This window comes from Nymphalis io, chromosome 7, assembly GCF_905147045.1.
Source record: "Nymphalis io chromosome 7, ilAglIoxx1.1, whole genome shotgun sequence".
Lineage (NCBI taxonomy): Eukaryota > Metazoa > Arthropoda > Insecta > Lepidoptera > Nymphalidae > Nymphalis > Nymphalis io.
In genome coordinates this window covers 11580399-11652487 of record NC_065894.1, presented here as the reverse complement: position 1 = coordinate 11652487, position 72089 = coordinate 11580399, and the positions used below count along the sequence as shown (strand labels likewise).

General features: G+C 36.0%; 1 protein-coding gene and 1 non-coding gene across 2 annotated transcripts; both read left to right on the top strand.

The window, feature by feature from the left end:
* Window positions 1-11847: 11847 nt before the first annotated feature.
* Window positions 11848-70008, top strand: LOC126769510 (dopamine D2-like receptor). The gene is made up of 8 exons (XM_050488368.1): window positions 11848-11886; window positions 40297-40406; window positions 51220-51472; window positions 57199-57383; window positions 58798-58893; window positions 59101-59268; window positions 69271-69449; window positions 69797-70008. Exons 1-8 carry the CDS (start codon window positions 11863-11865, stop codon window positions 70006-70008), a joined length of 1227 nt encoding a protein of 408 aa, XP_050344325.1. The 5' UTR covers window positions 11848-11862.
* On the top strand, window positions 63791-63862 carry Trnap-agg (transfer RNA proline (anticodon AGG)). Its single transcript has one exon. It is a non-coding gene; the product is annotated as a tRNA-Pro (tRNA).
* Window positions 70009-72089: the final 2081 nt, after the last annotated feature.

Below are 72089 nucleotides of genomic sequence, written 5' to 3'. Positions count from 1 at the left end.
ACATTAGTCATTTAAAATAAACAAATCCATATTTCTTTGATAATAATATTTCATCGACGTTTTTACATTTTTAAAACACGACCTCTAACATCATAAATATTCAAAAATATACACAAATAATAAATATATGTAAATATTGGCATGAGACATAGGTGTTTACAAATAACATTACCGCTTCTTACAAAACAACACCCGCATCAAGATATATGGTAATTGTGCCTCATTCACGAATCTCTGGAGTGGCTGGCACGAAAGTACTATTAAACGAAAGTCTTATTAGTACTAAATTTCCATTATAGAATTTTTTAGTTGTCGTCGTGTGCACCCCATGATGATAGAAGCGTCCATCCGAAATCAAATCGATCATTTCAACACAAATAATATAAGTGAATCTATAGTTTTTTACTTTAGTAACCCACAAATAATTGTTAAGTCTTATAATATTACAAAGTGCCAGGCAGACAGGCAGGTCGTTGGTCTCATGGCTATAAAGGCCAAGATCCCAAGAACCTAGGTTTTACCCCCAGGTCGGGCCAATAAAATTTGGAACATACAAGTATGTATTCCTCGTGGAGAACTCGCCTCTCGCTAACTCTGGAGTACTTCAACTATGCCGCAATGAAAATTGTTATGTATAAAAGCAGGACAACGTCTTCAGGTCAGGAATTTTGTTAGTATTATAGAAGCTAAAGGTATATTTTACGAGGTGGTAGGACTTTGTGCAAGCCCGTATGGGCAGATACCACCCATTCATCAGATATTTTACCATTAAACAGCAATACTTAGTATTGTTGCGTTCCGGTTTGGAGGATGAGTGTGCCAATGTAACAAAAGGCACAAGGGAGATATCATCTTCGTTTCCAAGATTGGTGGCCACTTGCGATATTAGGAATAGCTAATATGTTTTACATCGCCAATGTCTATAGGCGATGGTGACCACTTAACATCAGGTGGCGAATTGGCCCGTCCGCCTACCTATAATATAAAAAGGAGGACATTATTCAATTCTTATGAATCATACCAGTCATAAATTTATGTATGTAAATTACTCGACATCGTAATAGTTACAAGATAAAATAACTCAAAGGTGTGCTCTTTAACCGCGTGGAGGTCACAGCATACCTTTAGTACTTATCATCCGTTTTTTTTTTTTTTTTAATTAATAGATGCCCTGTATTATGGGTTTTAAGTTTTATTGTTAGTGCGGTTAAGTGACTCAATGTTTCATTATTCTTAAACGCGTTCGTTCTATTTTGGACTTAATATCTTGTGAATTTCTAAACTCAATCATAAAATAAATAAAAATAAAATTTACCCGTGTTTAACTCGCAAGCTTCCTTGAGATCTTAGTAAATATAATCGTTTGGTATTATATTCATAAAGTAAATAAAAAATTTAAATAAGTATGTCCTAAATTTTAAGTACAATCGCGTAATATTTCCATACCAAAAAAATATTTCAGTATATAAAAGCGTTTTGTACCCGACTGTAGCAATTGGTGTCCATTAAAGAGTCTCTAGGTCGCTTGATTCAATTCTAAGAGAACGGTGGAAGGCGCTGGAGCCCTCTACTCATTTTATTCAAAGATATTCTGCCCTGAACGTCAAAAGTGCCGCTTAATATTGTTTTATTAGTAAATTGTGAATGTGGATACTGGGAAACATTTTGTTGAAGGTAGTCTAATATTCATATTTTTTTATCGATTACGTAGCTACAAAGAAGAGTTATGTGTTATGTTTCGATTTTGACAAAGATCTACTAGCTTTGACATTTTTTTAAGTTATACCTCATCAATAGATTCACCACGTTTTTATGTCATTTTATTAAAGCGAATCAGAAAATGGGAAACCTTCGCATTTACATCTGACATAGTAAGAAATATAAGCCTCTTCCCCAACCAAACCCACGAAGAATGAAATCGAAGATCATATATATTTATAAAACTTAGCTTTAGTTTTAAGTATATTTATAAGGTTACTTATAAGATATGCTATATATGTGTGAATGGATGGGTGTGTTTGTATATGTTTCCTTAATATTGTGCTGTTTTTAATAGCCTTTCTATTTTTTTTTAATGTATAAGCTAGCGCTTGACTGCTATCACACCTGATGGAAAGTGATGATACAGTCTAAGGTATAGCGCGCTTGCCTAGAAGATGCCTATTCACTCTGGGTTGGGAAAATGGAGATCGGGAGGGTATTCTAGACCTTAGCGGTGCGTATCAGAAACGAGAAATCAAATCGTTTTTTACACGTCTTAAATACGTCAATTACGTACGGGTGCAGATCTCTTTGATGTCTCGCAGTTCTGTGGTAAAAAGGTGACCGGGGAACTAAATATTATTATATCTATATCTAATGTCTACATTAATTGGAGTAAAATAAAGATTTGGAATAATCTAATGCTCAAGGGATATTATTCTCAGATCCTACATTTAGCAACACATAATTTCATAGTAAAGTCTGTCGGCCTTTCTAATAAACGTTGTGTAGCAGGTGATTACGATTGTCAAACAAATAATGACAGAAAGATCGAAATCAGAGAAACTAAACAGTCACTAAGGAATGCTTATAAGTAAGGCCTTGAATCATTTAAGTCAACGTAACTTTACGCGATAAATAGCTCTCTTAAAAGAAGATTAAGCGAAAAAAAAAGGCCATAAAGTAAAAGTGATGAAAATTTCAATTAATAGTTTCATGTTGAATTTTAAATTTGAATGTCCGGAATTTAAATTTTGAAAGAACTTTTCAACATAATTTATACCTTATATTCTATTGAAATACGTATATTTTTATTTAAATTCTTAAATATAATATGATTTTACATATTCGAAAAATGTTAGTGTTCATTTTACTTGCTATCCTTTTTCATTTCACACATGAAAAAGAGATAGATATTCTTAGTTTCATTAAATAGGTTTATTTTTAAGTCTCACTTTTATACCATTTCTTCATACATGAATGAAGAAAATAATTGTTAAGCAAGAACAGCCCGACAATATAGGCAATATAGCAAGATTCTTCACTTATGGACACAGGCTTATTCCACTATAAAGGTGTAAGCTTTTCCAGTCTGAACCTGCTTCGTTGTTTGCAGTGGACATGCGATTCAATTAACATAACCTTTATTGTTCAGTGTTTGGTTCTTTTAATATTGTCAATATTAAAAGTATGACATCTATAAATGTTTTTCGTTTTGTCAATGTCGTTCTATTTTACAACGACAAACTTTTCAAAATATTTTACTTACCACTCAGAAAAGGTTTAGTTATAACCATTGATTTACATGAAGTATAAAAGTCATCAAGCAGCATCGTCATGATATTTCATCACTAGTAACGAAATAAAACAACAACAAAAAAGTTCTAATTTCGCGGAATGGTGCGCAATCATAATTGTTAATCTGTGGAAATACAAACAATGACTATAAAAAAGAAACAGTATCTCTTTAAAAAGAAGTCACAACAGTAAAAATTTTCACAGATAAAATTTTAAATCATTCACACTCGACAGGTCAATCATTCAATCTCTATACGAGCTACTCATCTTTATCTTAACAACTTTTATTTGTGTCACGCCAATTTTAAATTGATTTATTGTAATTCACTCATTGAGTGAGTGTACGCATTGTTTCAAACGTTGATATACATTACGTTTTGATAATATCTGTTTATTATACCAGAACATGAAATTCAAGTTTGTCACGTCAATAGTCTAAATTTAAAGCGGGTGAACCTACGAAACGCAAACGCTTATATAATTATACTAGTTAATCGTCCCAGCTTCACATTGATAGATAAAAAGAAAAAAAATATTTTAGATATGATTTGCGTAAAATCTTTAAAACATCTGACCCGATGAATTTTAACCGATGATCGTGGGTTCAAACCCGGGCAAGCAGCACTGAATTTTCATGTGCCTAATTTGTAATTATAACTTATCTCGTGCTTGACGGTGAAGGAAAACATCGTGAGGAAACCTGCATGCACATGTGTATTCCACCAACCCGCATTGGAGCAGCGTGGTGGAATAAGCTCCAAATCTTCTCCTCAAAAAAGGGAGAGGAGGCCTTAGCCCAACAGTGGGACATTCACAGGCTGTTACTGTACTGATAGTAAGAGACGATTAAGTGTCCCTAATACACAATGATTCATAAACTTTGTCATTACCTTTAAAGTGATCCAGATTTTAGCTTTAAGTGCCTATATATAATGTGTAAACATTATATATAGGCACTTAAAGCTAAAATCGAAAGCCGAGATGGCCCTGTGGTAAGAACGCGTGAATCTTAACCGATGATCGTGGGTTCAAACCCGGGCAAGCACCACTGAATTTTCATGTGCTTAATTTGTGATTATAATTCATCTCGTGCTTTACGGTGAAGGAAAACATCGTGAGGAAACCTGCATGTGTCTAATTTCACTGAAATTCTGCCACATGTGAATTCTACCAACCCGCATTGGATCAGCGTGGTGGAATAAGCTCCAAACCTTCTCCTCAAAAAGAGGAGAGGAGGCCTTTAGCCCAGCAGTGGGACATTCACAGGCTGTTACGGAAACATTATAAATGAAATAATTTAAGCGCTATACACTAGGATAAAACAACATATAATATATATATTTTTTAAATTAAAACCACGCTCCAGCAGACCTATCGAAAACAAACAAACATCAGAAATCTCAATAAAGGAGAACACGTATAATATTTGTTGTGGAAAATTGAAAACATTGAAATATACGAATTGTGTAATGGAAGATATTCTAAGGGTTTGTAAATACTGGTCACATAGGAATCTATATACTTATTCTATATAAAGAAAGAAATATTGTTAATCAATGCTTATAACGTTAGTGGTTAGTTAAACAATGCTGTCTTTTTCTTTTAAACGTCAAATCAATAATGAGAGAAAGGGAGAAATTAGTGTTTAACTAAACAGCCGCTAAGCAACGCTTATAAGTAAGACAGTTATTCGCAGCTCACACACACACACACATATTAACAACTATACTAATATTATAAAGTTTCTGAGAGCATTTGTTTGAATCATAACCTAAAATGAAAATTATTTCCACACAAGGCTAAGAAATATTGATTGCACTAACAGGTTCGGACCCTATAAAATGCATTGTCTTCTTCTTTCAAATGTGAAATTAATGATGACAGAAAGAGAGAAAAGCCGTCATTTTCCTATCATGAACCGAAACATTTCAACAATGCTTATCCGTAAATCAGCAATATGCTCCACTTCAACATTGAACCGTATGTATGTGATATGGAGTATCCGATAACACAAACCCTTTCACAAAGTCATTTTCATTTATAAATCCGGAACTCATAACATAAAGTGGACCTTAAATAAGAACCCGTTTATAGAAAAACGGTTACAAATTTACTAGTCGAGCTACTTTTCCATTAAGTGAATGTAATTAACACAAATTTGATTTTTTGTGAGAAAAAAAAAGAGTAACTACTGACTTTCTTGCCGGTTCTTCTCGGTAGAATCAATCGGACGATTCAAAAGTATTTGTAAAAGTCTTTTCGAATAAAATCTATTTTGATTTGATTCCGTAAATATCTATATATAAATACGCAAAGACAAAAAATACTTCAGTATCATCCTGCTAATTCTGTCGAAGAATTTCCTTTTTCAACTTTTCAGTGACGTTTATGGCCGAATTTCAACCACTGGGCGACTACTGCTCAAACAAATACAACATATTTTTTAACTAAACGTTTTGACCCCTATAAATGGTATTTAGGGTCTGATACTTAGCCGAGATGGCCCAGTGGTTAGAACGCGTGAATCTTAACCGATGATAGCGGGTTCAAACCCGGGCAAGCACCACTGAATTTTCATGTGCGAATGTGTTAATGGCGAAGGAAAACATCGTGAGGAAACCTGCATCTGACTAATTTCATTGAAATTCTGTCACATGTGTATTCCACCAACCCGCATTAGATCAGCGTGTTGGTATAAGCTCCAAACCTTCTCCTCAAAAAGGGAGAGGAGGCCTTAGCCCACCAGTGGGACATTAACAGGCTGTTACTGTACTGTCTGATACTTTGTCTTCTTCTATTGAATGTAAAATCAATGATGATAGAAAGTTTGAAAAGCCGTCATTTTCCTATCACAAATCTAAATATATCAACAATGCTTATCCGTAAATACAACATATTTATTTATAGAGCGACACCGAAAATAATTATCTAATAAAATATATAATAAAACGATTCGTTTCCATAGGGTTTATAAAGAAGTGTCGGCTTAGTATTCTTTGATGTATATTTCATATAGATTTACTTTAAAAGAATAACTGCGTATTACCTGTGGGTAGTATTCATTGTGTTAATATAATCTTTTACATAAAATAAACATTTTTTCATCATCATTCAAGGCTCCCTACCGTCAACCTCACCTGCTCGTGGTACATCCTGCTAATCAACGAACGAGGCTCTGGCGACCGAAATCGTGGCGGTATAACCACACAAATGCTGGAATCCGAAAATGCAAATCCTGATAGCGGGCAGCAGCGCTATTAGTGAAAGATGTCCCGCCTGCCTGCCAAGCGTGGTGACTAAGGCAAAAACCCCCCTATGAGCGACGACAAAAATTCACGGCCCCCAATTCCCGGTAATCACACTATTCCTGGCCACGGTACCGGCCATGGTAACGGTGCGATGGGGGGTGCTAAGAATCCCCGGGCTACGGCAGGGTACCACAAACGGCGACTGTTTCTGGCCACGTATAATGGACGCTCTCTGCGGCTGGACGAACATCTGACAGAATTGGAAGTAGAGTTAAGTCGTATTAACTGGGATATAGCAGGTCTATCAGAAGTCCGAAGACAGGGCGAGGACACGATGACACTAGATGCCGGTCACTTACTCTACTTCCGAGAAGGACACCAACCATCCCAAGGTGGCGTCAGCTTTTTGATCCACAAATCACTCAGATGCAATGTCGTGGAGGTTGGCAGTGTGTCGGCGAGGGTGGCATACTTTGTCTTAAAGATAACCGAGAGGTATGCCTTGAAGGTTATACAAGTGTATGCCCCAACGTCTACATACACTGACGAAGAGGTCGAAGCCATGTACGAAGACATAGTGAAAGCTATGTCTCGTACCAATACCTTCTACACAATTGTTATGGGTGACTTCAATGCCAAAGTGGGAGTACAAGAAGATGGTGAATCGAGGGTAGGAAAATTCGGCTATGGCCGCAGAAATCATCGGGGCAAATGCTGGTAAACTTCCTCGAGGCTCAGCGATTATTTCTGATGAATTCATTTTTCCAGAAAAAGCCCCAAAGGAAGTGGACCTGGCGAAGCCCCGATAACATAGCGATGAATGAGATCGACTTCATTTTATCCAATAAGCGCCAAATATTTAGGGATGTCTCCGTGATCAACAGGGTAAACACTGGAAGTGATCACCGCCTGGTAAGAGGCACCCTGAATATTAACACTAAAATAGAACGATCGCGGTTAATGAAGTCGACTCTTAGACCAACTCTGCCTCAGGTCGAAGCTGGTTGCGAAAGCTTCCAGCTGGAACTACAGAACCGATTTGCCATGTTGGAAACCAGGCAGGGCATTGACGACGCCACCAATGGTCTGGTGCGTGTCATCCGCGAGGTAGGCCAGAATTACTTTCGACAAAAGAGCAATGGACGTAAGTCGAAGCTCTCAGGCGAAACTCTGAACGAGATGACGAGGAGACGAGAACAGCAGAACATGACGCCATCTGAGTGTCAGGCACTTAACAGGAAGGTTAAAAAACTAATAAGGCGTGACACAAGACGAGCGAATACCCGGAATATTGAAGATGCTATAGCACTCAATAGGGGCTCAAAGGTTCTTGCAAAGTCACATACCTCCTGTTGTCACCTGACAAAACTCAGAACCATACAAGGCACAACCGTCACCTCAAAACCAGAGATTCTAGCTGAAGTCGAAAAGTACTATGGCGATTTATACTCATCACGAGTACCTCCACCTGAGTCCCACAGTGCGGATGACCCACGAGCCAGACTAACACGCCATCTATCAGACGATCTTCCCGACATCGATTTGGGCGAGATTAGGATTGCTCTCGGGCAACTTGGAAACAAAAAGGCTCCAGGAGATGACGGAATTACCTCAGAGCTTCTCAAAGCAGGAGGCACACCAGTTCTGAGAGAGCTGGCTAACATCTTTAATTCCGTCCTCCACAATGGTATAACACCGAAGACATGGAGCAGAAGTGTGGTGGTGCTGTTTTTCAAGAAGGGCGATAAAGCTCTTCTGAAAAACTACCGCCCCATTTCACTTTTAAGCCATGTTTACAAATTGTTTTCGAGGGTAATCACGAATCGTCTTGCCCGAAAATTCGATGACTTCCAACCCGTGGAGCAGGCTGGGTTTCGAAAAGGCTTCAGTACCGTAGACCACATACACACACTAAGGCAAATAATACAGAAGACCGAGGAATATAATCAGCCTCTATGCCTAGCGTTTGTGGACTACGAAAAAGCCTTCGATACCATCGAGACCTGGGCTGTTCTGGAATCCATGCAGAGATGCCTAATTGACTGTCGGTATGTCCAGGTGGTGAAGTGTTTGTACGAAGCCGCAACCATGACCGTCCAAGTACAAGATCAGAGCACAAGACCAATCCAATTGCATCGCGGGGTAAGACAGGGAGATGTAATATCACCGAAACTCTTTACCAATGCATTGGAGGACGTCTTCAAGACGCTCGATTGGAACGGACGCGGCATTAATATAAATGGCCAACACATTACACATCTGCGATTTGCCGACGACATTGTCATCATGGCGGAGACTCTGCAGGATTTGGAAGAGATGCTAAACAGCCTGAGCGATTCTTCAAGACAAGTAGGTCTCGGGATGAACATTGAAAAGACCAAAATTATGGCAAACCGTCATGTATCCCCGAGACCAGTGGTCGTAAATGGCTCTCCACTTGAAGTTGTGCAGGAATATATCTACCTGGGCCAAACTATACAACTTGGCCGGCACAACTTTGAGAAGGAGGCTAAAAGAAGAATACGTTTGGGCTGGGCGGCATTCGGGAGGTTACGTCATATTTTTGAATCGTCGATCCCACAGTCGCTTAAGACCAGGGTCTTCAATCAGTGCGTCCTACCTGTAATGACTTACTGTGCCGAAACGTGGACACTTACCGTAGGACTGGTCCACCAATTTAGGGTCGCTCAGCGAGCAATGGAACGCGCGATGCTTGGGGTTTCTCTGGCAGATAGAATCCGAAATGAGGACATTCGCCAGAGAACTAAAGTCACCGACATCGCGCTTAGAATTAGCTCGCTGAAGTGGAAGTGGGCTGGTCATGTCTCCAGGCGCATTGATGGCCGATGGAGCCGACACGTGTTGGAGTGGAGACCACGCTTAGGCAAACGTAGTGTAGGACGCCCTGTGACAAGATGGGCCGACGATTTAAAAAAGGTGGCAGGTTCGGGATGGATGCGGACTGCCCAAGATCGGGATGGTTGGCGTTCTATGGGGGAGGCTTTCGTCCAGCAGTGGACGGCAAAAGGCTGAAAAAAAAAAAAAAAAAAAACATTTTTTTACATTTTAAATTTATAAATCTTATTATTAAATTTTTAAGTTTTCAAAGCTATTAAGTAACGCTTCCAAATTACCAAATATATTATTACATTTAATTATACATCGAAAATCAAGCGAAACCGTCTTTACCACTTGAATAATTCACTTATAATATCCACGTGCTTATTTACCTCTAAGCTCGTGTATCTTAGAGATAGCTTGAAACCCCTCTGGGCTGAGGATGAAATTTGAATAAATAACTAAATATTTTACTTAAAGGATAAACAAACCTTGCTTTTACACGCATATATTTGAAACAAGTACTAAAGATTATATACAATACAGCTGGGACGCCACTTATGATTTAGATTATCATTTGTTGATATTTAGTTGCTGGTACAAATTATAATCATAATATGTTATTATTCCCATAGTTCTATGATAAAAGGAAGAGCTAGACTGGAAGAGGTCGACCTGGAAGAGCTTGTGGAGCATTAGCTATAATAATGTATTGTGTAAGAATGCCATAAAGTTTATATAAAAAACTATTAATGAGGTAATTAATTATTCAAATACTTCAAAATTAACACTCATTTTTTATATAGGCATAGGCAGTTATATAAATTTATACATATTTTATAAGAAATATAAGAAACCGATTGCCCATTGAATAGATAGTCTAGATAATATGCTCCGAAAAATCTTCGCTTGACTGTGAAATGTGTAAGTCACATTTGGTTACTTTCAAATATAAAAGTAATTGAATATTTTCGACGCGCTATTTTTTAGAATTGGATTAAGCTCTACATCTGTTGGGTCTGTACCGCAAACCTATCTTAAGTCAATACCAATTTCAAATTGAAAGGCAAAATATTTTTATTTCATTTCTATCGGTAGAACAAACTTGAATTAAATTAAATCAGTATAAAGGTACATAACATGTAAGAAAGTAAAGTAACAGCCTGTGAATGTCCCGCTGCTGGGCGAAGATCTACCTTTGAAGAAAATATTTGAGGCATTTTCCACCACGATGCTCCAATGCGGGTTCGTTACAAAACTTAACTCTATGACGTTTATGTTGACGATAAGTAAAATTTCACCACGAATAAATTATATTTCCCTTTTACTTACTATAATAAATTATAATACTGAATATTATAATATTTTATCTGTGATTTTATGTATGTTAAATTTTAATGATTGTGTAATTATTCTACCGCAAAACAGCAGTACTTGGTATTGTTGTGTTCCGGTTTGAAGGGTGAATGAGCCAGTGTAATTACAAGCACAAGGGACAAAACATCTTAGTTCCCAAGGTTGGTGGCGCATTGGTGATGTAAGCGATGGTTAACATTTCTTACAATGCCAATGTCTATGGGTGTTGGTGATTAATATATATATATATTAATAAGTTATAGTGTTATTTATTTTATACTAAACTATTGTTAAGATATACAAATATTTAATGTAAAGCTTCTTATATATATACGTATATACTGTCGCACATGTTATAGTACTGCTAAATTTACTTTAAAAATATTTAATAAATCTCAAATGAAAAAAAGAACAAACATATAAAACCTCATTTGACTTCAGTCTTATAATATTAGTATGATACCTTAATACTTATACTTTACTAAGACCGGTATCCAGTGTATAATACTGATATACACCCTTCATATTTAATTTAACACCAAACCAAGCCATATCCGATAATAACATCTTCATTGCTTATAAGCACGAAACTCGAAAATCATAACCGTTCATAATCAAATCAATTCTGTTCCAGATATCAGAGTCAGAATGATGAGGGGAAGAAATCGTGAACGCGATCACGAACGAACTCAAACAGACACCCAATCAAGCCAAGAACGCAAAGAAAATATATTACGATAAACATTTCACGTAAGAAATTGAAATGGATACTAACCGATGCATCAATCATTGCAATAATATATCAAAAATAACCCTCGACCTGCGACCGCCGGCTATCCATCAAAATAAAACTATCGCTGATAATGAAACGAGTTTCACGAACTATTCAATTGACTTCAGTGAATTAAATTTTGACAGAACGTTCAACGAAACTTTTTTAAATTTTACGTTTAAAAATGGAACGTGCAGTGATGTGCATTATAATCTGTGGGCGCTGTCGTTAATAGTGTTTCCATTGTTGACGTTGTTCGGTAATGTGCTGGTGATTTTGAGTGTTGCTAGAGAGAGAAGTCTACAAACTGCGACCAACTATTTTATTGTTAGCTTAGCAGTAGCTGACTTATTGGTGGCGGTAGTCGTTATGCCATTTGGAGTTTATTATCTGGTAAGCTATTTAATTTACACTAAATATAATTGTATATATGTATCTAACTTATGAGGCTATACTACTGGGTTCAAAACCAAATTTCTTCATACTTCATATTTAACACAAACATAACATACATAAATACCGTTAATTACCACTGAAAGTAGACTTTCCGAAATGGCTCAGTGATAAGAACGCGTGAATCTTAATCGATGATCACGGGTTCAAATACGGGCAAGCACCACTAAATTTTCATGTGCGTGATTTGTGATTATAATTCATCTCGTGCTTTACGCTGAAGGAAAAAATCGTGAGGAAACCGGCATGTGTCTAATTTCACTGAAATTCTGCCACTTTATTAAATTATTCCACCAACCCGCATTGAAGCAGCATGGTGGAATAAGCTGCAAGCCTTCTCCTCAAAAGGGAGAGGAGGCCTTAGCCCAGCAGTGGGCTAACATTAACAGGCTTACTGTACCATATTGACTTAGCTAAAACATTTATATGTTAACTTTAGTATGCTGTAAGCAAGCTTATTTAAGCTTTCTTACCCATTTTACATTGAGCATTTGCTCAAGTACAATATTTTTTGGTTTTTATAGTTTCTTCCCGGGAGATAGCTGAACCAATCGGCTGATTAGTATTATTAATAACATTAAGTTCTTACTGACGTGCAAGGAATATTAAGTGCTACGACTCTCGACTTAGTGATTAAATTTCTGCTCTCTTGGGAACCCTATCCATTTTCTAGAATAAAACTTATCCTTATATTGACAAGGGTAATTTTATGCATAAAATTGTTCAGATGCTGGAATAAATAAAGTTATTCTGATAAAAAAATCATTCAGCTCGTAACGTCGTGTCAAAGTGTATGATCATGGTTAGAATTCAAATATATTATAAATATTTAAAAAAATATATGTATAAACAAAGAAAAACTTATCAACGATTTTCCGTCTTGGTGAACTGTTCGCTTCTATAAGAGAATTTCTTTTGGATTGCGTAGATATATATAGGGAACATTGTACTTAAGCTTAGATTTTAAAAATAGGATTATTGTGTTTATTGGTAAGGCTTTTGTAGAGGTATAATAACTTGAATAATAAATAATAAAATTATAGATTTTACTGATCTCAATTTTCTAAAAATTTACACGTTAATTTAAATTACTTTATCGAAAGGTACCAAACGAATCTTTTAGTCATTTATCATTCAGTCTCAGTAAACATGTTTGTTTTCCCCCGGGATTCATTCATTCATTTCTCATTCTGATCTCTCGTTAAATTCTTATTTTTCTGTAAAATTGCAAAGATTATCTCATTCTTTTAATAATAATTTTTACTTTGATACTGTCTAGACTTTTATTTTGTTATTTATCTTATTTTCAACGCTTTCTTGGCTTATTGCCAAATGCTTCATTGCTGAAGTTATTTATACCCCAGTTGAACAAAGTGTCTTTAGGAAACTTGTGTCCGAAAAGTAGTCACTCTAAAATACATTGATATAAAAGATGTGAATAGAATTTGATGTGGAAATGCTAAAAATGGCATTTAATAGACTAAGAATACAAACAAGAAACTCAGTACAAACTCTTTTACAAAAAGATATTTAACTTTACCTTAAGCCGAGATGGTCCTGTGGTAAGAACGCGTGAATCTTAACCGATGATCGTTGGTTCAAACCCGGGCAAGCACCACTGAATTTTCATGTGCTTAATTTGCGATTATAATTCATCTCGTGCTTTACGGTGAAGGAAAACATCGTGAGGAAACCTGCATGTGTCTAATTTCACTGAAGTTCTGCCACATGTGAATTCTACCAACCCGCATTGGAGCAGCGTGGTGGAATAAGCTCCAAACCTTCTCCTCAAAAATAGGAGAGGAGGCCTTTAGCCCAGCAGTGGGACATTCACAGGCTGTTACGGTACGGTATTAGTGTGTGCTAACCTATTGCAATTAAAAAAACAATAAATAAAAACTAACCTTAGATTTATCTATTCCATACGATATGGTAATAGGTCTGCTATATTACACAATACAAACAGTTCTTGATCAATAGATTTTTATTTATAATATAACACTATTCTGATGAACTGGTGGTAGGGCTTTGTGCAAGCTCGTCTGGGTAGGTACCACCCACTCATCAGATATTCTACCGCAAAACAGCAATACTTGATATAGTTGTGTTCCGGTTTGAAGGGTGAGTGAGCCAGTGTAATTACAGGCACAAGGGACATAAAATCTTAGTTCCCAAGATTGGTGGCGCATTGGATATGTAAGCGATGGTTGACATTTCTTACAATGCTAATGTCTAAGAGCGTTGGTGACCACTTACCATCAGGTGGCCCATATGCTCGTCCGCCTTCCTATTCTATAAAAAAAAAAAAGAATTACTTATATCCAATTTAAATTTACTTACAAACTTTCGAAAACAACTTCGACGACTACTACTACTACTATTTACCTTTGCTTTTGTTTCGCGGAAATCGGTCCATATCTTGAATGAAACTTTTCACATTAGAAATGAAATGTTTTGATTAATCAATATAATCATACGTTTATTTAAATCGAATTTAAAGATTTTTTTTTCTTTACTTTTATAACTACGCAATGGTAACTAAAAAAGATTCGGCTTATATATTTTAAATCTTTTAGACATTGTGCCGTGTGGTGACGGCGACGAATATCACCACCCCATCTCATCCCGTGGGGGGCGTAGAAGTCGACCCGAGGGAATATACACCAGAGAACGGGCAGCAGCGTCTCTCTGAGTACTATGACTAACTTACTGCGATCGCCAACCCGTCTGCCAAGCGTGGCGATTATGGCATATCCCCTCATGATTCGCGCAACTAAACCACGGCCCCTAGTCCCCGGCAGCCCTGCTATTCCTAGCCTTGGTAACAGCTGTGGTAACGGCGGGGCAGGGGGTGCTAAGAATCCCCGGCAGATTTCGTGTTACCAACACCGACGACCTCTGGCCCTGGCAACATATAACACGCGTACACTGCGGACCGACGAGAAGATCATCGAACTGGAGGAAGAATTGAGCAGGTTACACTGGGATATCGTCGGATTATCCGAAGTCCGAAGACAGGGGGAGGATACGATGATCCTGAAATCCGGTAACCTTCTCTATTTCCGAGAGGGCGATCAACTGTCTCAAGGTGGTGTCGGGTTCATAGTCCACAAGTACCTCGTTAACAACGTTGTGAAAATCGAGAGTGTGTCGGCTAGGGTGGCGTACCTTATACTCAGAATCACCAAGCGGTATTCTTTGAAGGTCATACAGGTATACGCGCCGACTTCGACACACTCCGACGATGAGGTTGAGGTCATGTATGAGGATTTATCTAAAGCCATACATACCAACAAGACTCATTTCACTGTTGTAATGGGGGACTTCAACGCGAAGCTGGGCAAACGATTCGGTGATGAGTTAAAGGTGGGACCTCATGGAATTGGAGACCGCAACACTCGGGGCCAGATGTTGGCCGACTTTATGGAGAAGGAGGGACTCTTTATGATGAACTCCTTTTTCAAGAAGCCAGGTCAGCGTAAATGGACCTGGGTGAGCCCTGATGGGAAAACCAAGAATGAGATAGACTTCATCTTGTCGACGAGAAGACAAATATTTAATGACGTCTCCGTGATCAATGCAGTCAAAACTGGGAGCGATCACAGACTCGTAAGAGGCTCGTTAAATATCAATGTTAAACTCCAGAGGTCCCGACTGATGAAGTCTACGCTCCGACCATCACCTCTTCAAATCCGAAATCCCGAAGCCTTTCAGCTCGAACTCCAAAACCGATTCGATTGCCTAGCAGACTGCGAGGAAGTGGACACATACAACGACAGGCTTGTGGAAACTGTCCGTACGGCTGGGTCTAAGACCTTCAAGACCAGCCGTACAAAAGGAACCAAAAAGATCTCTGCCTCTACCCTACGGCTTATGGAGGAAAGACGGAAAATGATTCTGACGTCCCCAGCTGATGCTGCCGGCTATCGGCTGATCAACAGACGGATTTCAAAGTCTCTAACTCGCGACACTCGCCAATTTAATACAATGCGCATTAAAGAGGCCATCGAGCGGAACAAAGGCTCTAAAGTGTTCGCCAGAGATCTGTCTGTTGGTCAGAGTCAACTGACAAGGCTGAAAACTGAGGATGGCAGAATAGTCACGTCAAGATCTGAGCTGTTGGAAGAGGTTGAGAAGTTCTACGGTCAGCTGTACACGACAGCTCAATCACCTGTCAGTAGTCATGCTGCAGATCCCAGAGCAAGACTAACCCGACACTACACTGAAGATTTTCAGGACGTCAGTCTTTTCGAGATTAGAATGGCTCTCGGACAACTCAAAAACAACAAGGCACCTGGTGATGATGGTATTACAGCCGAGCTTCTGAAGGCGGGTGGTACACCGATCCTCAGGGCTCTTCAGAGGCTTTTTAACTTCGTCATTGCCAAAGGTCAAACGCCAAAAGCATGGCACAGAAGTGTGGTGGTACTTTTCTTTAAGAAGGGTGATAAAACCCTTCTGAAGAATTACAGGCCCATCTCACTGCTGAGTCATGTTTACAAGTTGTTTTCGAGAGTCATTACGAATCGTCTCGAGCAAAGGCTTGACGACTTCCAGCCACCCGAACAAGCCGGATTCCGGAAAGGCTTTAGCACCATAGACCACATACATACGCTGCGGCAAGTTATACAGAAGACTGAGGAGTATAACCAGCCACTTTGCTTAGCGTTTGTGGACTATGAGAAAGCCTTTGATTCGATCGAAACCTGGGCCGTGCTGAATTCTCTTCAAAGGTGCCAAATTGATTATCGGTATATCAGGGTGTTAAAGTGCTTGTACGAGAACGCCACCATGTCGATCCGACTCCAGGATCAGAACTCAAAACCTATCCAACTGCAGAGAGGTGTAAGACAGGGAGACGTGATATCTCCGAAACTGTTTACCGCTGCATTGGAAGATGTTTTCAAGCTTCTGGACTGGAACGGACTTGGCATCAATATTAACGGCGAGTACATCACTCATCTTCGATTTGCCGATGACATTGTAATTATGGCTGAGACCTTGGAAGACCTCGGCACTATGCTCGATGACCTCAGCAGGGTTTCCCAACAAGTGGGTCTAAAAATGAACATGGACAAGACGAAAATCATGTCGAACATCCATGTTGCACCCACTCAAGTCAAGGTTGGAAATTCTGCACTCGAAGTTGTAGACAACTATGTCTACCTAGGTCAGACCATCCAACTAGGTAGGTCCAACTTCGAGAAAGAGGTCAATCGTCGAATTCAACTCGGCTGGGCAGCGTTCGGGAAGCTACACGATATCTTCTCATCCCAAATACCGCAGTGTCTCAAGTCGAAAGTCTTCGACCAGTGTGTGTTGCCAGTGATGACTTATGGATCAGAGACGTGGTCGCTCACAATGGGCCTCATAAGAAGGCTCAAGGTCACTCAAAGGGCAATGGAGAGGGCTATGCTCGGAGTTTCTCTGCGAGATCGAATCAGAAATGATGAAATCCGCAGGCGAACCAAAGTAACCGACATAGCCCGAAGAATTGCTAAATTGAAGTGGCAGTGGGCGGGGCACATTGCTCGCAGAACCGACGGCCGCTGGGGCAGAAAGGTTCTCGAGTGGCGACCACGAACCGGAAGACGCAGCGTGGGCAGGCCCCCTACAAGGTGGACCGACGACTTAGAACGAGTCGCGGGAAGCCGTTGGATGCGGGCAGCGCAAGATCGGCCAACGTGGAAATCCTTGGGGGAGGCCTTTGTCCAGCAGTGGACGTCTTTCGGCTGATGATGATGATGATGATGATGAGACATTTAGTTTTGGATTGGCCGAGATCTCAGCTGAAAGTCGCGGGTTTAAATCTGGCAAGACCGGATTTCATACTTAATTTGTATTTTATATTCCAATCAATATAAATTCATGTTTTGTATCACTAATGCGTATTAGAATAGAATTTAGAGTTAAGAAGAGAATGAAGCCTTGGTCATACAGAAAAACTTCTGCTAGCAAATAATAAAGAAGAAGCTAAGTCCATATCTACCTCACCTAATGGTAAGTGGCCCGGTAACCATCCCTTACTATGTCAATGCGTTACCTACTTAGATGCTATTTATGCCTGTAGTTACACTGGCTAACTCATCCTTCAAAGCCAAACACAACAATACTAAATGTTGCTGTTTAGCAATAGAGTATATATAGCCTACCAAATAAATAATACCAAAAAAATAAATTAAACTTTTGTGGAACCTTTCATCCTATCTTGGCTGTACGGTGATACCGAAGAAAATCATTTAAATTATTTATAAGACAATAATGAAATTTCAACTTCATAAATCCACTTTATTAGTTTTATAACTTATATTTGCTATATATATAAATAAAAAGTACTTCAAAAGATTTGAGATTTCTTATTCAAAGTCTGCCGAACATTCAAACGGGGGCATTATAAGGTTAGCTAAATTCAAGTTAAGTTTCGTCAAAATTCGGGTCAGGTAGGTAACTTATTTATACATCATAATAGCTGTTTCTCTTAGTTAGTTACGCTTTATTAAATCCGTGAGCCCGATAGGCAACCCATCGGCAACATCAAAGTCAAGTCAAAGTCAAAATATTTATATATATGTATAATATTCCGGTGTATGTGTGTGTTCGTAATTGTTCTCCTGTCAAAGGGCTTAAATGATTTTCATGATTTTTTGCCTTATTGGTTTATTTATAGGGACCATAAACCCGTGTTCATGGTGACCGCAAACATAATAATAATTGGGTAATCAATTTGTTACAAATTGAATTATATAACTGAACGGCTTTATTGCGTATATTATAACATATTTTTATAGTTTCCTGGTTTTTCAAACACTTGCATTGTTCATCGTCACAAGTAGTTATTTAATTCAAATTATTCAAGTGTTAATAGAAAATCTTCGAAATTTAAAATAATTGAAAATAAACTAAAATCAGGTGGGCCAACCACAAAAGTCCGGCGGGGCACAGCTTGAGTCAAGCTGATCTAGATGGTACTTAGCTATAGCACATGACAGTGCTACCGACTTTTCGTTTTTTTTTATAAAATCCAAACATTTTTTTATCTTAAATTTCTTACATTAAAATTATCTCAATACTTTAATTAAATATTTCTTTATTTATGGTTCCGATCTCTAATGATCTTTCGTTGATTAAATTATACGTCGTGACATCATATTTATTTACCCCGTACTAAGTGCGGACAGGCAGTTCAATATAATGGGCTCAATGTATCATATATGAATATATACTTACTTATTGATAACAAAAATTGAGCAACGGAAGCGAGATTAAAATAATATGAATGATAAAAAAATATTAAAATTAAAAAGACTCAAAGAATTAATTTCCATGCAAGCTCTCAGCGTCTATCTATGGAATTAATTTCCAAAAACAATATTAAAGATAACTTTTATTTATAAGAAGTAGCCTAAAAAAATCACAAGCAATCTGGGTAAATACCACCTACTCATTAGATCTTCTACCGCTAAATCATAATACCCAGTGTCAGTGTAACAGGTACACGGAACATAACGTCTTAGTCCCCAAGTTTGGTAGAGTAAGGAATGGTTAATATTTCTTACATCGGCAATATCTATGGGCCGTGATGTCACCTACCATTACGTAACCCGTTTACCTGTCCACCTACCTATAACATAAAAATTACTACTTAAATTACTGGTGGTAGGGCTTTGTGCAAGCTCGTCTGGGTAGGTACCACCCACTCATCAGATATTCTACCGCAAAACAGCAATACTTGATATTGTTGTGTTCCGGTTTGAAGGGTGAGTGAGCCAGTGTAATTACAGGCACAAGGGACATAAAATCTTAGTTCCCAAGGTTGGTGGCGCATTGGATATGTAAGCGATGGTTGACATTTCTTACAATGCCAATGTCTAAGAGCGTTGGTGACCACTTACCATCAGGTGACCCATATGCTCGTCCGCCTTCCTATTCTATAAAAAAAAAAAAACAACAATTTCAAAATAACAAACATTATATCTTATTTGTCTATATATTTTCTTAGACATTATAAAATATGCAAATTGGTACGTCACATACAATTTGGCACCTAAGTATATCGAAGAGATATTTATCAAAAAGGACATATTTCATGGATCGATTATAGAGAAACGTTAATGAGAAAGTTCGGTAAATGGCTTACTGGGAAGCCTTAGTTGTCAGTGTGGGAACATGTGTCTTGGAAAGTGACGTGACGCGCTTTCGTGACACGCGTACGGTAATTACTGCCATTGTACCTGGAGAGCTTACTGTTTTAGATATATGGATGTCAGATACAGGTTAAAGATTTTGTTTACTTAGTAATAGTAAGCTGACTTCGACTACAGACAACCACGTCTCATGTCAGTACTAACTAATTTATGTATGTTTTACAACGAAAATATACTTCTGTGTGATTTGCTTAAGATCAAAGTTCATTTAGAAAGACTTAAATTACTTTTTTTTTTTTTTTTATAGAATAGGAAGGAGGACGAGCATATGGGCCACCTGATGGTAAGTGGTCACCAAACGCCCTTAGACATTGGCATTGTAAGAAATGTCAACCATCGCTTATAGCCAATGCGCCACCAACCTTGGGAACTAAGATTTTATGTCCCTTGTGCCTGTAATTACACTGGCTCACTCACCCTTCAAACCGGAACACAACAATATCAAGTATTGCTGTTTTGCGGTAGAATATCTGATGAGTGGGTGGTACCTACCCAGACGAGCTTGCACAAAGCCCTACCACCAGTTAACTTACTTACTAAACTTATTTACATTACATTAGGATAATAGAGTATAAATACCAATTTGGTCCAGTGCTTAGATCATGCGAATCTAAACAGAAGATTACGAGCTTAATCCCATACAAAGCACCACGAAGTTTTCAGTTGCTTGATTTGTATTTATAATTCATTATGAACTTGGCGGTGAAGGATAACATTGTAAAAACTTATATAATAATATATATATATATATATACTAATTTTGACTACCTCGTTGGTCTAGTGGCTTGATGTAAGGCTAGCCAGACCCGAAGGTCCTGGGTTCAATTCCCAGGTCGGGCCAATAAAAAGTTATCGGGTTTTTCTGTCAGAAAATTCTCAGTATCAGCCGTTGGAAGTGTTTGAAAAGCCGTTGGTCCTGCGCCTGAACTCTAGGGAATAATGAGTGCACCTGTGTTTGCGCACAAACTTCTGCACTATAATATTTCCTGCGCAGTTGGCTAATCTCTCTTGAAATTGGCCGCCGTGGCCGAAATCGGCCTGGAGGACATTAATATATACTAAAACCGCTGCATCTCCTGATATCTTATGTAGTTTTTATTTTTAAAAATAATACTACTGAAGCCTATTTTCTAGAAATTACTAATATTCCTATTTACCACTCCAATTAAGCATACAACTAGTGTTAGGACTGGGGATGGCAATATTCCATGAGGCCAGGATCGAACCTGCGTCTTTTACATCGCTAGGCAACCCGTAAACCATTATTGACGTCTATTTGTGTCGATTGTAATTCTGCTACATTTATATAGATAAGCTCTTCGCAAAGAGAGTATGCTTTAGCCCAAATGTAAGACATTTGTTGCTTTTGATACTACTGAGTGATGATAAATAGAAGCTATTCAAAGAAATGTATTCGCTATCAATTTATCCTGTAAATATATATCATCCGTATTCTTATTGTCCAATATATAATAAAACCAATTTTCTTAGAATACAGATACCTACAAAGTATTCTAAGAATCGAAAATAATCTTGGCCTTTTCATCTAATTCCGTAATAAGTTACGTTCAAAGCTATCTCATACCTAAAAGAAAACATTAAATACATAATTAGATATATATAATACCGATAAATATATTATGCAAGCGATTTCTATACAGATCTGAGATTTGCCAGAATTTGAGCAATTTTTTGACAGCTTAATTTCACCCAAGTCAATGACATTATTATCTAATTTCCGTTTATATCATAAAGTATTTTGTTAATTGTAAACATTACTTTACTCGACTTGCCTGCCTTGTTGGTCTAGTGGCTACATGCAAGGCCGCAGACCCTAGGTTCAAATCCCAAGTCAAGCCAAAAAAGTCATTGAGTATTTCTGTCGAAAATTCTTAGTAGCAACCTGGAGTCTGAAAGTTGGAAGTGGAGGTAAGCATGTAAAGCCGTTCCTGCACCGTCCTGCGCCTGAACTTTTTCCGGTCGTGTCGATTCTTCTATCATTATTATATATCCAATCAATAAATAAATAATAAATATAGAAGAAGAATAATGATAGTAGAGAGTAAAATCAAATTAAAACATTGCTTAGTCTTAGTCGGCTACTCGAAAACCGCAATATGTCTATTCGTTAGAGCCATTCTGATATTATTATCCACAATCTCACCACTTGGAGTAATCTTGACTTTCCGGGTCGAACGGTTGGTTGCATCGTTATAAATACTCGCCTTAAGACATAAGAATCAAATGTTTAATAGTATTTTATAAGACACAAGCTTAAAAGTTGTTATTTTAAATAATTCAACAAAATATAATAATTCTTTTATTGGTCCTGTTGTCTGTCCAGATGTCTCAGCAATTTCATTTCAATGCACGTGTCGTATGCAAATGACATTAGCTTAGAGAGATAATATTAATTGCTGTGCAATTTCACTGAAGTACTAGTTATCTGATGCGGCTTTCCTTTGAATCTATACTTTCATCTATTTATTCACACATTCACATTTACATATATATTTATAAAATAAGAAGGAGGGCGGGCAAATAGGAACCTGACGCCAAATAGTCACCAGTGCCTGTACAAAATATTAACCATTCCTTATATTTCTAATGCGTTACCTATCTTGCGAACTAAGATGTTATAGGGATTATTATATAACCGTGCAACAAATTCTTCAACATATGACCTCCAAAATTTGTCTAGAGATCATCATTAATCATCATCATCAGAAATCAAAGTACTTTATTCAACATTGAAGCATTACACTTACTTATTGAAAGTCAAACTAGAAACTATCACCGGTTCGGAAAAGAAACACCCAGCCCTGAAAAGAACTGGTGGAAAAAACTCAGCGGGTTTTTTTTAATTTTTTTTATATCATGTTTCGTTTACCAAGAGTAAAAAAAAAAAGAAATAGCCAGAAGGCGATCGTTTCACTCCCAAGGTGTGCTGTCATCCATAATTTAATTAATTATATGACACACACCTTTCACACACTTCATCATCACCTAAAACACCGCGATGATTATTTTTAAATAATTCATTTGGTTCCTCATTAAAATTATATATTGAAATACCTATTACTCGAATATGAAATACCTCTGAATGCTTTTGCCGAAACATAATATCCTTTGGGCTTACCGACTTCATACAGCTTTGTAGCACATAGTTATTTGTGAAATGTTACCTCTACGTACACGTTGCAGTGAAATCTATAATTCTTTTAAAGAATAACTTTACGAGATTATATGCGCTTAACAAAGATTTATAAACAATATGTTAATTCCAAATAGTTTTAATTAAATACATTTTTTCTAAACTCATATAATTCGCAATCTAAATTAATAAAATACCTATGATACGACAGGCTGTTCTAAGAGTTTCAGTAAAAGGATACACAACAAGTAGATAATTATTTTAGATAAGGTTCAACTTAGTAAGTTAACAACGTGTTGCTCAAACATTTGCAATAACACTGTCAGGACAGCTCTTACGTTACTTAGGAAGTTTCTACATACTAAATATGTTACCAAGCCGTGAGGTAGTACGTGAGGTAATTATATATACATATATAATACATTAAACTAAAACTAGATGCATCGCGTTTGGGAGAAGGTTTTAGTATAATATTATAAAATAAATGACTGTGCTAATTAGTTTCACCCGCTTTAAATTTAGTAATTTAATTTTCTTTAAACTACTGACGTAACAAACGTAAATTTTAAGTTCATGTGAATTATTAATATATATTTTAAATATAATGCATTATTTATGATACAATAAATATACAAAATATCATGTACATAATTTAAATTAAATTAATTTTCCAAGAATCGCGTCAGAATCGCTGAAAAGTTAACTGCTCTTAAAATCGTTGTATTCGTTCCCCAATCGTTTCCCAAATAAATTTTACTATTTTTTCCTCGGTAATTATTCACACACGGCCTTTTGATCCCAAACTAAACAGAGCTCGTACTATGAATACCAGATAACTGATATATAACTGATATATAAAGACAACATATACTAATTTTCTTTTATAAATACATACTTATATAAAAGTACTGACACTTGACTATTACGATGTCAATGTCGATGTCGTAATTGTCAGTGGCGTTGACATCGTAATAGTCAATGTCAACGCCACTGACATTGACTATTACGATGTCGATGACTATAACTTTGACATTGACTATTACGATGTCGATGACTATGACTTTAACATTGACAATTACGATGTTCATCACTATGACTTTGACATTGACTATTACGATGTCGATGACTATGACTTTAACATTGACCATTACGATGTTAATCACTATGACTTTGAGATTGACTATTACGATGTCGATGACTATGACTTTGACATTGACTATTACGATGTCGATGACTATGACTTTAACGTTGACCATTACGATGTTAAGCACTATGACATTGACTATTACGATGTCGATGACTATGATTTGACTTTGACTATGACTATAACGATAACATTGTCGTTGACTATCAATAAACAAATGTAATACTTCAATGCTGAATAAAGTATTTTGATTTTAATGACGATGACTATGACTATTACTATGTCGTGTCGATGATGATTTCGTACGGAACTCATTTTTTTAAATAACTATTTAACTTCGTCTGTTCTTCTATTCTATTCTCTTCTATTCGATACCATGATAAAATATATTTCTGCGCTTCTGGACCTATGCCGAACTGTATACCCTGTGCGGCTACCATTTATTATTAATTAAATTAAATACTTAAATATAAGCAAACTCAATCAAAATAATTAATTTTATTTAAGATAATTACCTAACGTTCTTAAAAATACTAAACCATATAAGGATCAATAGCTTACGAACAATGGCTTACCAACCTTGGGATATTGTCATAATTCCCATCATACTTTGTTTAATTGTAGGGGTAAATTACTAAAATAATATTAAAATATGTAGTAGTCAATTTCTTAAAATAGGGGTTGTAATTATTATAAAAAATAGTTAATTTAAAATCGTTTCTTTGTCTTTGATTACAGAAATTTGCAAAAAGGAGGTTGAGGCGCTTTTTGGTGTGACAAAAAAACAGTAATATAATCAATTAAAATCACATAAAACACGTTTTAAAACGAAAAAATATCGCATAGAATTTCGTTCCTGATGGAGGTCCCCCGACCGCACAATTTTTTTTATTAGTCAAGCTCACACAAGGCATAGAATGTGTGTATTTGTTTGACGTTAGCCATCAAGCGTAGCATTTTGTATATGACGTACACTTGTCATTTGCAACTTATATGATCAACATCGAAATAAACTGACTAAAGACTATTTTGAAGAGTTTCATTAAATAGACACAGTACTTTCCCAATATCTACAATGTACCGACATCGACCTGTTACGGTTTTATTCTATGTATAGAATAGATAAGTTTTAACTTAAACTTAAACTAAGCAATTTAGCAACTAAGTTCGCTAAGGAATCGATGTTGCGTATACATAACCGAAGGAGGTCGGAGGTCACGCTTTGTCAGCCTTATCTTAATGAATGCTTTTGTTCATATTAACTAACCTTACACTTTGTTTATCGTGACCTAACATGTTAGTTACTTTAGACATGAACGAAATATTGTTGTTTAATTTTATTTATATAACCTTAATAAATAACATATTTAATATTTAGAATAAAGCCTTAAATATTTACAAATAAAAATTAAAAATAACTACTGTACAAATCACTGAATGGTAATCGCAATTCCGATCTTTTGGGCAAAGTATGGACCAGCTCTACTATCACCAGTAGAGGCAATAAGTGAAGGTGTTATATTTATAATAAAAGTTTTGTACTTTTATTCGAAAGTCCAAGCATTTCAACTGTAAACGGAACAAAGATATAATTTGGAATAAATGATGAATAAGCTGTGATGACCCAGTGGTAAGAGCGCGTAAATCTAAAACCGATGATCGTGGGTTCAAGCCCGGGCAAATTATCATTTATTCCGATTTCAAATTTGGAGTTTTTTGTATCTCGATCAATGTTAACCACGCATCAGTGAATGAAAGGAATTTCTTATTAAATATAGGATGCGAGTTAGTTACATATGTTACTTTCTATTTATTTTTTCTATCAAATTTATCAAAATCTCAAGTTAGCTCTTACAGGCTCTTCTCAAATTATAATTAAAACTAATAGCGCTCCGCAATGTAGATTCTTCTTAAACGAATCGATATTTTTTATATTCTGTATGAAAGTGGGCCCTTGCCTAGAAGTCAGAGTTTGTGGAATAATCTTTTAAAAAGTAAATAATAATAATAAACATAAAAAATCAGTGGTGGCATGGGTCACCTCGGTTCTCTTATTCCTTACTTTCGGGCTATATATAATTATAAAAGCTGCTAAGATATGTAAAGTCGTATGTTCAATAGTTTGTTGGCATATAGTCGTTTTCACTTCTAGCTCAAGTTATACGCTCAGTTGGTTATTTTAACTATATAATCTAGTTCTACCACTAGTTCCCTACAAAGAACCAATGTTAATTCTTTTTTTGTTATCAAATTACTACGCACTAGTAATGCTTATATTTTCCGTAAATAGCTAGAGACCACATCAAAGCATTTTTAGATTGAAATGTGATTACACTAAACACTCAAATTCACGTAGCAGTCAACAAAGAATGTACAATTTGTTTTTCATCAGTCATCGTTGTGAAAATTACTTTATTAACTTAAAAGAACAAATTTTTTTTTACATAATTGAAAATATATAGTTGGTCACCATGTATACAAAGACATATATATGACAGACATTGGCGCTCTAAGGAATATTAACCATATCTTACATCGCCAATGCGCCACCAACATTGAGAATTAAGATCTTACTTCTTGTGCCTGTTCAATTAAGATTACATTTCAACCCTCGCGATTATATTTCAACCCATATTCAATCGGAATTGTTTATTGGGCATCATCGTCATCATCATCATCATATCAGCCGAAAGACGTACACTGCTAGACAAAGACGGGAGGTCTTTGTCTAGCAGTGTACGTCTTTCGGAGAAAGAATCCAAGAGTTTCCACGTTGGCCGGATTTAAAAATAAAGTATAATTTATAGTCGAAATATCAACTTTTTCCATTATAAGTCGAGTTAGTAATTTACGATTTCCAAAATGAACAGTCATACAAAATTTAAATTTTAATATGTTCATAGACATAGTATGTTTGGTAGCTAAATACTTGCATTTTTATCATTATGTTACATCACCTGTCTCATTATTTTTAATTAAAATCTATTAAATGCCTATCATTAATTTCGTTATCAATCATTTAGACGATTTTAAGTACAACACGCCACAAAGACAATAATAAAATGTAAATAATTCGACGAGCCGGTTGGCGTGGTTGGTGGATACTTGCCTTTCACGCCGAAGGTTGTGTGGTTGTGGGTTCGACTCCCACTCAGGACAGACATTTGTGTACATGAACATGTCTGTTTGTCTTAAGTCTGAGTGTAATTATCTATATAAGTATGTATTTACAAAATAATAGTATATGTAGTATATCAGTTGTCTGGTTTCCATAGTACAAGCTCTGCTTAGTTCGGAATCAGATGGCCGTGTGTGAATAATGTCCCAGGATATTATTATTATTATAATTATTGTGATGTGGATATGTAACTAGGTAGAATCTTCATCACAAACAAGAAGTAACTTTAGATTTCTACCGTCGAAATCTTAATTTATATATTTGTCCAATTTCCACATCTATTAGCAATCCAAGTAATAATTCTATCCCTTTTTATGCATCAAAAGACTATATTATTTGCAATACTGTTAGTATTTACATAAATTTCAATCATTATTAATGTAATCTGTAATTCAATCAGTATTGTGGAAATTAATGAGGATATCATTAATTTCCACAATACTTAAATTATTTGTACTTTCAACGATTTCATTATATTAACATTAGCATTTCGGTGACGCGAAGCCACGAGTCTAACCCCTTCGATAACCCAGCGCAACGAACAAAGTTTTCACTTCAAAAACCCGCTTTCGCATTTATAATATTATAAGGAAATTAAACGCTGTCATATGTATGTATTCATATGAATGGAAGGAAAAACGTGATCAAAAGTATAGATATATGTACGAGAACGAGAGCGATTTTTACGGAAATGTGAATTTTATACTGAGATAGCATCCTTGGAAATGATTGATTGAAAATACTGTACACCATAGCTTTTTAGAGCTATTCTGTAAGAATAAATCTCAAGTTACCGCTGAACACAGTCATGACATTCCGCAAAGTCACATGCGACATTAATCATAGTAACAGTGAAAAGTTTTAAAGTGTACACTGGCTGAGCTAAGGCCTCCCCTCCATTTAAGAAGAAGGTTTGAAGCTTATTTCACACTGCCATATTGTCATACTATCACGTCTTAACTACTTAACCAATCATGATAAAACCTTACATACGATGCCTCGGGCGGATACTAGTATACAATATTTGTGTCTGCATTCCAGATGCGAGGAAATGGATGCTTTCTACGGATTATAAGCATTACCAGAGAGGCTTTGAGGCTTCTGCGAAATGTTACTTACGAAAATAATATTAAGCTTAGCAGAAGATAGTATTGATTAGATTAATAACGAAGTGGTCTTATTAAAGCTAGTTCAAATTATGATTTTATTAAAAAACATTTTGTAGTTTATTTAGGTTAATGCGTGGATTGGAATGTCATTACTTATCCATGATTTGATTTTGACATGACATTCCCTTTTAATGTCACGGTGACTAGTGTATAGTGTGTGCCAATCAAAGTTAGCGAGTGTAACGTGCAGTTATCGTTTTCGTATCCCACAATACTATCAACCGTCCATTAGCTTGGGTTCTTGTGTTCGTAAAGAACAAGAGAGTGACCCCAAGAGTTGTCCTCAGGATAATAGTCCAGATTTCAAGGTAGCCCTCTTGCTATTCATCGTAATACCTATCCACTAAGTTATCGCGAGTAAGATTATTACAAAATATACGTAATAATAAAACTATAAAAAACGGCAAGTAATTAAGACACTAATGTCGCAGTTATATTGTCAAAGACGTGATATTACAGTTTCACATGTGATATTATAATTAAACGGTAGATTGTTAATCGACTTCATTTTTAGCAATTTAACGGCCTGGTTTTAGTGACATTGTAATGTCACGAGGACACTATAGTGATATTGTAAGGCAATAATATTTTGACAATTTGGCTGGTCGTTAGATTATGAAGCCGTCTCTGATTGGTCCGTTTACAATGTCATTTTTGCAATCATATAGTTACAAGTAAATAAACCTTTTTTTTCTCGCAGTTGAAACCTTCAGAAAGGTACCCGGGTCCTATGGGGGTGGAACTGGGTTATGTGGGATTCTTACCCACGAAAACCACTGCGATGGCCGTCCTCATCACGGATCGGAGAGGCTGCGGGATCGTGTTGATATAACGCATCCACGGCCTCTCCCGTGCTTAGCTCCACTCGTAGCTCGGTGGAGCTCTCATCAGGGAGCGAATCTCACCCCCCCGCACTCCTCGCGCTGCCGTATGCCTAGGCAATCACGGCTGCCGTCCTCCACAGGGCCATCTGAAATAGGACACGCTAGACCCCCACCTCCATGGGTGCAAGTGCTTAACGCATTGCCGACGGTCCCAGGGTTACGCCCTCTATCTTTTAAGCCCCGGGCGTCTGGGTTATGGGAGGGCCAAGATGACGCCGTCGTCATCTCCGCCGAGCAGGATCGCCCTTTTCCCGTTCCCGCTCCGCCGTCTCCTTCTGGACCATGACGGTCTCACAGAAGGAGGCTACGGCCCTCCACGCCGATTCCCTGCGAAGCATCGCCGACATGATTGCTCGCAGGGACAGGTCTTGTCCGACTGCATGGACCAGGATCTCCCTCTCTACACTCCACACGGGGCACACCTCCAACGTATGCTGAGCGGTGTCCCGGTACGCGCCACCGTGGTGACACATCGCCGTCGATTCGCGTCCGATCTTACACTGGTATTCTCCAAAACAACCGTGATCGGTCATTACCTGCGTAAGTCGGAAGGTGACTCATCACTTTCGTCTGCGGGATGCGTGTCTGTTGGTAGACCCTCGCATCCATATCCGCCAGAATATCCAAGGGCGGAAAGCGCGCTAGTACGGTTGCCGCCTCGTAGGATATCGTGCGATATCCCCGCACTATGCGGATGGCCACTCTCCGCTGCCAACTTTGGATCTTAGTCCTGCAGCGGTGGACGCCCGATAGTCTGTGAGACCAAACGGATGCCCCGTAGAGGGCCATCGATCGCACGACACCAGCATAGAGACGGCGAACTTCCTCCCTCGGTCCCCCGAGATTAGGCAGCAGTCTGTGCATGGCACCCGCTATCTTCTCGATCCGGAGGGCTAGGCGCTCGAAGTGCTCCTCAAAGCCCCAGCGACCATCCAATGTGAGGCCCAGGTATTTCATGTACCTGACCACCTGGAGGTTTAAGTCACCAACGCGGACGGGCGGTTCCCTGCTCACAAGTGAAATTGTAAAGCACGGTTTTGGCAATATACCTGCGACAGATCCGTACAAAAGATGTTTTTTTATGTTGAAAATTATATAAAAAATGCAAAAGTAATGCAGTATGTATATTTATTATATCACGACCAAATTATTGGACCGATCAATTACGAGATTAACGCAAAACAATACACGGGGACAGAGTAGCGGGGAACACTAATAGATACATTATACATAGGAATACAACAGTAGGTTAAGTCGTTCCTGCAATAACGTTATCAAATATGTCTTTTGTGATTGTAATTACTTTACTTGGTAGGTCTTTGTACAAGCCCGTCTGGGTAAATACCACCCACTCCTCACATATTCTACCGCCATACAGCGATACGTAGTATTTTTGAGTAAGCCAGTGTAACTACAGGCACAAGAGACGTAATATATTAGTTCCCAAGGTTTGTAGCGTATTGTTTATGTAAGTAATTGTTTATAATTTTTACGGTGCCTATAGCGGCTGCGTCTATGTACAGCGGTGACATAATAATCCTTTTCAACTAAGATGTTATGTTCCGTATGCCTGTAGTTACACTGGCTCTCTTAACCTTCCAATAAAAACAACGCCCTACCGCCAAGTGTTACTAAGATATTGATTATTACTATTATTAGCATGGTCATCAATATTGATACAAGATAGATTAGACGTTGCCAGAAAAAAAATTTTGTTAATCAAACAAAAATGAAATTTTTCTTTCTTTAAACAGTGAAGATCCCAAGGCACGGAAGCCTCGTCTATGGAAATTTAATCATTTAAAAAATTATCAACAACCTTGTTATGCCTAAAATCTCTTTGAAATCGGTTAAAAGTTTGCTTGACAAAGTTAGCTTCATCATCAATTAACGTTATTCTTGTACGATCTGGGGTCAGTTTTGAAACTAAATTATAGGTTGGGTTAAACCAATTACTGAATTCACTGTCTAAATTTCGAGCTGACCTTCGTAATTTAATCAGATACTAGGTCTAAACTACAAGTTATATGTATCTTAAATTCTTAGGAGTATAATCATTGTTTCAAGCTGTGGCATTAGCTTCCTACGATACCAGACATCAAATGACTTTTGTTGAATACCGCTAAAGTTAAAGTAGTAATTAGTACTTAGTTATATAGTTGTTTTAACAGTTCCTATTATTGTATTGTGTGAATAAAAATAATAAAAAAACGATGTAATCAAGTTGCCTCTTATAAAATTGTTACTTTTACAACTAGTTCCGAACACAGATTCTACAGAAAAAAACTGACAAAAAACTCGCAGATCTCGCCAAGACTCTTACAGCCGATCCATTTTTCCTTGGAGCCATTCAGCTCATTTTCGACCCACATAGCTTTGATGTGGACATACTATTTTTTATCAATCATAAAATTCATTGAATAATTATATATATATATAATCTATACAGGATAAAAAATCAACGAATATTACCTCCAAAATATTTTTTATCATGCTCTTTCTTTGTCCATCTCTCTCTTTCTCCCGATCTCTTCACAAACATTCACCACTAAGTTATTAATTATTTAAGAAGCGAGAGTATCCATTTTATTGTGATGGAATGTATGTGCGTCTATTTTTATATAATAATTCAAGTCTGTTCAAGAAATTAATAATCTGCAAAGGATTTCACAAATAAACTAAACTTTTTCATTTGCTGAGAAAGTTACACTCCAGCTTGCAGCAGTCAATCGGGTGAAGCTATAAGAACGATTAGTTCATTATTTACGTGGACGGTTTCACTATTAAAAGGCTTTAAGTTCATAGTAACTTAGTTACTAAGTTAGTTGTTAAACTTAAGTTACATTTACCGTAAAACAGTCGCTTTAGACTTTAGACTTAGAGCGATCTAGGATAGTCTTGTTACGTATATTTGCATAAACAAATCATAAGCCACGGAAAGCTGTTGATTCAATCTACTGAACCAAGTGAATTCTTGTCTACATCTACTACTTTCGGTTGAGTCGAAATAGACATTGGACTATAAGAGTGAGATGAGATAAGACAGTGCGCCGCACAGAAATTTGTGCATTATAACATTTTATGGATAATACAGATTTGCTTACAATATTTCCTTCACCAGAACACAAAATAACATAAAAATTGAGCGTTGCTTTCCGGTGTTTGAAACCGCAATCATTGTTAAACATTATACGTGTTCTGCTAGGTTGTACGGCCTCATCGACTATAAATTTATTTAAAAAAAAACTTTTTCAAAATGACCGCCAGCTCTTAAACTTTTTCTAAGATAAGATGTATATTTCAATCCGTGAACGGGAAACAAAGTCACAACTATAATATATTAAGCAGTCTCAATTATCAAAACATTGCAAAATACTGCAATATGCAGACAAATTACAAAAGAACATGAGCACATTCTATTACCTACAATACAAAATTTAAAAGACTTTCGGGTTAATTTAAAAACCTTTGCTCCATATTCGCGGTTATTGATTCGTCCGGTAGATTTTTCTACCGTACCGATACTACCGATAAAAAAAAAAGTAAAGTAAATATAAATTTAGCACTGCTGGACTAAGGGCTCGTCTCGTTTTTGGTGGGAAGATTTGGAGCTTACCCAACCACGGTGCTCTAATGCGAGTAGGTGGAAGATTTTCATTCTACACATGTACGAGTTTCCTCACGATGTTCTCTTTACTAACGAGCACGAGATGAATTTTAAACACAAATTAAGCACATGAAATTCAGTGGTGTTTGTTTTAATATCACAATTTATTCGTTCCTAAGAAATTTAAAATTGATAATAAAAATAAAATATTCCCATTTTTACCTACATCATAATTGAATGAAAATTCCTGACTGGAAATATTGAAAAGATATCCAATTAATATATTATGTATAATATTAAAACAGAACATTTCAAAAGATAAAAATATAACATCGCTATTCAGTCTTCGAATGAATTTTCAATTCAGATAATTTTAATATTAACCACTCAAGTTGATTACTTTAAAAAAATATATGTATCAACCATTTTACTAGAAAATTAAGTTATCACGGCCCAGTAGATATAACAAGCGTCCGATTTTGCAACGGTCGCGGATTTAAACCCAAACATTTTTTCCATGTGATTATTCGTAACAGCCTGTGAATGTCCCACAGCTGGGCTAAGGCCTTCCTTTTTTGAGGCGAAGGTGTAGAGTTATTCCACCACGCTGCTCCAATACGGGTTGGTGGAATACACATGTGGCAGAATTTCAGTGAAATTAGACACACGCAGGTTTCCTCACGATGTTTTTTTTCTTCACCGTATAACACGAGATGAATTATAATCACAAATTAAGCACATAAAAATTCAATGGTGCCTGCCCGGGTTTGAACCCACGATCATCGGTTAAGATTCATGCGTTCTTACCACTGGGCCATTTCGGCTTTTGTGATATTTACTTTTGCTTAACAGGAAATCAGTAAGGCGTTTCCTTTAGCCAGAATTAGGATTCTTACGGGATAAAACTGATTAAACACAATGACTACTCATTAGGACCGGATACAGCCACGTAGAAGCCCCTAGGCAATACAAGCGTCGGTGTTCTTCTTTCCTTAGATAAGTATCTAAGAATTTTAAACAGCATTAAAGATAACAATCTAAAAACTAGGCACTAATGAAGCAAAAAATGTAATTTTGTTTTTGAAAAAAGAACATCGTTCTTTATCGTGCTTAGTTTAGCTTTTTTGTATATTCTACATCATTAAAATGTTTTTTAATGTTGCTTTAGTTAGTTTTTTTTTTTTCATAAAACATTATTTGTTACCAGTATAGTTAAGGTGCGATTTGTTTAATAATATCTTTTTTTAATAGTGTCAATTAAAACTAAACTGTATAGATGTTATTTATTAGTGATTTTTTGACCCAAAACATTTAAAGAAATTACCACTCACAAAAAACGACACGTTTTTTTACTAAAAAGGTATAATTAAATTAGAATAGAAGATTAGAAGATTAATTCATTTTTTCACAATATGTATAATATTATATACATACATATAATGAACTCTGATGTGTTTGTGGTAGTGATAGCTTGAAACTAGGCGTGAATAAACAACGAGTGGTACACCTGGTCACAGATAATTGTTGACATTGCGTGGTGCAATTCATGAGCGCGAGCAATTTGACTTTTTTTTTTATAGAATAGGAATGTGGACGAGCATATGGGCCACTTGATGGTAAGTGGTCACCAAACGCCCTTAGACATTGGCATTGTAAGAAATGTCAACCATCGCTTATAGCCAATGCGTCACCAACCTTGGGAACTAAGATTTTATGTCCCTTGTACCTGTAATTACACTGGCTCACTCACCCTTCAAACCGGAACACAACAATATCAAGTATTGCTGTTTTGCGGTAGAATATCTGATGAGTGGGTGGTACCTACCCAGACGAGCTTGCACAAAGCCCTACCACCAGTAAAACTAAGCTTTGTTAAGCTTTGACATTTTATAACGCCATTACATTGCATAACAATGTACGTGTACTCACGATCCAAAAAACCAGTTTGGATTGTCACTTGTTACCACTACGTGTTATTTGCAATAACAAAAAACGTTCCAAAAATGCAAACTATATTTAAATAGTCGAGACTATATATATCCGGGTGAACCAAACGTTAGCGTGATTCAGAAACTTGTTTTTTCATACAACATTTGACTACAAAATATTTCATTTTAACAGCAAGTATAAAAGTAGTGATCGCGATAACTAACTTATTCGTATATTATATTTTGTTCATATTACATCTATGTGCTTGTCTCTGCGCGTCTTCCTTGATTTGTGTATATGCATATTATGTAATCCTTACAATATATAATATATTAAAAGTATTTCATAAAGTAAATAAATAGTAAAGTCGTTTCATACAACAAGTTATCATCCTTCTGCTATTCCACAAGTACCCTTATAATCCTTCCGCTATTTCATAAGTATCCCTTATTTCGGGCTCCTCAAGAGACTAAGGACATCCTTGGGAGTAGTGTCTTTAAGAGCCTAGATTGAGGTAACGTCCTCCTGTATAATTATCTAAATATTGAATATATTTTGAAACATTTGGCAATAATGTTGTGTGTGTGTGTGTGTGTTTTTTCTAGAGTATATTGAGTTATTTTATTAAACACAATTATTCTAAATCAATATTTTTATTAGATTAGACTACTACCGTTTTAAATGTGGAATTTTCAAGAATAAATTAAATGTAAAGACCATTTGCTCGGAATGTAGAGTATACCAAGAAGAACCGGCAAGAAAAATAGATATTACTATTTTTCTCAAATGAAATTGCAATGATAATCGTGGTATTCCAAACTGCTTAATATTATATTTTTAAAATAAAGCTTCAAAATGTCATAACACTAATGAATCTTAAAATGACGTTAGTATGAAAATACTTTCGCGTTGAAAATGCCACATTTCTGGAGCTGTCATTAAATACAAGCGGTAAGAGAATATGTATATGAGGTAAAAAGGTTGAATAACTTATATTTTTATATTAAATAAACGTTTTTCCAAAAAAATACACAAATCAGCCTGTCTGTTAAATACCAAAACTTAACGACAAACAGTATTAAGTCTTTGTAATATATTCTTAAATTATTTTTAATATAACACGAAAGAAGCAAACAATTTCGTAATCATAGTAAATGATTAACGGCTGGTAAATGTTTCACAGCTGGGCGAAGACCTTATTTTCTCTTCATAAGAAGGTTTGAAGTTTATTACACGTCGCTGCTTCATACCCAGTTTTTGCACAATGTTTTCCTTCGTCGTCAAACGCGAACTACAAACACAAATTAAGTGCAACAACAACAATTATTAGCTGTTATGTTGCCTGGTAATAAACATACAGGCACATTAAAATAATATAAAAGGATATCAAAGATATTCTTCTTCTTCTTCTTGTGCCTCTCCACTACTGGAGGTTGGCCGTCAGCTCAGCGAATTTTTCGCGGTCGCGCGCCATGCGAAATAGTTTTTCCACGCTGGCGATCTTCGTCCATTCACAGATGTTGCGCAACCAGGACTTTTTTCTTCTCCAGCGCGTCGTTTGCCCTCTACTTTGCTTTATCGCTCGTGTCTCAAGACGTGACCCAAATACTCGGCTTTCTCTTCTTGACGGTTTGCAGTAACTTCCGGCTACTGGCGAATCCAGCTAATACGGAGCATTCTGCGGTAACACCACATTTCAAAAGCTTCTAGACGTTTCTGGGTGTCAGCTTGCAAAGTCCATGCCTCACTACCGTATAACACTACTGGCCATATCAAAGATATATAAGACCTAAATATCAATATATTATATATATATATATATATATATATATATATATATATATATATATATATATATATATATATCTCTCTAGATTGAATATGCTTGGTGTAGAACACGTGACGTCCATAGCGATATATATATATTATAGCATATTCAGTCTATATTATGACGATACACAAAAGACACGCAAAACATGTCTGTGGAGATACAAATACAAGAAGAAAAGAAAACAGTTCAATTAAGACTTATGTGTCCCACTGGATTCGTATTCGTAGGCAATAAATATTTGAAATGTTAGTAAATCCTTCATCATCATTGCACCGCCATATTTGATCCGTGGTCACGTGTCTGTAACACTAGTTTACTGAAACTTAAGCACTAAGCTGTACGGAGTATCGACAGACTGTAGAAACCCGGGAAATTAATTGGTTAAAGTTTTTTAGAATTGTTTTTGCAAGAGAAATTGAACATCCGTAGTGCCCGAAAGCTTGTTAGGTCTTACTTTGTAAACGTACGTTCTATTTTTCTTAAACCTTGTAGCATATTATGTTCGGAAACATTTTAAAATGTTCGTCTAGTACAAACGTAGATCCAGAGGTCCTGGGTACAAACCCCGGTTCGGGATGAAAAGATATTGGATAGATTTTTTTTAAATAGCAGCCCAGTCAGGAAATCGGAAGTCTATATGTGAAATTTCGGAAAGCCTTTGGTCTTACGCTTGAACTCTTTCCGATGACGGATTCGCCTTCTCGTAGGATTATGAAAATTATAAAAAAGTGCACTTGTATTAGCACACACAGATTCTCCAGCACTGGCTGATGATGATGTATTTACACAAAGCGCTGACCACTTTGTAAATCATTTGTAAATTATTTGTTAATAACAATTAGTTATAAAACAATATTCCCACTTTACTACTATATCCGCTTTAAGTCTACTTGCAAAGTTCCAATTTGTTCTCGAACTTACTGCTTCTATTTTATCTTGTTAATTTATCTAAGTTATTTATTTATCTTTGCTTACCATATCGTTGGAATAGTTTATAGTGCCTTCACATAGGTGAGTCATCGGTTCTAAGTTTGAATATTAATTTTGAAATTAAAACACTAACTAAATTTTTTCGCCTTTGACTTGGACCATAAAATTGTTGGATCTCTAACCGCTCTCCAAATTACTGCTTCGCATGCCCATTTATTAATTACAAATGAGAGATAACGTTTGAGGTTTCATTCCATTTGATTGAATATACATTGAGTAAGCTTGACTATGTTTGATGTTTCGGAAATTTAATTTTATGGGCTATACCTGTCGATAAAACAAACTCTACTAGATATCGCCTGTATCAAAATATCACAGCGGTGAAAGCAAATTGAAAAATATTTCGCAATACACGCAATGTAACATGGCCGGCTTGAATTTCAGTGCTCCGAGATAAACCATGCAAGACATTTCGATAAAACCAACATATTTAATATGACGCTTATTATTATAGCAGACCGTTGGAACATTCAATAAACAGATGTTGACTTACGAAGACTGTCAGTTACAGTACAGTACAGTAACAGCCTGTTAATGTCCCTCTGCTGGGCTAAGGCCTCCTCTTCCTTTTAAGCTTATTCCACCACGCTGCTCTAATGCGGGTTGGTAGAATACACATGTATTCTACCAACCCGCAAATTTAATTAAAAATTTAAAAATTTAAATTTCAGTGAAATTACACACATGCAGGTTTCCTCACGATGTTTTCCTTCACTGTTAAGCACGAGACGAATTATAAGCACAAATTAAGCACATGAAAATTCAGCAGTGCTTGCCCGGGTTTGAACCCACGATCATCGGTTAAGATTCATGCGTTCTTACCACTAGGCCATCTCGACTTTTTCAGTTACCCCTGAATTATTAGTGTAAATCATAAAATATAAATGCGGGAAACATAATCCTTAATATGATTATTTATCGAGTAAATACTTGACATTTTTATATCGAGAAGCCGTCTATCTATTATTGGAGACGATCATAAATATCATTCCATACTACTAAAGTGATATTTTACATCGAACAAACATAATACAAAAAAAATCAGTAAAGTGTAATGTTCGTTAATGTTCTGAAAAACACAGAACAAAGATTACTTTTAATAACTACATAAAACTACTAAGACCTCTTAAGGACTTATAAAAGTAAAATTTTCAACCGAGCTCTGGTCTTTTCTTTGTTCTCAAGAAAGAGGATTTTGAGAAACTTGGTCGCAATAAAAATTAAACTTTAAGGGCCACGATTAAATAATTAATTTAATAATATTAGTCTATTCTTCATTCTCATAATCAGATGGGAAGGTAATCTGATGCAACAGGAGAGACCAGAAAAAATCAAAGGCTCTACGTTCTTTCTCAGAATCGTAAACTTATTAGTATTGGCCTAATCCTGAATTTCATGAATCCTGGAAAATACCTGAAAACTATTAGGCTGTTGTAGTTATACGCTTAACTTAATGTTAAGCCCGTCTGGATTGCTACTCATGACATATTCTACCTCCAAACGGCAACAACCAGTGAACCAGTGCAACCACAGGCTTGTGCCTGTAGTTATACTGCCATCATCTCACTTCCCCAGGTTTGTAGGGCATTGGCGATGTCAGGAATGTTTAGTATTTCTTAAGCAATGTCTATTAGTGATGGTGCCTACTTTCCATCAGAGATTTGCCAGTCCGCTTATCGCAGATTAATTTTATATAAAAAATAGTAGGATTTTTTTGTCTACTTCATATACACCATCCAAAGAAAACTTTTGATGGTAGACAAAAAAACTGACACAAAGCGTTCGGTTTCTTTACATTTCCTCCTGATTTCTTTTGATTGTTGATTGTTCAAAGCACTATAGGTACTTATGAAGTTTTTCCTATAACATTGAATATAATATTTTTTATACGTTTCCAATATTGACGCATTCAATAAAACTAATATTTATGTATGTACGTACTTAAGTATGATTTGGAATTTCAAATAAAGAATACGTTCAATTCGTTCAAACGGTCCATAGCTATAAAATATCTTAGTCAAACTTAATACATCTCTACAAGGCAAAAACAAATCAATTCGATATACCTTTTTCTTCTTTATTTCTCAACCATTTTTTTTTTTGTTTATTGCCTATAGACGAGCTTCAGTATTATCAATGAAATAAAATGGAAAGTAAAATAAAAATGTTAGAAACATACAAATTAATTTAAGATTTCAATATCGAATTTCAACTATATAGATAATATACGATCCTAATACCGAATAATCGTCATTTCCAGTTCAATGGCGTGTGGGGTCTGCCGGCGGTGGTGTGCGATTGCTACATCGCCATGGATGTCACGTGTTCTACATCAAGCATATTCAATCTAGTCGCCATCTCTGTCGACAGGTATTATAATTTTACATTATAGCAATATGGTTATATATATTATATATATATGGTGGATAGGAGACGTCAATTTTAACCGAAGATTGTTTAAGCACAGGCCGGTTCCACTAAATACATCGCTCTTTACATTTCAAAATCATAATATATTTTTATTATTCAAACTTAATTCGAAAACGTCAAAGCGAAGGAAGGCGAAAAAATCCGCGAGTGCATGAGGCAGTATAATAATAATCAGAGATCAAAAGTGAATTATTTGCCTTTGGCATACGTGTGGTGGTTTGATTTGTATCATTAAAAATAACAGACAAATAAATTAAAAAAAAAGCATCAGAAACGTTTCACGCAATCGTTCCATATCAAACGTTGCACACCAATTCGAACTTAATATGTCACTCTAAATACGTCTACAGAATTCTATTTTTTATAATTTTTTAAAAATTATAATTTAAGTTATAAAATATAACTTTTAGAATGGATTTAAGTTACGTCATCATGGCATATTTACGAGCGCAGCAAGTTACGTACTTTATCGTTAAGCGTAGCATCTCCAGAAAATTACTTTCATAATATGCGTCCCTAAACTGATTTTTCACTGGTTTTAACCAGATATAAAATCCCGCAGATATTTTTATAATTGTCAACCAATTTTTTTTTAAATAGGTAGCATATGGACCACGTGATAGTAAGTCACCGCACATAGGCATTTTAGGAAATATTAACCATCTCTATATGTAAAATAATATAACTGTGTAAAAGAAAACGTCTCTATAATGTATGATTTAATAAAAACATAATTTCCCTTCGAATATTTCATCGCTTGAATAAATTAATAGGTTTTTCATGTGAATACTAAAAAGAAAACTAACATTATTCTTAGTTTTAATACAATTTTGTTTTTATTTTTTTATTTTAATAGAATATAAATACGGTCACACACGAATAACAATTTCATTTATTAAAAAGGACATAAATTATGTAATATATTATGTATTATTTATGTATGTATTTATGTATGTATTTATTATAGTATATATATATATATATATATATATATATATATATATATATATATATATATGTATATATATATATATATATATATATATATATATATATATATATATATATATATATATATATGTATATATGTATATTATATATAATAGTAGTGTAGTATATATATGTATATATGTATTATGTATGTAGTAGTGTATGTAGTATATAGGTAAACTGGCTTGTACCCTTCCCATTTATAAATATTATGATCCTCTGCCCAAAGGTTGCCTGGAAGAGATCGCTGCTTAGCGATAAGGCCGCCTCAGGCAACTTTTTTGTTTAAAAATTGTAATTTTTAGTTTTAAGTTTGGGTGCAATAAAGTGTCAATAAATAAATAAATAAATAAATATTATAAATAAATATATTTACAGAAGAAGAATTAAAATAAACAAACCTTATATGTATTTAAATTTTCCATGCAATTTGTTAATAGCACTGATATATTATTCACTACAAACAGTTTTTGATTAATATGTTTTTATTTATAATAAAACACTATTCCACTAAACTACTTATATCCACTTTGATTTAACTTCTAAAGTTTCAAAAGCAACTTCACCGACATTCGTCCATTTTTTTTTGTGAATCCATAATGAAAAACATAGATTACTGATGGTAGAGCTTTGTGCAAGCTCGTCTGGGTAGGTACCACTCACTCATCAGATATTCTACCGCAAAACAGAAGTACTTGGTTTTGTTGTGTTCCGGTTTGAAAGGTGAGTGAGCCAGTGTAATTATAGGCACAAGGGACATAAGATCTTTGTTCCCAAGGTTGGTGACGCATTGGTGATGTAAGCGATGGTTAACATTTTTTACAAACCCTTAAATAACGCTAACTAGGTTTTTTTTTTATAACTAGATAATATGTTTATTTTAATGTCATGTAATATATCGCTACTTATTCCATTTATATAGTACCGTTATAACTTCGGGTGCTAAACGATTAGTAAGAAAGCTACTAGTTAATGTGTGCTCGTAATTCTAAGTACATAGGAAGTTATGGCTATGAGAGTGTTTCTCTAGAGTGACACCGTTTATACCCCATATATTTTATTGTCAGTTAAATTTTAAATTATTTTGCATCTAATATCAGCTCTGATAGCATGGGCTGTAATTATGGACACCAGTGACATAACAAGTTTGAGCCAGTGTGCAATGGCAGTGTCGTCGACAGCGTAAATACTGGTATATGATTCTAAAGGTCACTATATATGGAAGGTGACAACTGACCATAAGATAGTCCATTCTCCCCCTAAAACAATTTAGATAGAATTTTGCTTGACAATTGTTTAGTATTTAACAATTGTCAAGCAAAATTCTATCCGAAACATTTTTATTTCAAGTAAAAATGTCATCATTATATGATTACCAAAACGTAACCAACCTTAGCGTTTATAAAAATAGTAATGATTATATCAAACTTTTGCAAATATCGAGCGCATAGCGACCTGAATGATTTTAACATATAATATAAATTGAAATTCATATTGAAATTATTCACTAAAGCACTTAAATCCCCACTACACTCCAACATCGCGACCAAATTTCACCAACCAAACCATGCGTCGAAGTGCAAAATCAAATCAAAATATACTTTATTCAAGGAGGCTGTTACAAGCATTTTTATTCGTTATTTTATACATAAACGTATTAATATCATAAACGCGTCCGTTTGTGAGGATAAATAGGTATTTGTTACTCTCTCACACAAAAACTACTGTAAGGATTTTGAAAAAAAAAATAATAATTTTGGATTAAATTTGGAACGGAGATAGCTAATACCCTTTTTTCACGCACGGATCGGAGAGGCTGCGGAATCGTGTACGTATCGTGTGCGGAATAACGCATCCGCGGCCTCTCCTGTGCTGTGCTCCGCTCGTGGCTCGGCAGAGCTCTCTTTTAAGCAGTAGTGCTTGCCTGGGTGAGTTAAGTTTCGGTTTAGTCACATTGTAACCACTGATCCATTTTGGTTACTTGAAATTACATATATAACGGTATAATGGATTTTTTAATATCTTTGGTTCCGTGTTCTCCTAAATTATTTGAGGCTTTATTTCAATGGGTTTTATTTGTGGTACAACGCACATTCAATTAAATATCAATTTCAATGGGGACCTCATATTATTAAGTGGATTAACCTTTGCGGCATTCACGGATTCAATAATTAGATTACCAAATAATCTGGATAGTCTCCTTGTTTAATTTTAGTTACACATTATAATGTCCTTAGGCAATCATGGCAATGTGGTTTGGGGTAATGCAACCGAGTATCGGTTACTGTTAATACGATTTTGTCTCTTAAAGGAGTTTTGCGGATTTTTTTACAGACGCAAATTTTTTTACTTAGGAAAATAATTTAGTTTAAACTTATAATGATGCTTCTATATATTAATAAGGTTTGAAACTTTCACTGTTTCTGTGTAGGTGGTAACATTTATTTGTGGTAATTATGTGTAAAGTGTTAATATGTGTGTGTAAATATGTGGGTAGTTATTCGAAAACTGGATTTTTCCTCACAAAATTTATCTTTCCTACTGAGTTCAATTTGATAAATCACTACAATTACTATCGTAGTTACTTTAAGTTTCGAATGGTTATATCATTGGTCCATCATTAATTCGTTCGTCCATGCAGTAGATCGCAATGCTTTAACGATTGTACCCACAAAAAATTGCTACGAAATATATAATATCATTCATTTATCTTAAACGTTTTACTTTTTAAATTTGTTTCGACTATTAAGCTTGATAAATGTACTAAATTACACTTGAAATATGGTTCCGCATCTGTTTCCTGTTAACGAATGCTCTCTGGACTTTAATATTAAAATGAAAAATGCTTGAATTGCAAGAAGTTGCTTATCGCTTTGGGAATGGAGAATATTTAATATTTTTGCTCTGCTGCCGTTCACTGGCTTTGAAAATGGATCAAAACAATCGTGTTGCAACAGTAGCAAAAAACATATACAGATACATATATATATTTTTTTTATTATAATTCTTTTAAGTTAATACGCCTTATTTTAACATATAGCCCTAGTGGTTAGAATGCAAATTTTAACCAATGTTATACTTGAGTTTCCACAAAGCAGGCTTCAATTAGTTGTCAAAAATTATCTTATTAGTAAAACCTATCACTCTGTTTCTGAACATATATCTAAAAAAACACAGATTCACCTAAAAGTGATCTCGAGTACTAAATAATTGTATGTCATCTTTTTTGTTAAAGATTTACAACTGAGTGCTTCTTCGGTTTGTTTGTTAAAGTCTACAGTACAGTAACAGTAACAGCCTGTTAATGTCCCACTGCTGGGCTAAGGCCTCCTCTCGCTATTGAGGAGAAGGTTTAGAGCGCTTTCCACCACGCTGCTCCAATGCGGTTTGGTAGAATACACATGTGGCATAATTTCAATTAAATTAGACACATGCAGGTTTCCTCACGATGTTTTTATTCACCGTCAAGCACAAGATGAATTATAAACACAAATTAAACACATGAAAATTCAGTGGTGCTTGCCCGGGCTTAAACCCACAATCATTAATTAAGATTCACGCATTCTAACCACTAGACCGTCTCGGCTATTGTTAAAGTATATTTGAATAAAAATATTTTTATTTAATTTGATTTGAATATTTCGGATTCGAGCCGATTACCATAACATCTGTTTAAGAAGGAAAATTTGTCAAGGCTACCAACTCAAGTTAGAGCAGCGTGGTGGAATAAACTCCAAGCTTCTTAAGAGGAAAAAATACTTTAGTCCAGTACTGGGATATTTAAAGGCTGTTATGATATAAATCCTTTGAAATAAATACTTAATATTGTATAAAGTATTTATTTACAATATTAATTAGGTTTAGTCAATCCTTTGAGAGTGGATCCTTTAATAATCTTTATCTTATGTATTTAAATTACACCACAATGCTAGATAGTAATTACTCGGCTGAACCTTTTTCAGGCTAAGAGTATTAAGCAGAGGATTAATCACCTGTGGAATCTTGATTAGAGGCGAAATATAGTTATTAAAACTAATGCGCATCTGCTAACTATATGGGATTTACTGGACGACGTTATCTTCTAAAGGGCAGAATACAGAAAGTTTTATAAGTTAACTTAGAAAGAAACGCAATGAAAATCAATTCAAGAATGTTTTATAAGTATTGTTAAAGTGTTGTTATGTCAATGAATTTGGGATATATCATCTTAGTTCCCATGGTTGGTGGGACATTGGTTTTGTAGGTGACGTTAATACTCCTAATGTAATACTCGTAAAGTAGTCGTGATCACTTAGCGTCCACCTATATCATAAAAGACAAAAATGAAGTTACCACTGGAAATTGCGGTTACAAATCGGCCCTCACTGAGTTTAAATTTTCTTAATTTGTGTTATTTTATAAAATAAGTCTTCGGTCGGGCAAATAAGGTACCCAATGTTAAGTGGCGCAATGTAATGACTTTGGCGCTGTTAGAAATGTTAAACATTCCTTACATCGCCAATGTGCAACTAACTTTGATAGTTACACTGACTCACTCAACCTTCAAACCGAACATTTCAACATTTTAAAAATATCTGAACGTGAGTAGAACCTACCCAGACGGGCTTGCACACTACACACACACACCACACACAACACTACCAACAAATAAAAGTAGTAGAGAAGAAGAACCTCAACTTACCTTTTTATTTATAGCTCTTGTATATATATAAAAAGTCCCACTGCTGGGCTAAGGCCTCCTCTCCTTGTGGAGAAGGTATGGAGCTTAGTCCACCACGCTTCTCCAATGCGGGTTGGTGGAATACACATGTGGCTGAATTTCAGTGAAATTAGATACATGCAGGTTTCCTCACGATGTATTCCTTCACTGTCAATCACGAGATGAATTATAAATACAAATTAGGCACATGAAAAAGTGGATCTTTTTTTTTATCGCTGGAAAAACGCATTACGCGTTTCCCCCACGGGAACAGTGGGGGAGTATATGGGGCTCGCCGATGTCCAAGGCGCTGAGTGCGCCCCAAACAACGGAATACCCACTAAAAAACCAGCGGTACCCTTTCCGTCATAACAAGGAGCGCCACGGGATCGCTTCCGCATGCTACCACGACGCTCTGAAATGAAAAAGTGGTACTTGCCCGGGCTTGAACCCGCGATCATCGATTAAGATTCAGGCGTTCTAACCACTGGGACATCTGCACTTAAGGCACAATATGAATAAGAGAAATTTATTTGGAATTATTGAAGTCTAAAGCATTAATGTCACATGCTTCATTAGGTACCGAATCAATCCTTACTTGATAATAAGTTGGGTTGAGCGCGATACGGATCCAACCGAGCGTTCAATGCTATCAATAATTCTTCCTCCAAGTTATAATGATTTCTTACTTTGAAAATTCAATAGAAAAATGCTTAAGACTTATTACTTAAGGTTTATATATTATTTTGTTTATTGTAGGGGTGATTAGTTAAACAATGCTGTGTCTTCTTCTTACGAATGTCAAATCAATTATGACAGAAAGATAAAGTAAGAAATCAATTAACAAACTAAATTATGTTTCGAATTATCATGTTACAGTATTGAATAAATAGTAAAGCTACCACCGGTTCGGAATGTACATTCTACCGAGAAGTACCGGCTAGAAACTTAGTGTAATCTCTTAACAACGTTTATAAGTAAAGGCGTTGGTTAGCTTATCTAATAAATAACCCGCGTCACTCAGTCAACTGGTGGTAGGGCTTTGTGCAAGCTCGTCTGGGTAGGTACCACCCACTCATCAGATATTCTACCTTAAAACAGCAATACTTGATATTGTTGTGTTCCGGTTTGAAAGGTGAGTGAGCCAGGCACAAGGGACATAAAATCTTAGTTCCCAAGGTTGGTGGCGCATTGGCTATAAGCGATGGTTGACATTTCTTACAATGCCAATGTCTAAGGGCGTTTGGTGACCACTTACCATCAGGTGGCCCATATGCTCGTCCACCTTCCTATTCTATAAAAAAAAAAAAGTCTAGGTTCAGCTGAATTTTGAAGTCCTTAATTTGTGGTAATAATTTATCACGTGCGTCATGTGTATCTAGCAATCCGCATCGGAGCAGCAAAAATGTACATAAAAATCGATTTAAAATTCAATATAAATAATCTATGATATGGTACTCGTATAAAAACAATTTTGTTATAAAATATTTTTATACGCACACGCGAACTGTCCACCCATTCTTCTATTCAAATATCTTATCATATCTTCAAAGCTGTCAATCCACACAGAAATTATTCACAGAAAACATTTTAAATTAATATACCCGTACTATGCATTCAATAGGGAATAATGCTTTTGGTAAATTCAATTAAGCTATAGTTTTTATTTACCAACTTAAGGGTTTTATCCGATACATAAACGAAATAGTTATGAGATGACTTTCGTGTCTGTCTGTCTGTTACAGCCTATTTTCTCCGTTATTAACTGAACGAAATAACTACTGAAATGATCATTATAAACCTCATCACCTGACATCTCCCGCGTGCTGAGCCGATAACGAAAACTAGTATTTTTATAATTGTCATTTCTAATTATAAGTACATTAATTTATTTTACACATTATAATTATATATGAATATAAGATATGTATATTAACAATTTAGACGCGCTCGGGCGCTAATATATAAGGCTTTCAGTTAATAATGTAAATGGCTTAACTATAAATCATTGGTAATACGCTAACAACGCAGTCCTATGTTACATCCCTATGTCTGTAATTACACTGGCTCATATACCTCGCAACGGAACACAATAATTGCTTTGAGTAATTATCAAGTACATGCAATTCAAAGTGCACTATCTTCTATTGCTATTTAAGCAAGATTAAAGGAAAGACGAGCTCACTAATATTACAAATCAGAAACTTTGTACGTTCCGATGAATTTCAATCACGCGTGACTAGTTGATTGTACTCTTCTGTCTTCTGTACAATCTGCCGAACAGTATGGATGTGGTCCACGGTGCTGTAGCCTGATCGAAAGCCGGCTTGCTCTGGGGGCTGGAACTCGTCAAGTCGTCTGGCGAGACGGTTCGTGACGACTCTTGAGAACAGCTTATACACGTGACTCAGGAGGGAGATTGGTCTGTAGTTTTTCAAGAGGGTTTTATCACCTTTCTTGCAAAACAGTACCACCTCACTCCCACTTCACGTTTCCGGGGTCTTGCCATGTTGGATGACGGAATTAAAGAGGCTTGCGAGCTCTTTCAGGGCCGGAGTCCCGCCTGCCTTAAGCAACTCTGTTGTGATTCGTCATCTCCCGGGGCTTTGATGTTTTTAAGCTGTTCTAGAGCCACCCTAATCTCGCCTTGGTCAACGACCGGGAGCTCCTCGGAGAAATGGCGTATAAGAGGGGCGCGCTGGTCGTCAATACTGATTCCCACGGGTATGGCACGGTACGGTGTATGGCTTTTGTGGACTACGAGAAAGACTTCGACTCCATCGAAACCTGGCCAGTGCTCGACTCATTGCAGAGATGTCATATCGACTGGAGATATATCGAGGTACTGAGATGTCTGTACAACGCCGCTACAATGACTGTCCACATCCAGGACTGTAAGACGAAGGCGATTCAACTGCGCAGAGGGGTGAGACAGGGGGATGTAATATCCCCGAAACTGTTCATCAACGCGTTGGAAGACGTTTTCAAGACGCTGGATTGGACTGAGTATTGAGTCAATGTAAACGGCGAGTACATCTCACACCTTCGATTTGCCGACGATATCGTCATCATAGCAGAGTCTTCCCGGTGTGTCGGTCTCGGTATAAACTTGGACAAGACCAAGGTCATGTTCAATAGGCATGTCGTGCCGGGACCGATATACATCGAGGGGAAACCTCTCGAAGTTGTTAGTGAGTATACCTACCTAGGACAGATAATACAAGTCGGTAGGAACAACTTCGAGAAGGAAGCCGATCAAAGAATTCGCTTGGGATGGGCAGCATTTGGCAACCTTCGTCAAGTCCTCCAGTCGTCTATACCGCAATCTTTGAAGACGAAAGTCTTCACCCAATGCGTCTTACCTGCCATGACATACGGTGCCGAAACGTGGACACTAACTGCGGGACTAGTCCACAAATTTGAAGTCGCTCAGCGTGCTATGGAGCGAGCTATGCTCGGAGTATCTTTGAAGGATAAGATCAGAAATGAGATTATCCGGAAAAGAACCGGAGTCACCGACATAGCTTGCAAAATTAGCAGGCTGAAGTGGCAGTTAGCTGGTCACGTATGTCGTAGGACCGATGGCCGTTGGAGCAGACGAGTCCTAGAGTGGAGACCGCGAATCGGCAAGCGCAGCGTAGGGCGCCCTCCAGCCAGGTGGACCGACGACCTTAAGAAGGTGGCGGGCACCAACTGGATGCGGAAGGCGGAGGACAGGGAGCTTTGGCGCACCTTGGGAGAGGCCTATGTTCAGCAGTGGACAACGATTGGCTGTTGATTGATTGATTGATTGATTGTGACTAGTTGACGTATAAAATCTAAGTTAAAATCAAGAATATACATTATTCAAGTAGTTATGAATCGTCATATTAAAAATATATATAAATTTTAAAACTAATTAATTTAATTTAATTACTTTTTTATTGTCTTATTAACAAAAATTTAAAAAAAGCCAAGAGGTGATCGATTCATTCCCAAGATGTTCTATCCATCCATAAACTCACAAACAACGTTTTTTTAAAAAAAAAATTTAAATTGGGTTAATTTGAACTCTTTCTAGGATCCTGTTGTACAATCGTATACAATTTCCCAATCAATCAATCAACAGCCAATCGTTGTCCACTGCTGAACATAGGGCTCTCCCAAGGTGCGCCAAAGCTCCCTGTCCTCCGCCTTCCGCATCCAGTTGGTGCCCGCCACCTTCTTAAGGTCGTCGGTCCACCTGGCTGGAGGGCGCCCTACGCTGCGCTTGCCGATTCGCGGCCTCCACTCTAGGACTCGTCTGCTCCAACGGCCATCGGTCCTACGAAATACGTGACCAGCCCACTGCCACTTCAGCCTGCTAATTTCGCAAGCCATGTCGGTGACTCCGGTTCTTTTCCGGATAATCTCATTTCTGATCTTATCCTTCAAAGATACTCCGAGCATAGCTCGCTCCATAGCACATCAAACAGTTACTAACTCTATGCAGTCGAATAATAGGAGTAATTAGTTTGTTATTGTTCCTTGTATACCAATGTTATAAGTATCACATGTTCTTACAAAATTGTTAATATTTTTCCATACATACAAAACATTATATATATATTGAGGAGCAACAACCAATATTTTAATTTCTTTAAATTTCTGTCTTAGAGATTATTTAGGTAGGTAGGCGCGAATATTCGTCTTCTGCAGCACAAATATCGTATTAATATTGGCAGTATTACCTCACAGTATAATGCCGTAAGACATTATATTGTGAAAATAACTAAAATGGTCCAGGGTGAGCTTAGTTTACTTGCCAATCCGTTAATGTGGGGGCCCATTGTATCTTGGCATCATCAGAAATACAGTTGACCCAACCGAATTCATTGACTCCCCATTGAATTTTATAGTGGACAAGTGTGTGCGTTAATATAGGTACACACTATTCCCCCACTCTCATAATCCGATGGGACGGCAAAACCGACACGACCAGAAAGAGTTTAAGCGCAGAATCAACTGCTTTTTGAATTTCGCACTGAAGTTTGTAGGCATGTTTATATTTATTTTCTAATTAATTAAAATATTTTTTACCTCCAGGTATATAGCAGTCACCCAGCCAATAAAATACGCGAAGCACAAGAGCAACGCTCGCGTTTGGGTCATGATCGCAGTGGCTTGGCTGGTGTCCGGCGCGATTGGCTCGCCCGTCGTGCTCGGACTGAATAATACCCCGGACAGAAGCCCCAACCAATGTCTCTTCAATAGCACCGACTACGTCATATACTCATCACTTGGTTCCTTCTACATACCTTGTATCATCATGATGTTTCTATACTATAAAATTTTTAAGGTAAGTGTTCGGATAATAATTATATATTTAAGGTATGTCAAATAATAACAAGCCTTAAGAGCCCTGCTAATAAAGTAGTAATTTGAGAAATACGCCGACAACAATTATGCCTTTTTTATTTTAGTAAGACAAATGAAGTGGGTTTCGTGATCATAAGTGATCCTTTCGCTCATAGCAACACAAATGCGCCGGCCACCACAGTGTTTGACATGTTATGTCCTAATGCCTGCAATTACGACTCACTCAGCACACTCTCTTTAAAACAATTTATTGCTCTTTAGTTGTAAAATTAGTTGTGGAATCCACGCAGACAGGCTTACACACAGTTCTAGTGCAAAATAGAAGAGCTTCCTGTTGCGTTCTCAATCAGCTCATATTATGCCTCTTATTAAAACTGTAAGTAGTTATTACCCCCTAAAAACTTAAATACACAGGGAAACTTATACATATACATACATACCACTTCAAAATAAAATTAAGAATGAAAATATAACCGTCGTGGGATTCTCAACAGATGTGAAAAATCCAAATTGATATTTATTGAAATTATTTACAATTAAATACAGCCAATAAATAAATATGAACTCGAATCTATAATAGAATTTTGTTTATAAAATAAGTTTAATTTTCTTGTTATTATTAGGTCCTTACATATGAAATTATCGTTTGTACGGGAGGAATATAAAGTCATTTTTTTTTTGTAAAATATATTTAATTGATCAAAGTATGCACCGTTGTTATCTATGCACTTTTGCCATCTCATAGGTAGTTCATTGATCCCTTTACTAAAAAAACCATGGGGGCGAAAGTCAATAAACTCTTTGAAGGCGGTTTGGACTTCCGCATCGGAGTTGAATTTTTTTCCTTGTAAGAAGTTATCCTAATTCCGTAAAAAATGGTATTCTGTTGGAGCATGGTCCGGGGAGTACGGTGGAGGTCGCAGACTTACCAATTGTAGCTCATCTAACTTAGTGGTTGTTTGTTGTGCAGTGTGTGGTCTTACGTTGTCGTGAAGCAGCAGTGGCCTAGAGCGATTGACCAATCTCGGTTGTTTAGCAGCTAGTTCTTCCTTCAAGGTTTGCAGTTGCTGATAATATTATCCACATAGTCCACCAAACACTCACAAGTAACTTTTTTTGAGTCAATTTTCGTTTAGGGCAGGATATGGCTGGGTCTCCAGGGTTTAGCCATTGCGACGAGCGCTTCCGATTATTGTACAGTATCCACTTTTCATCACAAGTACTGATTCGATTCAAAATCTCTTCATTATTGTGTCGGTTGAGCAAAGTAACAGCAGTCAACGCGTGTTTGCAAGTTCGATTCACTCAATTCATGGGGTACCTATCGTTCAAGTTTTTTTACTTTCCCGATTTGTTTCAAGTGGATTAATACAGTTTTATCACTTACCCCGAAGTCTGCAGCTATCTCTGAAGTGCTTTGTGATGGATCCGCTTCCACAATAGCCTTTAATTCTTCATTTTCCACTTTGGTCTCCGGCCGTCCACGGAGTTGGTTCTGAAGGTCGAAATTTCCAGAACGACAACGTTGAAACCAAAAACGTACCGTGCTTTCTTTTGCGACACCAGCGCCGTACACATCATTAATCCTTCGAGCTGTTTCTGCAGCACTGGTGCCACGGTAGAACTCGTACTCGTAAATATACCGATATTTTATGTTTTCCATTGTGCGGTAATAAGCGACGCCAAAGAAAAAAATAATAAGGAAAAAACAAATTAATGACTGTTTTCAAAACTCAAATGTACCAGCTAAATGAATTTATAAATTTGAATTTGGAATTCTTAACCAAAGAGGAGATATTTCAGATCAAAGTGGCCAGTACGACAAAACGCTAATTTCATATGTAAGGATCTAATATATAGCAACGCAACGCAAGCTTATATACACGCCATCCCACACAAATTAGTAGAGAGCGGTGACAGATATGGAGAATGATGGCATAAGAGGGCGTCATATCCTTGGCTTACATGATTTTTTTTATAGTATAGGTAGGCGGAGGAGCATATGGGCCACCTTATAGTGAGTCGTTACTAACGCCCAAGACATTGGCGTTGTAAGAATTGTTAACCATCGCTTAAATCGCCAATGCGCCACCAACCTTGGGAACTAAGATATTATACGCTAGCTCACTCACCCTTCAAACCGAAACACAACAATACCAAGTACTGCTGTTGTGCGGTAGAATATCTGATGAGTGGGTGGTGCTACCAGCATAAAACCATTACATGAGCACACCAAAAATCACATTAATAGTTATCAACGAATACGTAATAAATCGTTTAAAATTCACTCTACCGCTGGCTTAAAATAAAATATCCCCAAATCGAATTGCAAATACGAATCGCACACTTTGCAAAGAAAAAAGGTCGCTCGTAAACTTTTGTCTATTGCAAATAGATCACATCTTAAAGGTAAAAGAGGCTATAAATACAGGATGTTCGACCTTAACACTTAACAATACGAAAGCTTTTATATACTCGTATATAAAAGCTTTTGTAAGGTAAGTTACAGAAATTGATAAAATATTGTAAGCTATTTTTACATATCTTAATATTGTCCTAGCTCGTAAACGAGTGCGAAATGCAGCACTGTTCTGTAAGAACTCACTTCGTCACTCAATCGTATAATGTTGATAACTTACTTACGGTGATATACTATTTTGAGGCGTGTATTCTTTAAATGTTATAATTATTGTGGTCAATATCGCATATCACTTTCTGACATTTCACGACCGATTTATGTAATGATTTTCGAGTTCGTTCTTATAGAAAAGTCCTAGTATCAGTACCAATAAAATACATTACCAAAAAAAGCAAAATTAAAAATACTAATATTAATGTTGTTGCGAAGCTTAGAACGTTATTATTCAAATAAGAAACAGTAATTAAAAAGCAAATTCAATTAATTTATTTCATCGACTAGCAGAACAATATTTCATATAGATTACAAAATCCTATAACAGTTAAACCAATTTCGTGTCGGCATCCAACATGAACTTATTACATCGACAAAAGAGACAATTGCGTCAAGTCGTCAGACAATCATTTACTTGCTAGGTCTTTGTGCAAGCCCGCCTGGGTAATAGTACCCTTATCACTTATTCTAGCGCCGAACAGTAGAGCTTGGTTTTGTTCGGTTTGAAAGATAATTGAGCCAGCACAGAACATAACATATCAGTTACCAAGATTGATAGCGCATTGGCGATGTTAGGGATGGTTAATATTTCTTACAATGTCTTACATTGGGTGGTGGTGATCACTTACTATCAGGTAACCCATTTTCCAGTGTACCTATCATTTTAAATAAATAATAATACACTCAGTTAAATAGTTTAAAAAATCAACGGTTTGAAGTATTTTAATTAAAAAAATGTAGAGGCTAATAATTTAATTTAAAAAATGTTGTATTTTAATTAATGCTTAGTTAAGCGGACATTTATCAAGTAGTACATAAAATTTTAATCAACTCTGGACTTAAATATTTCTCAAAACGATTCGTAAAACCTAATACTATTTTCTTATTTTAAACATAAATAAACTACGACCCACCGTTCTTTATACGAAAAGACGTCCCCAATTTCCCATAAAAGATGCCATTCCGACCCCATTTGCCGGGTCGTGGGATACCTTTCTTAAACTTTCGCGATGACTACCAATGAACAGATTTAAATACGATACGAATCCTTTAGCAATTTCCTTTATCGAATAAATACTCTTTGGATGTTGAACTCTTTCTTACTTTTCCGATTATTTTGAAACATTATTGTATACATTTGATCATATCATATACATATGAACGATAAACCGAATTGAAACATATAATACTTTATCCTCGTCCGTTTAATTTGTAAAAAATAACTTTAACTGTTCGATATATTACAGTTTTTTTTTTATTTATTTCAGATTTATTACTTTACCAGATTTTGCTATAGGGTTTATAATTTTTTTTCTTCATCTTGCACCTTTATTCTTCAATTAAACTCGTAACAACCTGTGAATGTCCCACTGCTGGGCTATGGCCTCCTCTCTCCCTTTTTGATGAGAAGGTTTGGAGCTTGTTCCACCACGCTGCTCCAATGCGGATTGGTGTGCAGGTTTTCGCACGATGTTTTCCTTCACCGTAAAGCACTAGATGAATTATAATCACAAATTAAGCACATAAAAATTCAGTGGTGCTTGCCCGGGTTTGAGCCCACAATCATCGGTTAACATTCACGCGTTTTTACCACTGGGCTATCTCGGCTTTTACACAATTACACAACACTAACATATGTCATTATTCACATTATATAGTAAAAAAAATGCTAATGATAGCTTTTTTAAAAATGACACAGCGCCATCTAGTATTTAAGTTATAAAATAAACAGCTGGACATAAGCAAATTAGACAGCAACCCTTCTCCGTAACCAGGAAGAGGCCTCTCAAAGCAGTATGACACTTATAAGGTTACAATTATTTTAGAATTGGTTTATCACGATTTTTTTATTTGTTTCCAGAAGAAAATATCTCATTAATATTCATTTCATTCAAACTATATGTATGTCGAGGCATTATATACAAGATTCTTTGGATATCTTTAAGATAATTAGCATTTTACCATAATATATTGTACCTTTGGTAATATTTTAACGAATTTATAAGAATACAGATTTTTATTTTTTGTTAATGAATACTGTCAAAATAAGCAAAAAAATATAGCTTACTAAATTTTAATTATTGATTTGACATTCGAAATATCACCGGAAAGAGTCCAGGCGCGAGATCAACGGTTTTATGTGCTTCCGAGGTCCATGTTTGTACTTCCAACTTCCAGAACTGCTACTGAGAATCTTGACAGAATAACCCAATAACCTCTTATCGGCCCGACCCGTGATATGTAGATAGGACCGCGGGATCTGCCGCCATATATCTAGCCACTAGACCAACGAAAAAAAGGTATAAGTATATCGAACCTACCTCTTAAGTGGATTCAATAAATATTATCAACAACGTTTTAGGATCGAGGTTTTTTCTTATTCGAAATATTTAAAAAATACGCTTTATACGAATTGAATAAACTATTTTGATTTAATCCGTATACGTAGCGAACGGTAATTTAAATTTGTTTTGTTTATTTAACAAACCAAATATGTTGAATGTTTTCATTTTACATTCGTAGCGTATAACATTTATTTGTCGACGACATCGTGACTGATCAAATAAAACTGATGTATTATAATAACTAGGTGCCTCATAGACCGGCAATGCGTTGGTAGTATATACTGGTGGTAGGGCTTTGTGCAAGATCGTCTGGGTAGGTACCACCCACTCATCAGATATTCCACCACACCACAGCAGTACTTAGTATTGTTGTATTCCGGTTCGAAGAGTTGAGCCAGTGTAATTACAGGCACAAGGGACATAAAATCTTCCATCTCCCAAGGTTGATGGCGCATTGGCGGTGTAAGCGATGGTTAACATTTATTACAGTGCCAGTGTCTATGGACGTTGGTGACCACTTACCATCTGGTGGCCCATATGCTCGTCCGCCTACCTATTCTATAAAAAAAGCTTCTCTGGTTATGCAAATGTCCATAATTGGCTCTAATCACTAGAAGGATATCATTATCATCATCAATTTGATTGTGATTATTGCTTACTTTTAATTATATAGAGTTTTCGCTTTTGTCAGTATTTATTCTGTCAATAAATTGAAGTTCATATTTGCAGGCAATTCGGCAACGCGCCAAAAAGCAACGCGTGGCGAAGACCTCTTCGGCTATCGGTTCAGCAGTCTCTAGCGGTACAGCCGCTGTTGTCATAGAGAATTTAGCACAGACGCAGAAGTTCGTGGAAGTTCCAGATGACAGACCCACTAATACTGCTTCTGGAAGCAATGAAGATGATGACGACAAGTAAGTGAAATGAGACAAAATATCTTAATATTATTTCCATAAAGTAAGGCTCTTGAATGCATTCAATATAAAAATGCCTCATTGTTTTTTCTTTAGTAATATCAGTTTCTTTTTAGTGATACATAAATGGCTGAATTTAATTCGACAATAGCAATTTTCCTTCCGGTGTTATCATCAAAACCATACTACGTGATACATACTGAGTAATGTGCTAAAATATAACCATATAAAAAAATTAATTGGATAAATTCAGACATACAAACTCTCGATAAACCTTCTTTGGCTCTACTCTATACGAGTAAAACATATTTAAAACAAATTCAAATTCGTTTGTTTAATATTATATAAGCATCGCACTTATCGCAGTCAAAGTCAAAAAACATCGATTTAAAAAATAAAATAACCTGACCTGAAAGAAAACGACGAAGGATAGTCAGAGTTTATTTTTTGTTTTTGTAAAGTTTTAAAATTATTTACAATATTCAATATAACAAATAAATAGCCAAGAGGCGATCGTTTCATTCCTAAGACGTGCTTTATATATAACAAAATAACAAAGAAATCTATTTATTTATGTTTATCTCTACACAAATATATCAACCAATCTCCCTTACTTTATAAATGTGACAAATAAAAATACATTTCTCTGTTTTAAGCATTCCTACAAAGGGACTAAATGTTTTCGTGTCTGGAATCTAGACATCTCAAACGTAATCCTAAACAAAGAAACGTCTGCGTCGTGGCTTATTTATTTTATAAGAGGACACTGTGAATTTATATGGAATTTATTATATCTTACAAAAGATTCTTTGGTTATAAACCCTGAATTAAGTTAACCTTGTGTAATTTTCTCTGCGAGAAATTATTTTGATACTCTGATTAAAGATAATTTTACGACTGTTAAGGTTGGTCCAGGTTAAATAGCTTGCTATTATATTATATATATTATTTAGTATTTCAGTGCAAAATGCGTGATAATATCTGTCTAATATTTCATCGAATTTTCTGGCGTCAATTGCCATCAAATAGCCCATTTTCCAAGTAGCCTCCTACCTATGTATTTTAAATATCATACGTGAAACGTCTTAAACTGAATTTTGTGACTAATAGTAAATATCATTTTCTATTTTTTTGTAGTATATGTATATTGGCGGACGAGCACATGAGTCACCTGATGGTAAGTGGTCACCAATGCCCATAGACATTGGAATTGTAAGAAATGTTAACAATCGCTTACATATCCCATGCGCCACCAACCTTGGGAACTAAGATGTTATGTCCCTCGTGCCTGTAATTACATACTGTTTTGCAGTAGAATACCTGATGAGTAGGTGGCACATATCCAGATGCACAAAGCCCTACCATTTTAAGTAATTCATATATTAGTTTTCTAATTTTGAATTTTCTGTTCCAGTTTCGACAGGTCAGAGATGGGGGTTTACGTTGATGATATAGCAACAACAAGATCAGCGAGATTCATGCTAGCAGCTGTTGTAGAAGAAACTGGACTGTAAGTTTTTATTTATAACAGTTATGTACAAATTCTTCATATTGTCTTATAACTTCCGCCGATCCATTGACCTATCTATTTAGTCTGTTAAAAAATTCTGACATTTCACGATCTTGTTCCGCTATAAGTTTTAATCCAATTCGTAAAGATCAGCCGTTATTCGTGTAATATTGTATGAATTTGTGTCTATAATCTCTGTTATTTCAGGATAATGGCAAACCTGGCGTCACCGATACCAATGATGGATCCCAATACAAATAACGATTCAGGGTACGCGCCCTCTAACATGGACGTGGATAAAGACCACACGCCACCCCCCTCTCCGATCAAGGAGGAGAAGAAGAAAGACGAACTTCCAAAGAAACCAGAGTTGAAGTAAGTTTGACTAAATAAAATTCTTTAAAAGTAGATTAAAAACGATATGATATCTATATATAAATATATAATAGATAACTAGATTTCCTCCCGCGACTTCGCCCACCTGTTGGGCGGAGGCAGGTGTTACGTTTAAAAAGTACCAAAGCAAATATCATCTAAATCGGTTCAGTGGCTTAGTCGTGAAAGTAACAAACAAACAGACAGACTAAAAATTACATTCGCATTTATAATATCAGTATAGATAGGATAGGAGATTTTCTTTTACTTTGATAGTTATAGAGGAGCTTTAGTGTTTTCAATAAAAAAATGGAAAGTTAGAGTGGAGAACACTAGTAATAACTATTTATCCAATTCTAAATGTACGTTTGAATATTTAACTCACTAATGGCTGCTAATCCGTCGATTGTCTTATTTGATTCTGATCGCCTAATGAACATAGCACAAATAAGATTGGGATATATTTGGGCCGGTTTGCGTGGTTGGTAGATACTTGCCTTTCACGCCGAATGTTGTGGGTTCGATTCCCACCCAGGACAGACTGTTTATCCTGAATCTGGGTGTAATTATCTATATAAGTATGTATTTACAAAAGAAAAGTAGTATATGTAGTATATCAGTTGCCTGGTTTCCTTAGTACAAGCTCTGTTTAGTATCAGATGGCCGTGTGTGAATAATGTCCCAGAATATTAGTATTATTATAAAGCCTACAAGCTATTTTTGAACCTAAAACAACTTATATGTAGCTTAATTGACGTCAAGTTTGCATGCATTAAGCTAGACATATTCTGCTATACTGAAATGCTCGCTCGCCGTATACTGATCTAGTTACCATAGCAACGATGTATATCAGTGCTTGGTACTCTAATTATTATCGCTAATGCTGCACTTATGACTGAGAATATGTAATCTAAGACGTAACGTAGGCGTGAATGGAAGCAAAGAGATTTTAATCAAGATAAGTAGACTTTTGGAATGACACTCGACTACAATAAGAATAGAATATAAAAGACATGACTATATTGCAAGCAGGTAAGTATAATAAATGTTTCATGTACTGAGTTCGTAATATCAGTTCTTATTAATACCAGTCACATCAGCTTCGTCCAGAGAATTTTGGATAAGTTTTGTAGGGGATGTGATAGGATTAGTCGTACGCCACCTTTCCGTAAGAATCGCTTACCATTGTTATGATGTATTGTAATACTGTAAAATTTATTGTTGTGTTGCCCTTACCAGGTACGGTAAATAACTATGGCTATAATTTGAAAATGACTGTCTGTGTATTAAATTAAGATATATTTGTAAGTTGTCTACATATTATATGATAAATATTAAATTGTTTCCAGATAAAAATATCACTAATGTTTCTTATTTCCTACCGTTTGGAGCGCGATTTTTTCTATCGTCTGGTTTTATTTTATTATAATTTTTTTTTATTGTTTTCACTTCATTAACCATTAATTTTGACGTTTCGCATTTGCCGGACGCCTCGTGACAGTTAAATTTTGTTTTTTTTTTTGTCTATATATATGGGATACTCCTCAAAATGGGTAAATATTACGGATTAAAATAATTTTATATGCAAAGATTATCATAGTTTTTATTTATTTAATTCAGTACAGTTTTTTCGAAACTTTGCCGATCTTTTAATCGATATGTCGATATAAAAAGTGTTATTTTGCTAACCATCGTTATATTTTATGTTTTATTTTTAATATTGTCACGAGGTTCTCTTGTGTGTACGGGGTTCGTTCCACCAAGACCGTTACATTATTAAAACTCATCATAAAGATTCAATCAACAGCCAATCGTTGTCCACTGCTAAACATAGGCCTCTCCCAAGGTGCGCCAAAGCTCCCTGTCCTCCGCCTTCCGCATCCAGTTGGTGCCCGCCACCTTCTTAAGGTCGTCGGTCCACCTGGCTGGAGGGCGCCCTACGCTGCGCTTGCCGATTCGCGGTCTCCACTCTAGGACTCGTCTGCTCCAACGGCCATCGGTCCTACGAAATACGTGACCAGCCCACTGCCACTTCAGCCTGCTAATTTCGCAAGCTATGTCGGTGACTCCGGTTCTTTTCCGGATAATCTCATTTCTGATCTTATCCTTCAAAGATACTCCGAGCATGGCTCGCTCCATAGCACGCTGAGCGACTTCGAATTTGTGGACTAGTCCCGCAGTTAGTGTCCACGTTTCGGCACCGTATGTCATGGCAGGTAAGACGCATTGGTTGAAGACTTTCGTCTTCAAACATTGCGGTATAGACGACTGGAGGACTTGATGAAGGTTGCCAAATGCTGCCCATCCCAAGCGCATTCTTCGATCGGCTTCCTTCTCGAAGTTGTTCCTACCGACTTGTATTATCTGTCCTAGGTAGGTATATTCACTAACAACTTCGAGAGGTTTCCCCTCGACGTATATCGGTCCCGGCACGACATGCCTATTGAACATGACCTTGGTCTTATCCAAGTTTATACCGAGACCGACACACCGGGAAGACTCTGCTATGATGACGATATCGTCGGCAAATCGAAGGTGTGAGATGTACTCGCCGTTTACATTGACTCCATACTCAGTCCAATCCAGCGTCTTGAAAACGTCTTCCAACGCGTTGGTGAACAGTTTCGGGGATATTACATCCCCCTGTCTCACCCCTCTGCGTAGTTGGATCGCCTTCGTCTTACAGTCCTGGATGTGGACAGTCATTGTAGCGGCGTTATACAGACATCTCAGTACCTCGATATATCTCCAGTCGATATGACATCTCTGCAATGAGTCGAGCACTGCCCAGGTTTCGATGGAGTCGAAGGCTTTCTCGTAGTCCACAAATGCCATACACAGCGGCTGATTGTACTCTTCTGTCTTCTGTAAAATCTGCCGAACAGTATGGATGTGGTCCACGGTGCTGTAGCCTGATCGAAAGCCGGCTTGCTCTGGGGGCTGGAACTCGTCAAGTCGTCTGGCGAGACGGTTCGTGACGACTCTTGAGAACAGCTTATACACGTGACTCAGGAGGGAGATTGGTCTGTACTTTTTCAAGAGGGTTTTATCACCTTTCTTGAAAAACAGTACCACCTCACTCCCGCTCCACGTTGCCGGGGTCTTGCCATGTTGGATGACGGAATTAAAGCTTGCTAGCTCTTTCAGGACCGGAGTCCCACCTGCCTTAAGCAACTCTGTTGTGATTCCGTCATCTCCCGGGGCTTTGTTGTTTTTAAGCTGTTCTAGAGCCGCCCTAATCTCACCTTGGTCAACGACCGGGAGCTCCTCGGAGAAATGGCGCATAAGAGGGGCGCGCTGGTCATCAATACTGATTCCCACGGGTTTATCCGATCTTGAATAGAACAACTGCCCATAAAACCTCTCTACTTCTCCGACAATCTCAGGCCTAGAGGTAACGACCCCACCATTTTCAGTTTTAAGTTTTGTCAGACGCGGCCTCCCAAACTTGCGAGCGAACACTTTCGATCCCCGATTTTGCTCAATCGCAGCCTTGATGGCACGGGTATTGAAGCGTCGGAGATTATAAAATTTTAATTATAAAATTTACAACTTCAAAATCAGAGGGTCGGCCGTTGACAGTATCTGGTCAATTAAGTTAACATTAATACAATAAAATATTATAAGTTAGTTGTAGGTGAGTTGGCATCGGTAAAAATTAACTGAAAGACTTAAATAAATAAATAAACGGGATAGTGCAAACCCTGAACGCAGTGTCACAAGGAGCGAGCAAACAAATAAAAGCAATGCGAAGCAGCAAATAGCACCAGCAGCAACAGCAGGCCACGGGACAAGCAGCCTCTCGTCCATAAAACAGCAGAGCCTCCAACAGCTCCAAATCAGCAACAATTCCTCGGTTGAGTCCACCGAAAAATATTATATTACTTTGTAATGCTATATACAAAGTATATATAAAATTAAAGAAAAATAAACATTCCCTCAGGAGTGTGAGAGAGGGCGAACAACGTAGTGCTGCCATATCTCAAATAGCATAGATAATAAATGTCGAAATAATGAATGCCGATTCGATAACCGTAATTTATTTTATAAACCGGTTAGATTATGTAAAATAAATACAATATTTTAATAAAATTAAAATATTGAAAAATTAAAATTTTTAGGGTTACAATATTCAATGTATAATACAACTTTAACATGAGTAAAACCGCAGAGAATTGCTAATAACTTACAACATAGCAGCTTGTAGACGTTTTTACGTTTGTAGTAGTGTACCGTCAGCAAATAAATAAACAAATAAATCCTTTTTATATTTTTTTTAATTTTAATATGAAAATATGTATGTAACTAAGGCCTCGTCTTTACCCTGAAATTACTTTTACTCTTCGATACAATAAATATATAAACAAACATTTCTTCATTTACACTACAATAAACTCAAAAACGTCTCCAAGCTTATTTATCCACATATATATACGCAATAAAGCTACGTGATATATAACATTGAAATTGAAAAGTAAAAGGCTTACGATCGTGTTTTTTTTTTTCATCACATCGTACAAGCGGCTCGTTGGTCTAGGGGTATGATTTTCGCTTAGGGTGCGAGAGGTCCCGGGTTCAAATCCCGGACGAGCCCAAATTTTTTATATTTTTTTTATTAGCGATCTTCATAATTAAACATGTTCAAATAAATTATTATATTTAGAATTTTTTAAATATAACATATGCATAAAATAGTTTTTACAATAATATAGTATATAACAATGTACATAAGAACAATAATTTTTTATTATCTAAAATGAAATCTTCTTCAGAGATAAATTATACTTTAATAATGTAAATGATGTATTTTAAACATAGTTATAATTTACAATATACATACATATATGTACAGCAAAGCATAATATATAAATTCACGCTGAGAAAATAAACACTGTTATCAATTAAATTACGAACGCGTGGAATCAAAGCAAAAAATGGCTCGTCCGATGAAATTGTATGAAAACTCAACCTCGTATAAGCGTCCTTTAGCACGAAGTGAACAGTGAACCGACTCCTCTCATTCAGTGGAGGGAACTATTTAACATATCATATATATCTCTATATATATGAATACAAATATATAAACCAATAAGTTTGGTATTGGTTTATATATTTGTATTCATATATATATCTCTATATATATGAATACAAATATATAAACCAATAAGTTTACAATAACAAGCAATACATTAAAAGATCAAAAGGCACACCTTAATAAAAAATCATTGCATATATACAAGCAGAATGAAAAATATGTCAAGTTATATAAAATCACTTAAAATTAATCATGTATACGACAGATTACATTTAATTGCAAACAATTATTATATAATTTAATTTAAAAAAAAAACATGTTGACGCCATACTTCGTGCATATTGTATACACTTGTAATCGATATACATATGTCATCATATGTATATTGTTAGTGTGCTTATTAAATAAATAAATAATTATATTAATTAAATAATTACTAAATATAAAAGCGTAACTACTGAGTTTAATGAAATTTCTTACAGATTTGGCATTTGGAACTTTATATAAAATTTAATCTTTAAATATGATGATTCAAAAGATCTTAAAAAAGCCTATTGAGATGACGATTCTAAAGTTCACGTCAATAATTTTGTATAAAATATCTTTTGCCTCGAGAGGGACCAGATTACTCCTCATAATGCCGGATGGACGGATTCGCTTTTATCCCTTCTATTAGTCGACCTAAAGCTGACGTAACAGTAAAAATATATTACTCAAAGATATATATATATGAAAACAAATAAAAACTGAATTTATTTATGACATATCCCGAGTAAAACAAAAAGGATTGATATGATATTATTTTAGCAGTCTATTTATGTATGAATGTAACTCTGCGTAATATTATAGAAATAAATTCACGGAAGGTGAGGTGAGATAAGAAGGAAAATTCGGACGAGAGAACGGAAAGCCGTACCACATTTTCTAGTACCTTCATCTGTTCCCATTCAACTAATTAACATATTTTGACTAATTTGGTATCGTTAGTTTCATCTGTCAAGTGACGTCATATCAAATCCAACATTGCAATACGTCAAACAGCAAAAAGAAAAATATCTTTAGAATTTATATACAATGTTTTGTGATAGAATATCTCTTAATAATTGTTCATGATTTTATTACCTAGATCGAACATAGCGCCACAGTGCGCTCCTGATTTAAGATAATGTTCTTCGATTAATAAGTTTATATTTATTTTACTCTTTTTTATTTTTCTTATATTAAAAAATCTTTATATAACTAATGCTGTGCTATATGAAGCTGCATACTTGGGACGACCACCTTAATCCGACTTTCTCACTCCATTACTCCTCCACTAAGAGCCGTAAGTGCGTCATGTTATTACTAGTCCTTTGTGCATCGAGTAAAGTTATTAATTAGTTTAATGATAATTGTCTACAAACAACTAAGTCAAAAATATAGTATTCATTAACGCACTTATAAACGTAAACGTAATAGGCTGTGAATGTCCCACTGCTCGGCTGAGGCCTCCTCTCCCTTTTTGAGAAGAAGGTTCGGAGCTTATTCCACCACGCTGCTCAAATGCGAGTTGGTGGAATACACATGTGGCAGAATTTCAGTGAAATTAGACACATGCAGGTTTCCTCACGATGTTTTCCTTTACCGTAAAGCACGAGATGAATTATAATTACAATGAAACAAATGATAATTCAGTGGTTTGAAACTACGATCATTGGTTAAGATTCACACGTTCTTACCACTGGGCCATCTAAGTTGTGCTGTAAAGCATCTATGTATTATCAATTAATAAGATTAATTTAAATTAAAAGCTACCAACGGTTCAAAATGTAGATTCTACCGTAATTATCCGGCACTAAATTCAGATAGGTACTCTTCTGCACTAATCAAATTAATTGATGTATGTTCAATATATATATATATATATATATTCGCATTTTTGTAACCGATTATTCACAATATAATCTACATTCAGATAATATATACATTACATCGCTGACGGGCCGATTGGCATGATTGGTAGATACTTGAATTTCACGCCGAAGGTTGTGGGTTCGATTTCCACCCAAGACAGACATTTGTGTGCATAAATAGTCTGTTTGTCTTAAGTCTGCGTGTAATTATCTACAAAAGTATGTATTTAGAAAAGAAAAGTAGTATATCAGTTATCTGGTGTCCACAGTACGAGCTCTGCTTAGTTTTGGATCAGATGGCCGTGTGTGAATAATGTCGCAGGATATTATTATTATTATATAATGCGCCACCAACTAAGATTTTATGTCCCTTGAGCCGGTAGTTACACAGGCTCATCCTTAAAACCGGCACACAGCAATTTACTAAGAATTGCTATTTAGCGGTAGAATATCTGATGAGTGGGTAGTATCTACCCAGACGGGCTTACCCAGAGCCCTACCAACTAAATGTTACCTACTTTCTACTTATTTGTTACATGTTCAAATTAATTCAATAATAAAGTCAAGCAAAAGTAACAAGTCTATTTATTTTTTCATCACGGTTAAGATATTGAGCTACAACGCAATTTATGAAATAGCTCACTTCATTACTTACCCGTGAAATATTAATTTACGTGTTAGAATTATTCTGTTCAAGTCACATATCACTGACATTTCACGAACGTTTTAAGCGGTGAATTAAGAGTTTGCTATTACAGAATCGCTCTAGCGATCGAGATAAAGAAATTTAACATAAAGATTAAATGTATTTATAATTAAGATATCATCAGTCGAGATGGCCTAGTGGTTAGAACGCGTGAATCTTAACCTATGATCGTGGGTTCAAGCCCGGGCAAGCACCACTGAATTTTCTTGTGCTTAATTTGTGTTTATAATTCATCTCGTGCATGACGGTGAAGGAAAACATCGTGAGGAAACCTGCATGTGTCTAATTTCATTGAAATTCTGTCACATGTGTATTCTACCAACACGCATTGCAGCGTGGTAGAATAAGCTCCAAACCTTCTCCTCAAAAGGGAGAGGAGGCCTTAGCCCAGCAGTGGGACATTAACAGGCTGTTACTGTTACTGTTACTGTAGAAAAATAAAATATGAAAACGGCTTGTTACTTCATTTTTGGATATGAGTCTTTACTTATTATTAAGCTAAAACATAACTATAAACTAATTTGAAATTTCAAGATAAATGTGCTTAAAATATAAATAAGATATGAATTTTTATTAAAAACGAGGTAGCCCGAGGCTTGTTGAAATGCTACATAAATATTATATATTTAAAAATGTTTTAACAATAGTTCAAATATTTATTTAAATTACTTTTGAAAATATAGTTATACTTACAAATTTAAAAGGAAAATATATATTTAATAATGTAATATAGCAATTTGAGCTTTTCCATTTTAATTACGAAGGAAAATATCATCCATTATATTTTACTGGACTAAGTTGTTTCAAGTTGTTATAAGCCGCGGATGCGTTATATCGAGAAGATCCCACAGTCTCTTCAATCCGTTCCGATGACTTAGTCGACAAGAGTCGACCTCGAGATCGATAACCCGGTCCACCCAAAAAGACCAGGTACCTTTCTGCAGGTTTCCACTCCGTGAAAAAAAGTGATTAATATTAACCAAAGATCTTTCAAGGCGGTTACTGAAAGTTACAATTACAGTTAACAGCCTGTAAACCACTGCTGGGCTAAGACCTCCTCTCTCTTTTTGAGAAGAAGGTTCGGAGCTTATTCCACCACGCTGCTCCAATGCGGGTTGGTGGAATACACATGTGGCAGAATTTCAGTGAAACTAGACACATGCAGGTTTCCTCACGATGTTTTCCTTCATCCTATAGCACGAGATGAATTAAAATCACAAATTAAGCACATGAAAATTCAGTGGTGCTTGCCCGGGTCCTACGGTCCTCGATTAAGATTCACGCGTTCTTACCACTGGGCCATCGCGGCTGAAAACCAGCGTATATTACAATTTATAATGTCGCCAACAAAAAACAATGAAGCGGAGAGGTGACAGTAGAGTTAATTTCATTACAAAAAAAATTAAATAAGTCATGTGACTGAAACCAAATTATATACTAAAATATTTAATTCTTGGCCACCATGACTATTAGTGTTCAGTGATACATATATATATATATATATATTTATTTTTATTTGATTGATCACTATTCTACTTATTCATATATATAATATAAAATTACACATACAATTAAATTTCATGAAAATATTTTATTTTAGATTTTTTACAGGTCTCGCCCGGATTCAAACCCGCAATATTCAAAGATTTACGTGTTTTCACCACTCGATTATCCCGGCTCTATGTTGTATTGGATCATAATACAATATTTTTTTAAATATTTAAATGTATATATATGTGTATTTTGAAAGTCAAGCCTCGTAGTAGTAATAAATAAATAATATTATTAGCCGACCTTCGTCTGTGACATATTTTCACATCTTTGTCCGGAGAAAACTTAAGTCACAAATAAAATCCCGACGAATTCTCTAAACCCTTCAAAATCCGGCCCAGACCGGATATATCCGGTAGGATGGCAGCCTCGGGCCTCTAACAGATGGCTCAAATTATCCTCACGAGAAATCACGTAGCTGCTTGCAATCCACATATTTCATAAAAAACTTTTTAGACATATATTATTAAATAGAATTATATACATCGAAACATAATCCATACGTTACATGATTAAATTATAAAAGTAAAATTTGAAATCGTATGTTTGTAAATACTTTAAATACTTATGTTACAAGTATGTAACATGACTGTCGCGATAGACAGTCTGTGTGACATTTTGTAAATATAATATTAAATGTTAACTTAGTATTTCCTTCAATAGATAGAACGACTTCCTTTTATTAGAATAGACCATCTTTTTACAGGGATGATACCCTCTATCATCTATAACGGTTATTTTGATTGACATGGTACAATATCAAATAAATTTATATATACCTTATTCAAATACGTATAGTTTATTTTGTATTATCACAGAAAGAAACTGAGTCGCATCAGCAATACTTCACTGATATCAACGCCAAGGAGAAGATTCAGGAGTGCAGCATCAGCGGCGAGATTTACTATATTCAGAGCAAACAGAGCGGGCAAGCTAAGAGCGAAGTCATTTGCGAAGAAAGAAAAAAAGGCAACGCAAACATTGGCGATCGTGCTTGGTAAGAAATATTTTGTTTCTATCTGAATATGATAGGGCTTTATCTGGTAATTGTTAGGCTTTGTACAAACTCGTAAGCTCGAACTAAAGTACAAGGTAACTGTACCTTTACTTTAAATAACATCATAACCAAAACCAAATCACACTATCTACTTATTATTCACTAACAAAATATATTTATATTACCTTTTATTACCATATTTTCCGTCTGTTTTGGAGAATTAGTAAAACCATTTGATAACCCAACCGTATATGGTTAATAAATAAAAAAGTGAATGTGTATTGTACATAATAAAATCATATAAAAAACACTATCAAATATTACAAATAAATATACTTAATTCACAGGCGTTTTCCTATTCTGCTGGGCGCCATTCTTCACGTGTTCCGTCTTGGATGCGATTTGCACCAAATTCGGTTTCAACCACTCCCCAGGCGTCACCGTCTTCATACTCACCACGTGGCTGGGCTACATCAACTCCTTCCTCAACCCAGTTATATACACTATCTTCAACCCTGAGTTCAGGAAAGCGTTTCGTAAAATCCTCCACTGTTCGTAGCCCATGGACTTTTACTTAGTTTATACGTAAATTTCATTTCAAAAATGTCTCGGTTGTGTATTTAAAAAATAAGTGTAAATATTGAAATGGTTGTCGATCTTAATTGTATTCTTATTATAATGTAATTTGTAATTTTATGTCAATTTTATCGCTCTTGCAATGGATTCATTTTATTCTAGAATCTTCGAAATCGCTGCAATATCAAAAGGTATATAAAAGAGATATATTAAAAGGCACGAAAACACGTCGTTTAAATGATTCAGAAAAATAATACTATTGTACATACAAATTAAGTTAATTCATCGCGAATCATCTTTAGCGAGAAACGTTTATACGGGAGATTATTCATTTGCAATTAAATATGAGATGTTTGTAAATTGTAAACATCTCGCTAATGATGAGTAGAGCTGGGATAATAATATGGATTCGATAAAAAACAAACAATTCGTTAAAAAATAATTGCGTCTTAATTGGCAACATTATATCGTATTTTTATTGGATGAGCGATAAAAGTTCAAAATGTTCAAATTTAAAATAAAGTGTAAAGCTTATATTTAAATTTATATTATAATAACTAGAAAACTGTTTATGTATATAATTGTGACGAACTGACCACACCTGCGTGACTTAGCACGTAAGTGTGACTTTAGCTTTGTTATACATACATCTATCAGCTGTTCTGCTTAGTCGCACAGTTATTATTGATCATATATGATGCAGAAATTAATAAGTAGCTGTTATTAACAGCCAGTAAATGTCCCAGTGTTGGGATGCCTCTTCTTTTAAGGATAACCCTGGAGCTTATTTAACTACGCTGCTTCAATGCTGGTTTACATGTAGCATTCTCACGACACATGTAGATTTTCTCATCATATTTTCTCACCATATTTTCCTTCACCGTCGAGTATGATATGACTTTTTTTTTTTAATTCATTTATTTTAAAGAGGGTTTTTTCTTTAAGAAAATGCCACCCTCATAGTGCTTACAGAACATTAAACTTTTCACATTGCTTAATTACATCATTCATGTCATATCGTTTACATCATTCTTAATAAGATCATTCACTAGCTTGTACAAAACTTTCGCTGGTTCTGATGTAGGGTCAGCGAGGACACTGTTATATGCCCCCACCTCTCCGCAATAATTAATTAAACGTAAAAAATATATTCTATCAGCTTCGTTTCGAGCACACTCCATTATTACATGATACGTGTCTTCTATGATATTACATATACTGCAATTAGGTGAGGGTGTTTTACCCATAAGGAAACCAAAGTTATTTAATGGAAGATATGACTTTATAGACACAAAGTGTTGTACCTAGGTTATGTTCTGGCTACTAGATCATTTCAATTCATGCTTCAAGCCTAGCATAGGCTTAAAAATCGTATAACAAATGCCATCAACACTGTTGTTCGTTTTTCGTTAAGATTTCGAAGTATCATTCCGATTGTCTCTGATATACATATAACCGCATTGTCTTACTTAAAGTACTATTCAAGGCACGATGGAAACCTACTAAGATATCACCGTTATGCATACTATACCTGAATGGCAGATCAGTGCTATGATTTTTTTTTCTTGTTATTAAAAGGTAATATTTATTACATTTTATTTTGATATTTGTAACCATGTATAACAAATGACTATTTTATTATATCGCTTAAGATGCAACAAGTTCACTGTATGAAAATACAAACATTGATTAATTTATTCTTTGGCAACCCTGGCAGCAGTCACAGACAGACAGCCAGATCTTGAATATGATATCCAGACGTCTCCAACTTACCATCTACATAATTCTAAATTAAAATAGTTATACTTCATATTGCAGAGTTCCAGGTTGCAGGGTAAGTGAGCGAGTGTAATTACAGGCATAAGAGCAATTTTATCAGCATTTGGATCATAAGGATTGGTATATATAAGTGACAATAAAATATATATTTCATATTTAATTTACTAACTCATGCTTTATTTCTTTTGACTATTTATCCTTTGGGAATAGAATGATTATCCTTAAAACTCCTTAAAAAGAGTTCTTAACTTAACCCATATAGGCTACCCAGTACCTGATCTTTAT

Excerpts from the sequence above, each read along its gene's own strand:
- LOC126769510 (XM_050488368.1), top strand. The coding sequence starts at position 11,863 with ATGCCATTTGGAGTTTATTATCTG. Across the intron at positions 40,407-51,219 it reads GTCGCCATCTCTGTCGACAG|GTATATAGCAGTCACCCAGC; the intron begins GTATTATAATTT and ends TTTTACCTCCAG. Across the intron at positions 58,894-59,100 it reads GTTGTAGAAGAAACTGGACT|GATAATGGCAAACCTGGCGT; the intron begins GTAAGTTTTTAT and ends CTGTTATTTCAG.